The sequence below is a fragment of the Coffea arabica genome, chromosome 10e, assembly GCF_036785885.1.
Source record: "Coffea arabica cultivar ET-39 chromosome 10e, Coffea Arabica ET-39 HiFi, whole genome shotgun sequence".
NCBI lineage: Eukaryota > Viridiplantae > Streptophyta > Magnoliopsida > Gentianales > Rubiaceae > Coffea > Coffea arabica.
This window is the reverse complement of record NC_092328.1, coordinates 35221455-35293543: the sequence shown is the minus strand read 5'-3', so window position 1 is coordinate 35293543 and position 72089 is coordinate 35221455. Positions and strand designations below refer to the sequence as shown.

At 39.5% G+C, this 72089-nt stretch overlaps 3 protein-coding genes across 3 annotated transcripts; all 3 read right to left on the bottom strand.

Annotated features, from left to right (window-relative positions):
- Nucleotides 1-32927: 32927 nt before the first annotated feature.
- On the bottom strand, nucleotides 32928-33380 carry LOC140015209 (uncharacterized). Its single transcript, XM_072067121.1, has one exon. The coding sequence runs from the start codon at nucleotides 33378-33380 to the stop codon at nucleotides 32928-32930; it is 453 nt and encodes a 150-aa protein (XP_071923222.1).
- Nucleotides 33381-38623: 5243 nt separating this feature from the next.
- On the bottom strand, nucleotides 38624-39320 carry LOC113711426 (uncharacterized). Its single transcript, XM_027234593.2, has 2 exons — nucleotides 38932-39320; nucleotides 38624-38870 (listed from the first exon to the last, which is right to left on the bottom strand). The coding sequence occupies exons 1-2, from the start codon at nucleotides 39318-39320 to the stop codon at nucleotides 38624-38626; spliced, it is 636 nt and encodes a 211-aa protein (XP_027090394.2).
- Nucleotides 39321-42427: 3107 nt separating this feature from the next.
- Nucleotides 42428-64920, bottom strand: LOC113721943 (uncharacterized). Its single transcript, XM_072067120.1, has 7 exons — nucleotides 64771-64920; nucleotides 63957-64575; nucleotides 62299-63422; nucleotides 61568-62199; nucleotides 59850-60343; nucleotides 58062-58187; nucleotides 42428-42702 (listed from the first exon to the last, which is right to left on the bottom strand). The coding sequence occupies exons 1-7, from the start codon at nucleotides 64918-64920 to the stop codon at nucleotides 42428-42430; spliced, it is 3420 nt and encodes a 1139-aa protein (XP_071923221.1).
- Between the last annotated feature and the right edge of the window lie 7169 nt (nucleotides 64921-72089).

Sequence of the window (72089 nt, the reverse complement as noted above, 5' to 3'; positions counted from 1 at the left end):
TTTTCCAATGAAAATTTTTACACAACTAATAAAACATATAAACATCATATTCAAGCCATTAGATCATAAAAAATTGGCCTTAAAATAACCGAACAAGGCAGGGGCAAAATCAGAAATTTCTATCCCATGAGTTCCTTGAAGTTTCTACTAATTATACACCATTAATCCACCATTTCAAAAACTAAACCAACATTATAAATATCTTCAACCACAAAATCAGCAACAACCCAAGAGTGGGAGTTCATAGAGCCCACTTTCCAATTTTTCCAACAATATCAAGCCACCCACATGAATATTCAAGCTCATAAGTGTAAATTAACTTCCATAGGACAAGAATTTGAGAGTGGATCATTACCTACTTTGGTTGATGAACCTAGCAGAATTTTAGCCCTTTTCTCAGCTCAGAAAAACCGTGGAAAGCTCCTCTTTTTTGTAGCTAAATGGACTCTCCAAATGTTAAGCTAAGTAGAGTTAAAATTTGAGAGGATTTGGTAATGATTTGGTGCAAGAATTTGGAGTAGAATGTTGAACAACTTTGGATGGTTTTTGTTCCTCCTTGTAGCCGGCAGCCTTTGTGAGAATGAGAGGAGTGTTTGGTCTGATTTTTAGCTTGCTAAGGAAGCTTAAAGACTAAGAGTTTAGGTACACAAAAGTCAACCGTAAATAGTACGTGTACGCGCTTTTTGTGCTCGATTTCTCTCGAGTTTATTTCAATAGTGTATTAAACCTCTAATGCACTTGTATTCATACTATTATTATTCACTCTTAATGGTCTAAAAATAATGGTCTTAAGTCCCTCAATTAATCGCGCGCGTAAAACGCGTACTTCCGGTTTGTGCGCGATAAAATGGAATTTTCAAGAATTTCTTATAACGATAATACTAATAACTATCACTTGAGTACTTAAACATAAAATTACCTATTTTAGGACCATTGTGTAAGTCTCTAATTTTTCAAACTTATTGTACTCTCAATCGGTTAAAATTTTCAAACACTTTTTTCACTATTTTCACTAAACAAGCTTCCAAAAATTAAATTTTGAAACGAGTCACTTTAAAAATGTAATTGAGTTATAGACCCATGTAATTAGGTCTAAAGATCTTAGAAAATAATATTCGGAGTAAATGGCCAAGTAAATAATTAAATAAACTAGAAATAGGAAATTTAAATAAGTAAATTTTGCGAGTCCTCACATGAGTCGAGTGTTAATTCCTCAATTCTCAAATTAACTTTTCTTAATCTACTATTAATCATTCTTACTTCTCCAAAATTAATACACTCTCAATTCAAATGTAGCCTCGAAAAATGTGTATTTGTGTTCCGAACTAAACGAGTTTTCGAAAAATAATTTTTCTAACAAAACGCTTTAAAAACATAAGAGAGGCGTTTTTCCATATAAATGGATTTTAAGTAGTCGAATTAAATAATTCGAAGAAAATGAGTGAATAACTATTTAAATAAACCAGTAATATATGATGAAAATAAGAAAATTTTCGGATCCTCACAGTATCCCTATAAGTATTGTGTCTGATCGAGATCCAAGGTTTGTCTCGCGTTTCTGGCAGAAATTTCAAGAGTCATTGGGGACCAAGTTGAAATTTAGTACTGCGTACCATCCCCAAACCGACGGGCAGTCGGAAAGAACAATTCAGACTTTGGAGGATATGCTGAGGTCGTGTATATTGGATTTTGGAGGTAAATGGAGCCAGTATATGGCCTTAGTAGAATTTGCCTATAATAATAGCTATCATGCGTCAATTCAAATGGCACCTTATGAGGCATTGTATGGGAGAAGGTGTCGATATCCGATTCATTGGAATGAAGTAGGAGAGAAGAGAATTTTGGATCCAACAGTTATACCTTGGATGGAGGAAGCTCATGAGAAAGTGAAAGTAATTAGAGAAAGGCTTCAAACTGCCCAGAGTCGACAAGAGAGCTACGCCAACACAAGGAGGAAAGATCTGGAATTTGAAGTATGAGACAAAGTTTTCCTAAGAGTTAAACCCTTGAAGAGCGGAGTAGTATCCAAGAAGGGTAAGAAGCTAAAACCGAGGTATATCGGACCTTTTGAAAATTTGAAACGAATCGGAAAAGTGGCGTATCAATTGCAATTGCCTTCGAGCATGGCCAAGATTCACAATGTATTTCATGTTTCTATGCTCAAGAAATATCACCCCGATCCAAGCCTTGTGTTGCAATTAGAAGGTATTGAAGTGGATGAGTCATTAACTTATGAGGAAGGACCAGTTAAGATTTTGGAAAGAGAAGTGAAGGAATTGCGAAATAAGAAAATTCCTTTGGTGAAGATTCTATGGAAAAATCATGAAATAGAGGAAGCAACTTGGGAACTGGAAGAAGCTATGCAGAAGAAATACCCTGAGTTATTTCATTAGAAGGTGAGAATTTTGAGGACAAAATTCATTTAAGGGGGGAAGAATGTGAGAACCTCGAAAAATACCTATATATATATATATTCATTTATGCATATTTCATTTTGCATTTTTTGATCCTTAAATAAATTCTAACTTTAATTCTACTTGTTCTTAATTAAGTACGTAAAAATAGTTTTATGTTACAAATAATTTAATTGTGCAAAATATTGAGTTATTTGATTCTCGCCAAGTTAGAATAATATTTCTTGATGTAAACTATTTTATTGTTTTAAGGTTAATTCCTTGAATTTCCGATAGCTAGCTTTAAGCGTTAATAATGTTGAGTGTTAACGGAACCTTAGCATTAAGATGAAGTCGATAAATTTTAGGCAAAAATTGTTATAAGTACACTTAGTATACTTAGGACGTTAAAATCTCGATAATCGAATCTTTGCGAGATTAGCACATTATTAGGCATACAAATTACATTTGGGATAGATTTTGGAATTAGACGAGAATTGAGGACTTAAGTGGAAATTTGGAGGAAACGTGAAAAGACTAAAATATCCCTCCACCATCTCGGAAATAACCATGCAACCACCGAGCTGCATTGGCCAGCCTTCAAATCCAAACATTTCATTGCTGCCGGGTGCATTTTTCTCCACTCAAACACTCCACCTCCCTTACCGCGGCTCATCTCCATTTCACCTCCAACTCACAACAACACTTCACTTCCTTCTTTTGCCTTGAACCGAGAGAGAGAAAAGAGTCGAGCTCTTCATGCTATTCTGGTCGCAAGCTAGAGAGAAAAGAGAGAGCCGAGAGCTGCCATTTCTTTCTTCACCTCCAATTGCAACACCACAGCCTGCATCCACCAAGCTCAGACCTGCGTACCGAGTTGCTGAGCAAGCCGAGAGGAGAGGGAAAAAAGAAAAAAATTCAGCTTCCTATCGCGTGAGCTGAGCTGCCATTTGAGGTAATTTCTGGACTTAGATTAGTTGATCAGAGGTAAATGAAGTTATCTATGGACATGCATGTGGTGGTTGTACATTCGGATGATGAATTGAGACTTAGGAAAAATCTGATGTGAAGAAATAGGGGTTTGCCGAGAGCTTAATATGGAAATGCAGCTTTAAATTTGTTCATCTGAGGTAATCTGAGCTTAGAAATGTGATTAGCTAACTGAAAACAAGATGAATAAGCCGTGCATGAAGTTAATTAGTCCGGATTACGCTAGAAAATAAAAATGAAACAGGAATCTTGTGAGAACCCGTAATTTTTTTTCCATTTCCTAGGTTTTATTATATTCAATGGCTTGTTTTCTGCATTTTCGTGATTAGGAAAAATTCTAGATACTTTGAAGGACCAGATATAGTTTTTAAATGATTTTTCTAGTATCGAATAGTTTTTAAGAAATTAAGAGCGTATACCGGATGTGGGACCCACTAGGGCGAAAAGTTCGGAAAAATTCGGCCAGTTAGGTTAAGTTTTGGATACTGGATTTAATTTACCGGGTGTTAAGAGATAATTAGAGGTTGCTATTTGGATTGGTGTGAGAGGAAACAAAAAGATAGAGATGCATTAAATAAAGTGACAAGTGTCACTTGGCTATTGGGTTTACTTTTATGACTACTATTCACTTTTTTCCATTTGACCAAATAAATCAAAAAATTACCAAAATTTCACCATTTTCTTCTTCCTCTTGGCCGGCCACTTCAAGCTAAAAGAAAGGGAAAAGCTCTTCAAGTTTTTGCTTCAAGCTTGCTCAAATCTACCAAATCAACCACTTAATCTTGCTTTTGTTCCATAGAAAACCTTAAGTGAGTGATTGTGAGGTGTTTAGTGGAGTTGTTTGGAAAGCTAAGGGGATTAGTTGCTCCCTCTCTTGTATTGCTAAGGTGAGTAGTGAAGGACCCCTCTCCTCCCTCTAATGATGTTTAATTCATGATTGGTGGTAGTATAAGATGCAATTGTATGGATTATACTTTGATTTTTGGTTGAATTGGTGAAGTTTTATAATTATTGGTGATTTTTCTGTTTTCATATGAATGTGATTATGTGGTCATGTATGATGATTGGAAATGATATTTAAGGAAGCTAGAAGGTGGAAAAAGTGGTTAATTGCAGGAAATTTCTGTTTTGGAATAAATTTTGGAAAGTTAGGGTTTCACGTTCTTACATTCTGCCTGGCACTATAGCTCATAGTCAGAGGCCGAATTGGCCTTGGGTTAAAACATGAAAGTTGTAGGGAATGATATTTTAGAGATTCCTACAAAATTAGAGGTCAATCGGAGCAACGTAGCTTGAGAAAAGACGGAATTACCCTTGCTGCCCTGGTTTTACCCGAATTTGATAGTTGCGTCTGTAATTGGTTAAGTTGGTTGGGAATGCTTCAGAATTGGTTGTTTAGGTCTTTTGATGAAATGTAGCCTTGTATCTTAGCTTTCGGATGGCTTTGGAATCACTGGATTTGGACTTAGGTAGCCTGATTTATGATGTTTGAACCAGAATGCGGTTGGTGAACCTGTTTTTGCGGTTCTGGTTTAGTATATTGAATTTTTGACCTGATTGCACTAGAAACTTGTGACAGCCCCACCTTTCCCTAAGACGAACCAAAGGGGTTAGCGGACTGCCTGCCCAGCTCTCGCCAGGACTAACGGTGCAGTTAGAGCGATCTATTGCGTTCCGGAACTTACAAACGCGCGTAAACAAGTCAAAATGTCAAAATAAAAAAAAAATAAAAGAAATGAAATCCGGAGTCGGCCATGAATAGTAACCGACCCGTCAGAACCCAACCAAATACCAAGCAAACATTCACATCTTGAAACTTAGCATTTACAAGCCAAAGTGGCATACAAAAAATATTCAAAAGTGGATACATGTACGGTTTGCCAAATCCAAAAGAGAAACGGACCAAAAGTACATTTAGGGTTTCAATCAATGAGCTATACAAAAGATATGTCCAACTAGCTCAATTCGGCAACCAATTGTCAAATCCAGTCCAAAAGTATTTATTTTCCTGTAAGGAAAACAGAAGGGAACAGAAAGGGGTGAGCTTGCGCTCAATGAGGTACCAGACATATAGCAGTAAACTCATGGCATTTCACAGTTAACAAATCAGGTACACATGCCAGATGTAAAGTAAAGGAACCAATGAGTCAAATCGAAAGGATACAGGTGGCTCTCAGGAGCCAAATTCCCATTTGCGTCACCGAAGCTTGATCGAAATAATAGTTGACACTCCGCCAACGCTAAAAAGTAACCAATGCCGTAGACTCCACTTTCTTCGATTCCTTCCACCTCACATACCCCTACCGGGCCCGAAATCCAATCAGATCTGAAATGGTAATACTCGAGTATACCGGAATCAAGGGTCTCAATACCCAAAGATCCCAAAACAGACTACCGTGGTTCGTTATCTAATCGACCAGGCCCTTGCCGGCCCGACTCGAGTAACTGGCCACAGGTGTTGAGCTCAGAGGTCCCAGAAAGGTCGTTGGATACAAGCTTCCAAACGACGCCAGAACAGATGCAGATCCAGATACAGATAACAGATACAGATACAGATAGCAGATTCAGATACGCGTTCAAAATTGGCATATGAACAGACAAGAGAACGAGTGTGATAAAGTACACCCTCGCCTCCCTTTTATCAAAACAGTATTTGGCTCCAACAGTCATAAATCAAGTATTTCAGATATTCAGATATTTCACATAACGGGTAGCAGGTAGTGGAACACTCACCGGGGTCAGTACAGATACCTCCCAAAAGAGAGTTTTAATCACCAAGAAACCCTAAAATAATCCAAGGAAAACAATTGAAGGTTCCACTTTCAAAAATCGAGTATATGTGAAGCTCAACTACCAGTCGTATGCCTCGCCAAATAATTACTAAAGCAAGGGTGCAAAACATGATTTTTTTTGGAAACAAAAAGGTAACATGAAGACCTAGGCTCAAACAACCCAAAAGCCCTTCGCTCAAATCACAAGTAAATCCAACTAGCCTTCAAGTAAAATTTCGGCAGCATATCCCTTGTGTTTACCTATTTTCCGGCCATCATGGCTTCATTATTTCCTCAAATCAGTCCCAACATCTCGTACAAAAATAATCTCATTCCCAAAAGCCGTTCACTAGGCTTAATGGCATTCAAGTACAAAATTTAGCTAGGAAATGACCGGATATGAAAGTCAAGCCCTAAACTATTCAAATACACACAATAAGACTCGATTAAAAATCATAAACCAATGCCAAATACTACCCCAATAGGGTTCCATAAGCATATACAAGCATTAGGGAAAACCAGAAAATCCGGAAATGAAACTAGTTGTAACCCTGAAAAAAAACAGATTCACAGAACGCATTCTAGCGGAAACATCATAAATCAGGCTATCCAAGTCCAAATCCAGAAATTCCAAAACCAGCTGAAAGCTAAGAAACAGGTATAAATTTCATAAGAAGGCTTCAACAACCAATTTGGAAGCATTCCTAACCAAAATAACCAATTACAGAAGCAATTCTCCAATTCGGGTAAAACCAGAACAGCAAGGGTAATTTCGACTTTTCTCAAGCTATGCTACTCCGATTGACCTGAAATTTTGTAGGCACCTCTAAAATAGAATTACCTACAACATTTATGTTTTAAGCCACGGCCAATTCGGCCTATAACTAGGAGCTACAAAACCGGGCAGAATGTTCCCAATAAAACCCTAACTTTCTACAATTTCTTCCAAACCAGAAATTGGTTGCAATTATCCACTTTTTCCACCTCCTAGAGTCATTATATACCATTTCCAATCATCATATATAGCCACACAATCATGTTCATATTAAAACATAAAAATTCCCAAAAATAATAAAACTTCATCACTTCAATCACAAATCAAGAAATAATCCATAAACTTGCATCTCATGCTACCACTAATCATGATTTAAGCATCAATAAAGGGAGGAGGGTGGTTCTTCACAACTCACCTTAGAAACAAGAGAGAGAGAGCAAGTAGTCTGTGAGAACCCGTAAAACCCTAAATATTATCCTAGGGTTTATTTTCCCCTTAATTGCATGTTTTCTGCATTTTCTGGCTTAGAAATATTTTCTTAGTGGATTTTATGAGTAATTATAGTTTTTAGATGATTTTTCTAGCATTGGTGAATGTTTAGAAAATTAAGAATCTATATTGGACGTGGGACCCACTAGTGCGAAAAGTTCGGAAAAATTCGGCCAATAAGGTTAAGTTTCGGATACTGTGAAAAATTTATCGGGTGTTAAGAAATAAGTAGTGTGTGTGAAGTGATTGATGTGAGAGAGAAAAGAAAGATAGGAAGGCATTTAATGAGATGCCACATGTCACTTTCTCATTGGTTATGACTTAAGAAATACTATTCACCTTTTGACAAATTTTTGACTTTTGACCCAACTAGTAAATATCTTCAAAAATTCACTAAAATTCCCTCATTTTCTCTCCACCATAGCCGGCCCTCTCAAGCTCCAAGGAAGACAAAACTCTTCAACATTCAAGCTTCTAACAAGTCCAAATCCACCAAATCAAGTGCTTAAGTTAGTTCTACTCCATAAAAACTTTCCTTCTAGTGCTAGTTAGTTGTTTGGTGAACTTTGTTTGAAGGACTAAGGTGTTCAACATCCCTCTCTCTCTTGGTTCTTGGTAAGTGAAGCTTGAAACACCCTACTACACCTAATGATGCTTATGTTGTGCTTACTAGTGATAAGAGTGCTGAAATTTCTGGTTTTATCTTGGTTGGAATTGATTTGGTGAAGTTTTCCATTTTATGATGATTTTTCTGGTTTAATTGGATTATGATGGTGTGGTTGTTTGTGATGATTGGCAATGGACTATAATGGCTCTAGTGGATGTGAAATGTGGTTAAATGCAATCAATTTTGGATTTGGTGTGAAATTGAAAAGTTAGGGTTCTTAATTCCCCAATTCTGTCCGGTTTTTGATCATAGGGTTAGAGGCCGAATTTGACTTTGCTCAAAACATGAAAGTTGTAGGTATTGATGTGATGGAGATGCCTGTAAAATTTCAGGGCATTTGGATTAGTGTGGAGTGAGTTATGACGAAATTACTGTAGCTGTTCTGCTTTGGACAGAATGCGAAAACTGCGTTAGTAATTGGCCATTTTGACTGGTTTTGGTTTGGATTTTCGAGTTGGTGTCTTCTGATGAAATGTAGCTAGATGTCTTAGCTAACATATGCCTTTGGAATTTCGGCAATTGGACTTGTATGGACTGAGATATACTGATTACAGTTTTTGGTGATTTGCAAACCTGTTTTGGTAATTCTGGTTTAGTATTCTGCACTTTTGACCTAGTTAAGCTAGGAACTGGATTGAGTGCCCTTCTACATTGTTGTAGCCCTGTTTCACAGCTTCGAAATGGTGGGTCTTACACCCCCAACCGATAACCGTAGTGAATTTGACGCCATTACCGCATTATAAGATCAAACACGGTTTTTCTATCGAGGCTTAAGTTAAGGCCATATTTTAATTTCTGGTTTGCTATCATGCCTACTTATGCATGTGAAACCCTATTGGGGTTGTGTTTAGCATTGTTTGGTGACTCGTTCTCGAGTCTCATTGTATGTGTTCCATGTTCTAGGGCTTGAAGGTAGTGCTCGACGGCTTGGTGATCGTGGTACATGAAATACCACTTACTTGCTTGGTGAGTATACTACTCACTTGATGGATTACTATGTGGCTTGTTAAATGTTATGTGATGCCTTAATGGCTTACTTGGATATTGAAATTGATCAAGGTGAGGGTGTACTTGACCGCCCTCACCTCCTTTGATATTGTCACTGATTGGTTACCGTCTTATTGCATTACTGAACTTGATATATTGGTTAGTGAATTCCATTTCATGGAAACTGAATTGATGTCGTTTGGACGATGTCCAACGGCCATAATGCATTACTGAGCTCAACCCCGTTTGGTAGTCAATTGGATCGAGCCGGCGAGGGCTTGGTCGTGAAGATTGAATTGCCACGGGGACTGTACTGGGGAACCTTGTGGTAATGAGACCCTTGGTTCCGGTAAACTCGAGTATTACCAAAAGCTACTGAAATGGAGTGCGGGCCCGGTTGGGGTATGATGGGTGGAAGGAATGGATGTAAAGAGTTGTCTACGGTTTGGTATGTTAACATTGACGGAGAGTCAATGAGGTTGGTTCAAGATTGCAAGCGTGGAAATGGGCTCTTGAGAGCCGACCGTATCCTTTTACCGTTTTGCTTCATTGCTTATTTGCGCACTTTAAATGAAGGTTCATTCTTATATGACTTTGATTGCTTATTGGGTGGTATACCACTGGGCTTTAGCTCATTCCGTGTTATTTGTTTTCCTTACAGGGTTACAATTACTTTTGAGAATGGATTGGATAGTCAATTGCCGAATTGAGCATGTAAATGTCTTTTGTATTGCTCTTGAAGTGAAACCCTAATGTATAACGGGTTCATTTCCTTTTGATAGGCAAATCGAATGTGTACTTCCTTAGTGAATGGTTTTGGCTTGCCGTTGTGGCTTGTAAATGGCTAATGTTATGTTGTATATGTTTTTCGATGCTTGGTTGGGTTTCGGACGGGTCGGTTACTATTCATGGCCGACTCTGGAGTTCGTTTCTTTTATTTTGGGATATTTTGCCCTTTTGCCTTGTTGCGCGCGTTATAAGTTTCAAACGTGATAGATCACTTTATACTGCATCGTTAGTCCTGGCGAGAGCTGGGCAGGCAGTCCGCTAACCTCTTTGGTTCGCCTTAGGGGAAGGTGGGGCTGTCACATAGTCCTCTTAGCTTGCCAAATAACTCCACACAACACCTCACTATCACTTCCTTAAGTGTTTCTATGGAGCAAAAACAAAATCTAATGGTTGATTTAGAAGATTGGAGCAAAGATTGAAGCAACTTGGAGAGTTTTCTTTCTTTCTTTCTTGAGAGTAAGAGCCGGCCACTAGAGAAGAGAAAATGGTGAAATTTTGGTTAATTTTGTGATTTATTTGGTCAAATAGAAAAAGGTGAATAGTGGTCTTATGTAAGAACCAATCCTATGGTGACACTTGTCACCTCATTTAATGCTTGCCTAACTTTTGTCTCCCTCATACCAATCCACTTAGAATCCTCTACTTATCTCTTAACACCCGGTAAATTAATTACAGTATCCAAAACTTAACCTAGTTGGCCGAATTTTTCCAAACTTTTCGCGCTAGTGGGTCCCACGTCCGGTATACGCTCTTAATTTCTCAAAATATATTTGATACTAGAAAAATCATCTAAAAACTATATCTGCTCCTTAAAAGTATCTAGAATTTTTCCTAATCACAAAAATGCAGAAAACAAGCCATGAAAGATAATAAAACCTAGAAAATGGAAAAGTTACGGGTTCTCACAAAACTGGTCTGAGTAGCCTTCTTCAACATTGTAGCCCTATCTCTTAGCTTCGAAACGGTGTATCTTGCATCTCCATCTGATAATCGTAGTGCCAATGGTGCCAAAACCGCAAAATGATGTCAAAAACTATTTTTATGGTTAGAGCTTAACTTTCATTTCCGGACTTTTCCCTAGCTTGAATTGTACTTGTACTACTTGGAGCTTACTGAACGGCTATTGCATGAACTTTTTGTGTGTGACTTTGGAACTGATGAGAAAGATAATGAAGCCATAAATGGCTGGAAATAGGAAAATACAAAGGGCGTGCTGCCCAAATTTTCGCTCGAGGGCTAAGTTTCTATTTCAACTTGTCTATTTTTCGTTTGGCAAATACTATGACTGTTTTCCATCTTAAAACATGATACCTTTTCCATTTGAACCTTCAAATGTTTAGTTACTACTTCATACCAAAATATAGAGGTTTACTCGTAATTAGTCGAGTTCCTTGATTCCACTTATTTGTTTTGCTTGATGAATTGTAATATTCTTTCTCGTTGAATCATAGGTTTTCTCGGTGACCGAGGGTAGGATCCGATAGGACATTTTGGACGTTATTTAGCATAATTCGGTGAGTGTTCCTTGTTTGTTATGTTTCTTAATTATATGGCTTGTATATATGACTGATAACATGTTAAACGCTTTCAACGATTAGCCAAAACGAGTTTTCTAGGCGAGTGTGTACTTTATCGCACTCAGCCTAAATGATTGTGAACTTTTCAATAATTGAACGATTGAAATGCTACTTGTGCATGAATGTAAGCCTTTTGGCTGAACTGGCCACTGCCCCTTGTTACCGATCGACTCGAGCCAGAAACGGACTCGATCGGGCGATATGGTGACCTGGGTGAACGTTTGGTATACTCGAGTATTACCTTGTAGGTTGGTGGAGGTTGGTGGAGCCTGGCCAACGCCCAGGAAGGGTTGAATGAAATGAACGAACGAACGAACGAACGAGGGTTTTATGTATAAACGAAAAATGTATTTTCAAATGAATGAAGGAAAGGGGAATGACAGGAGAACGAACGAACGAACGAACGTATCCTTTTCGTGTATGGTTTATTGTACATGTTGTAAATGTTTCTTGACTTATTGTTTGATTTATGGCTTGATTCTATGTTCGGTACCTCACTGAGCTTTTAGCTCATCCCTTTAGTTTTGTTTTCCTTAACTGGGGAAGGCGAGCAAGGGCGAGAGCTCGGTATCGACTGGCTGGGTCTAGTTTTGGTTTTATTTTGGTTCTCGCCCGAGTGCTTGGCACGGGCTAGTTGTATGGTGACTTGAGAACTTTTGTATTCTCGACGGTTGTACTTCTTTCCGAGATAGCAATGTATATAAGCTTTGTTTTAAGTTTTGGATCCTCGTTTTGCTCTTTCTTGTGGTTCTATTTCTGATTTGTGTGAGTGAACGACTGAGTCCCGGCGAGAGCTGGGCAGGCGGCCCGCCGAACCCTTTGGTTCGCCTTAGGGGGAGGTGGGGCTGTCACAAATCTACTGCATGCAAGCTCATCCGAGAGTAGTGAACAAAATTCTGGAATTGTGGATGAATGTTGTTGATGTCCGAACCTGATTTGGACTAGAACTGGTAGTAAATTCATTAATTAGTCATGCATGTTAGTTTTGAGTACAAAATACAAAGATTTAGCCGAGGAAAAATCCAGATTAACGACTAACTAAGCTGCTGGAAAATTTTCTGGAATAGCCGAGAGATTTCATGTTTGTTTGCAGCCGTAATTGCTGTCAAAATTGTGTTATGAAATGCATGTAGTATGTTAGCTTTAGGTATTAAGTGAAGTTTAGTTGAAGAAAACCTGGGTAAAGGATGGAATCCTGGGTTGAGATCGCATGAAGAAACATGCTGGAATTTTTCCAGTTTTAGTCAAGGGAAAGAATTTTCCAGATTTCTTTACGAATTTTGGTTCCAAATTCTTACATTACGGCTTGACACATTGCATAACACTTTAGTTTTAACATGCATTCTAGATTTGAGTACGAAATGAAGATATTACTGGAGATATTCTTGTCTTTAAAGCCGATTGCTGCTAAGACCTTTCTAATTTGGCCGAGAGAGGGAAAAAGAAATTTTATCTAGCTTCTCCTTCGAAACCTTGGCTGTAAATTTCATATTGCTGCTTAAGGTACACCGTAGCATGATAACAATCCTTTGCATGTTAAGTTGAGAGTGAGTTAAATGAAGAAATAAGAGGAAGGTAGTTGTGCTTAAACTGCCGAGCTACTGAAAATTTTAATTAGCTGAGGACGGATTTATTGTGGTTTCTTGGAGGAATTATTTGCTGGAATTACTTCTTATTTGATTCATTTCATGTTGGACAGATTATAAGCTTTATGTTTAGTGTTTCTAGCAAGTAAAAGATGGAGATTTAATGGACATCTTGAATTGACATTTGCTGGAATTTTATTGACTATTGAAGCTCTTGGCCATTTGAGTAATTTTTGCAAGAGTTTAATTTTTGGTGAATTTGTTCAAGTGGTTGGCTGAAACGTATTTTGAAGGTCCATGGTTTGTGATTTGGAATTGTTTTGATACCTTGGACTTCCTTTGTTGAATGTTATTTGGAATTGAATCTGTTGAGACCTAGGGCTAATGATTGATGAAGCCCTAGTGAAATTGATGTCTGAATTGTGTTTTGGCTATTTTGGCAACCGGGAATACAATGTGCAAATGATTTGAATTCGTGAAATCCGTTTTGGTCTGTTGAATTTGAGTACTTTTAAATCAAGCTTTGTGGAATTATTTTATCTTACTATCAAGTTATAGAAATTAAGAATAGCACGTTAATATTAAAATTTAAATGACAGGGCTTTTAAAACCTTGCTAACTAGTTAATTCTTTTCTTTGCTTAAACTAGTTTTATTACTTTTAGGAAATAATCGTATTAACTTCTAAACTTTAAATTTTTCGTAAATTTATTCCTGGCTAGTTGTTTGAGGAAAAATTGTTAAAAACATGAGATTTTAATTATTATAAAAAGAAAGGCTTAGAAAACTTGTTCGGTAAGAAAACTTGTTTGAATTAAATTGATTTTAGTTACTCTCTAGAAAGAAAAGTATCTTTAAAGAAATCATACGAAATATTTTATCGCTTTATTAGCTTTAATTCTAAGAGATGTAATGATTTATTCAGAGAAAATAAACTAGTTATATACCAGATAATATTTTATATATAAGCCAAGAGTTTGTATAGTAAAACTTATAGTTTTTTTTGAAAACTTGGTTTTCTAGGGTTTAGCGGGGGCGTGGACTTCGATTCCCAGCTTGACTTTTGAGCTTCACTCTTGGTGAGTGTCCCTGCTTGTTCTATGCTTATTTGGTTAAAGTGCTTTCATGACTCGATATGCGATAATTGGAAAATGATTGCTGATCCATCGAAGTGAGCAGTGTGTACTTTATCACACTAGCCTTTCGAGTGGTGACTTGTTTGAAGTGTTTTTCGTGAATATTTTGCTTGCGCTTGCTATAAGTGTTGGACGTAAAGTCGTTGGGTGAATCCCTCGACCAGTCTATAAGTGTTGGACGTAAAGTCGTTGGGTGAATCCCTCGACCAGTCTAAGGTATACTCGAGTATTACCACTTTCATCCTTGGCGTGCGGGCCCGGTACAGGGATAAGATTGGTGGTTGGAGTTAAGAAAAAAAAAAAAAGATCTACACGAACCTTAGGTAGTGAAAGTTGACGGAGGGTCGACTACGGAAAGTTTTGATCAAGCTCGTGGGGAAATGGCTCCTGAGAGCCCTGTATCCTTTCTTGTGCTATTAAACGCTTTCCTAATTGTTTACTTTAATTGAAGTTAATACTCGCTATTTGTTTTATGTGATTGCATGTTTTGGGCCACCACTGAGCTTTAGCTCACCCCACGTTATTTTGTTTTCCTTGACAGGTCTTGGCATGTGAGAAAGATCTGAAATCTACTTTACTTGTTATGAATGTAATTCGAATTAAACAGTGTAGCTTTGTTTTGGGTTGCCACTTGAAGCTGGAAAAGTGCAAACCCTGGTTTTGTTACTTGGCTTGTAAGAATGTATCTGGCTTGTATGAATTTGTTAAATGGGATTTGTTTGACTTTATTCCGTGGTTTGTAACGCATAAAGTATTTAAGAATCGACGAGTCGCTATCTTAAAGTGCTGTTATCTCTGAAGTTAATGTGGTCTTGGTTATTGGTATATTTTGGTGGATCAATATTGTAATAGCTTAGGCTATACTTCGGAAGGATTTGGGCTAGATTTCTTGCGTGAGTCCTGGCGAGAGTTAGGCAGACGGCCCGCCAACCCTCTGGTTCGCCTTAGGGGGAAGTGGGGTCGCCACAGTTAATGAATGTAAATTATTTTTATTTCCAATGTTTCTTGATTGGCTCTTGTTTTGAGTATTCCTTGCTTAATCACTTTTATTTTTGCACTAGGCACCATTAGAATTATGGACGGGCGAAAGAGTGGTTGAGGTCATGGGAGAGGGACTAGACAAGCCCAACCTCAAGGGGATGACCAGGGATCGGCAACTGGATAGACCCAGGGATAAGAAAATATAGAGGGTAATCAAGTGGCTACTGCCATTAATAGGATAACTGATATCCTTGAACGGTTAGCTGAGAGACAAGGTCCCGGACCACTTAACCAACCTGGGGGACACGATAGAGGGAAAGATAGAGCCTTGGAGAGGTTCCTGAAATTTAACCCGCCTAAGTTCACTGGTGAACCTAATCCTGAGGTAGCGGAGAATTGGTTGGAGAAGGTGACCAACATATTCACCGCCTTAGACTATACCGAAGATAGGCGAGTGAATTTTGCTGCTTTTCAATTTGAGGGAGTGGCTCGTGCTTGGTGGGACGTGATAAGGGAAAAGTGGGAGAGAGCCCAAACCTCTTGGACTTGGGCGAATTTCACGAGGGAGTTTAATGAAAAGTTTCTTCCACCTTTAATTCAAGAAAAGAGGGAGGATAAGTTCATCAAGTTGAAACAAGGAACTCTTAGTGTAGCGGAGTATGAAGGGAAGTTTACTAAGCTTTCTAAGTACGCTCCCGAATTGGTGACCAACGAGCGGAAAAGGATAAGACGATTTGTACAGGGGCTTAATGTAGAAATCCAGGAGGGCTTGGCTGTGGCCCAATTCTCTACATTTACTGAGGCTCTAGAGAAAGCACAAAGGGTCGAGAGTGCAAGAATGCAAGTTAGGGACTTCCACAATAAGAAAAGGAACTTTTCTAGTCACACTTCTGGATGAGCTAGTAAGAGTAAACAACCTTCCAAAATGGGAAGAGGGATGGGAGGAGTAAGGACTGCTGGAGTTTCAAGGGGAGTTTTATCCAGAGGAGGTCGTAGTAGGCCGTTTCAAGATAGGGGAGTGCCTTCTAGTGGCTCGGCAGTAACCCCTCAAGTTACTTGTGATTATTGTGGCAAATCAAACCACTCGGAAAATGATTGTTGGAGGAAGTTGGAAAGTGTTTGTTCTGTGGTAGTGCTGAACGCCAACTTGCAGGTTGTCCAAAGGCGCCAAAATTAGGAGATAACCCTCAAAGGCCAGAAAAGTGAACCTCTAGTGTGAGGACCCTTACTTTTCTTAATTTCTAGGGTTTTATTTTTTATTTAATTCCACGTTTTTCTACATTTTCTTTATTAGAAAACTTTTCTAGATCAATTTTATGAGTAAATATAGTTTTTAAATGATTTTTCTAGTATCGAATAGGTTTTGAGAAATTAAGAGCGTATACCGGACGTGGGACCCGCTAGTGCGGAAAGTTCGGAAAAATTCGGCCAACTAGGTTAAGTTTTGGATACTGGGGTTAAATTATCGGGTGCTATGAGATAATTAGAGATTGTTATATGGATTGGTGTGAGAGGGAGCAAAAGGATATGTATGCATTAAATAGGGTGACAAGTGTCACCATTTGGTTGGTTGTACTTTACGACCACTATTCATTTTCTTACCAATTGACCAAATAAATCAAAAAAATACCAAAAATTCACCATTTTCTTCCTCCTCATAGCCGGCCTCTTCAAACAACAAAAGAAAGAAAACTCTTCAAGTTTTTGGCTTCAATCTTGCTCAAAGCTACCAAATCAACCACTTAAACTTGTTTTTGTTCCATAAAACCTCTTCAATTAGTGTTGGTGAGGTGATTGGTGAAGTTGTTTGGAAAGCTAAGGTGACTAGTTGCTCTCTCTCTTGTGTTGCTAAGGTGAGTAGTGAAGGACCCCTCTCCTCCCTCTAAGGATGTTTAATTCATGATTGGTGGTAGTATAAGATGCAATTTTATGGATTATATTTTGATTTTTTGTTGAATTGGTGAAGTTTTGTAATTATTGGTGATTTTTCTGTTTTCATATGAATATGATGATGTGGCCATGTATGATGATTGGAAATGGTATTTAAGGAAGCTAGAAGGTGGAAAAAGTGGTTAATTGCAAGCAATTTCTGTTTTGGAAAGAAAATTGGAAAGTTAGGGTTTCTTTGATTTACATTCTGCCCGGCACCGTAGCTCATAGTTAGAGGCCGAATTGACCTTGGATTAAAACATGAAAGTTGTAGGGAATGATATTTTAGAGATTCCACCAAAATTTGAGGTCAATCGGAGCAACGTAGCTTGAGAAAAGATGGAATTACCCTTGCTGCCCTGGTTTTACCCGAATTTGATAGTTGCGTCTGGAATTGGTTAATTTGGTTGGGAATGCTTCAGAATTGGTTGTTGAGGTTTTCTGATGAATTGTAACCCTGTTTCTTAGCTTTCGGATGGATTTGGAATTACTGGATTTGGACTTAGGTAGCCTGATTTATGATGTTTGCACCAGAATACGATTTGTGAATCTGTTTTTGCGGTTCTGGTGTAGTATATTGCATTTTTGACTTGGTTACACTCGAAACTGGGCTGAGTGACCTTCTGTAACATTGTATCCCTATCTCTTAGCTTCAAAACGGTGTATCTTGTACCTCCATCCGATAATCGTAGTGCCATTGGTACCAAAACCACAAAATGATGTCAAAAACTGTTTTTTTTGGGTTAACACTTAACTCCATTTCCGGATTTTTCTGGTTTCCTCTAATGCTTGTGTATGCTTATGGAACCCTATTTCGGTAGTATTTGGCATTGGTTTATGACTTGTAATCGAGTCTTATTGTGCTTATTGGAATATTTAAGGGCTTGACTTTCCTTTCCGGTCATTTTCCTAGCTCAATTTTGTACTTTAATGACTTTAAGCCTAGTGAACGGCTTTTGGAAATGAGATTATTTTTGTACGAGATGTTGGGACTGATTTGAGGAAATAATGAAGCCATGACGGCTGGAAAAGTAAGCAAATTTAGGGGAAATGCTGTCCAATTTTCTAGGCCGTTTGGTTCCTTTAAGTTTGAATTGCCTTTTGGTAGAAATGAAGGGCTTTTTGTGACGACCCCACTTCTCCCAAGGGCGAACCCAAGGGTATCGGCGGACCGCCTGCCTAGCTCGCGCCAGGACTCAAAACTTAAAGTAATAAAACTACATAAATTGAAAGATCACTATATACATTATAAACAATCCCCAAAAGTTCTAATTACATACTTCAAAAGTATCGAGTCAAACCATTCTAATATACTATAACCATAACCAACAGAAGATAGACCCTAAGAAGGGTCCTTATACAAATCACCAAAACTAAAACAAACATCCTACTTGTCCAACTATTACATGCCAATCTAACTATACTAGTGTGTGTGTCAAAAGTCCCCGCGTCGGCCCCTGCTAAGGAAAACAAAAGGAATGGGGTAAGCTATATGCTTAGTAAGTAAACAGGGGCAAAAGCGTAAATTTCACGTAACACAGTTACATGGTAAGAGTAAAGCAAAAGCAGAAAAGTAACATCACATAATAAGGATACAAGTGGCTCCAAAGCCAGATCGTTTGCCATGTGTGACCTCCTGCCGACACTCCGTCGACCTCAAATAATGGTCCGTAGAACTTCACTTGTACACCCACCGTACACCTTATCACCCTCTCTGGCCAGGCACCTCACAAACTTGCTCGAGCGAACGAAATTGAGCTTGGTTCACAAGCTCGGGTCACAAACTTGGTCCACATAATCGGTGAACCGGATTCACAAACTTGGTGACCTCAAACCAAGTTGGACTAACTTCGACCAAGCCCTAACCGGCTCGAATAGTCCATCTAGGTCATGAGATCGGGCCCCAAACTCACAAACTTCACAAAATTTATTCAAAAGTCACCCCGAGCCACACGCTCAAGGGGTTTAGTTCCAAAATGATTCATATACATATGTCATGTATAAATATGTACGCAAATTAGGGTTTAGGTCGAGTGCGATAAAGTCAATTGCAATCCAGTGAGGCTGTTTCATCTTCATCTTGTGAGGCTTTCAGAGCAATACTCTTTCTTCCTTTTGTGTCTTCTTCATCCTGCATCTTAGATTTAAGTTTCAGTTCGTAAGAAGTTAGAGAGTTAATCAGAGATTCAATGGATAAGGAATTTAGATCCTTGGCTTCCTCTATGGCAGTCACTTTGCTTTCCCAATCCTTTGATAGAGCATTCAGAATTTTTCTGTTCTTTTCACCTAGAGAGTACTCCTTCTCAAGCACCTCTAAATCCTTGATCAGATCATTAAATCTACAATACATTTTGTCGATGTTTTCATGAGGCTCCATCTTAAAAGATTCATACTTGGTGACCAGAATGGACTTTTTCTGTTCTCTTACGTTGTCACTACCCTCATGAATTTCTCTTAGCTTATCCCACATTTCTTTGGCAGATTTATACCCTTTTACTCTAATTGACTCATTTGAGTCTAAGGCACTATAAAGAACATTCATGGCTTTGGCGTTCAATGTGAGATTGGTTCTATCTTGAGTATTCATCTCAGCTCTCGTTTTTGGCCGCAACAAACCTGTTTCTGCATCAAGAAAGTTAGCATCATGCGGTCCTTCATTCACAATAAACCACAGCTCAATATCAATGGATTGCAAGAAGATAATCATTCTTTCTTTCCAACTAACATAATTGGAACCAGTAAACATGGGAGGCCTAGTAACAGATTGCCCCTCAACAAACATAGCATGACTGGTTGTCATCTTACTCCAAGCCGCTTGAGCTTAATCTCTAGGAGACCAAGCTCTGATACCAATTGTAAGGATCGAAGACAACCTAAGAGGGGGGTGAATTAGGCTTTCAAAAAACCTGCTAAGATATAGTTCACTTTTTCACAGACTACCTTTCTTTTCTCAAATATCTCCCAATGAACGAGATAACACAAGAGCACAAGTATTCGTGAGATGAAGAGAAGAACAGTTTATGTAGAAAAACAGTAAATGAAAGTAAGGAAACAAACCAGGCTTCAAACACAACTGAGGTTTGAACACCACTTTTATATACCAAGTTACTTCAAGTTGAACAAACTTGCAACCAATCTTTTGGGTACAAGGAAGGGATCACTTCCTTCTTGCCCCAAACCACACTTGGTCAAGCAAGGAAGTTTTACAAACACTCGCAAACCCTCACTATGCTACACTATTGAAGAAGCTGTGTCACACTTGAAAAACTACACGAAGATTACACAAGAAAAGAGTACAAATGTTCCTTTTGAGTATTCTAGCACTAGAATCACTCACAATCTGATGTAGGCTTGTTGTGCAAAAGTTGTTCTGATGTGGTTGACATTGTTCTTTTTATAGGAGACCAGAAAATTCTTCAATTAATGTTGTCAACGGACAGAAGGCAGTTGAAGAGTCAACTAGCCGTTGGTGCTGTCGGACGTCCGATGTTTAGCTTTTATGCGTCCGAACGAGATCAATGAATTCTGGAAGTTTTCTTGAATCTCTTAGGACGTCCGATCATGCGTCCGAGGGTAGAATGCACACTTGGAACTTCTTCTTCAATTTCTTCGGACGGCCGATGCGTCTAGAGTGTTGCGTCCGAAAAACAGCAACGGTTGTCGGACGTCCGAGTCTAAGTTCTTCACACGTCCGAAGATACTCAAAGGATGTCGGACGTCCGATAATCTCCTTTTGTGCGTCCGACATCATTCTCAGTGCACTTCATCCTCTTCTTTTCCTGTTTGGTGTTATTTCTGAAAAGGATCTTTCTACAAAAAAGTATTAGTAACATCCAAATGTTTTGTAATCATCAAAAGATATGAATTGAGATAAACAAAAGCTAAATCTTTTCCGGATTTTTCTGGTTTCCTCTAATGCTTATGTATGCTTATGGAACCCTCTTTCGGTAGTATTTGGCATTGGTTTATGACTTGTATTCGAGTCTTATTGTGCTTATGGGAATATTTTAGGGCTTGACTTTTATTTCCGGTCATTTTCCTAGCTAAATCCCGTACTTGAATGACTTTAAACCTAGTGAACGGCTTTTGGAAATGAGATTATTTTGTGTAAGATGTTGGGACTGATTTGAGGAAATAATGAAGCCATTAATGGCTGGAAAATAGGTAAAAACAAGGGATTTGCTGCCGAAATTTTTACTTGAAGGCTAGTTTTGGTCCAAGTGCTTTTTGCCGCAAAATTTTATAACCCTTTTAGTTTAGCTTTGCGTTTGGTTTATGAAACCCTAGATATTTCCATCCATCAGTCCAAATGCCCCGTTTCGCTTTAAAGTCATTTTTATGCGTTTTACTCATCATTTATTGGGTTTCTTCGATTTCACCTAATTGGCTGTGCTATATTCTTTCTCGTTGAATCTTAGGTTTTCTCGGTGATTAAGGATTCTATCCAGAAGGATATTTTGCACGTTATTTTGCATAGTTAGGTGAGTGTTCCTTGTTTGTTAAATGCTCCTTGACTTCGTAACTTGTATTCTTGAGTGATAACGTGTTAAGTGCTTTTAATGATTTCCAATTTCCAAAACGAGCTTTATAGGCGAGTGTGTACTTTATCGCACTCGACCTAAATAACTGTGCAATTTTCAAGGATTTAATGATTGAAATACTAGTTGCGCATGAATGTAAGCCTTTTTGGCTGAACTGGCCATTGCCCCTTGTTACCGATCTACTCGAGGCAGAAGCGGACTCGGTCGGGCGATTAGGTGACCTGGGTGAACGTTTTGGTATACTCGAGTATTACCTTGAAGTCTGGTGGAGCCCGGCCAATGGCTGGGAAGGGGGTGAATGAAATGAATGATTAAATGAAGCGCGGGTTTTATTTACAAAAAGAAAAAAAATGCATTTTTAAAAGATTGAAGGAAGGAGGAAATGTCAGTGGAACGAGCGAGCGCGGGAATATTTGGCTCCTTGTGAGCCCGTATCCTTTTAATGTATGTGTTTTTATTGTTTTCCATGCTAAATGTTTCTTGAATTATTGATTATTGATGGTTTATGTATTGGTGTTGTTGTTTAATTACCTGTTCGGAACCTCACTGAGCTTTTAGCTCATCCCTTTAGTTTTGTTTTCCTTAACAGGGGAAGGCGAGCAAGGACGAGAGCTCTGTATAGACTAGCTGGTCTAGCTTTTGATTTTTCTTGTAATGGTTCTCGCCTTAGTGCTTGGCACGGGCTGGTTTTATGGTGGATTTGGAACCTTTGTATATTCGACGGTTGTACTTCTTTTGAGATCGTAATGTATATAAGTTTCGTTTAAGTTTTTGGATCATTGCTATATTTTTCGTATGGGCTGGATCTGGTTTTTGCTCTAGGATGGAAGTGATCGACTGAGTCCCGGCGAGAGCTGGGCAGGCGGTCCGCCGAACCCTTTGGTTCGCCTTAGGGGGAGGTGGGGCTGTCACAGTATGAGGAATTGAGAACCTATGTATATTCAATGGTTGAACTCCCTTTTGAGATAGAAATGTATATAAGTTTCGCTTTAAGTTTTCGATTTTTGCTATATGAATTCTTGTGGTTTTATTTCGGATTTGTTTGAGTGAACGACTGAGTCCCGGCGAGAGCTGGGCAGGCGGTCGCCAAACCCTTTGGTTCGCCTTAGGGGGAGGTGGGGCTGTCACACAATACAACTTGGAATTGAGAATGGTTGGCGGAGTTCGAAACTATAATCATAAGGCTACATTTCATCAGAACAAATTATTTTCAAAATCAATTCATAAGTGAGAGAAAATAGAGCCACAAAATGCAGCTTCTACCTTTCTCTCGGATAGGCCATCACAACCGGACAACAAATTTGCCGACTCACTACGGCTCACTCATTTCAAACTAGAAAGTGAATTTTATACCATTGGAAAGCTACAAATGTCTAGTTTCAAATTCCACAAATGGCACTCGATTTCAATGTCTGTACAAAAAGATATGTTCAATCAAAGGGACACTGTTCAAGCTGCCAGAACACATTTTCCAGGTTTCTTCACATTTCAAAATTTCAAGTTTTGCTCAACCAATTCAAATGATTTGTGGTAGAAACTTTCTACACACCATATACAACATATATACATTAGTTTCACAGTCATTTGATCATCAAAAATTTGAAATAAAGGCACGGCAAAAACAGGATAGATTCGGCCAGCATTCCTGCACAATTTCCTTTGATCTTTCCTTCGATTCTCTATCCATAATCATCTTAAACAACAGTTAAACAACTCAAACCAAGAATTATATCATCATATCAGCCCGTACAACCAAGGTGAGAATTTATAGAGCCCACTTCAACCAATCCAATCCAAGTAATAACAACAATAATGATGCTACAAGCTTCAAAGCCAAGGATAAAACCCATTAAAGCCAAGAATGAAAGATTGGATGGTGTTAAATGGTTACCTCCTAGCTTTAAGAGAAATCAGAAATTTTTGGCACCAAAAGCTCCAAGAAAACCGCCAAGATGAAGTCTTTCTTCTAGCTTAAGTGAATTCCTAAGTGGTTTGTGAGTCGGATGCAAAGTTTGAGATGAAATGGAGGAAGATTTATGCAAGAATGGTGGAAAGTTTTCTTCCTTCTTTCCTGGTGGAGTTCGGCCAAGCTTGAGGAGAGGAGAGAGAGAGAGTATGGCTAATGAAAGAAGCTTCCCTTGGAAGCTTAAGTGTTTTGTGGTAATAATTTGCACAAAAGTCAACTATGAATAGTACTCGCGCGAGCGCGTTTCGTATCCGTTTTCTCTCGGGTTTGTTTCACTTGTACACTAAACCTCCAATGCAATTCCTTTAACACTATAATTATTTACTCTTAGTAGTCTAGTATTAGTTTCTTAAATCTCCACTTACCCGTTCCGGCTCGATATACGTGAACTTCCAATTCGCGCGCGATAAAGCGAAACTTAAAAGAAATTCTTGTAACGATAATATAATTAACTAACTCTAGGGTAAATAATTATAAAAATAAATATTTTAAGAATAAAACATGAGTCCTCAAATCTTCAAGATCATTGCACTCTCGGATCAAATATTGCCTCGAAAAACGTGTATTTGCTATTTCTCGCTAAACAAGATAAATTAAATTCGCAAACGGAATGTTTTAAAAATATAAAAGAGACATTTTTGCATACAATGGGTTTTAAAATGAATGAAATAAATTATTCAAAGTAAACGGGTGAATAAATAATTAATTAAGCCATTAAAATAATATAAAAGTAAGAAAATAAAATTCGGGTCCTCACAATATATCCAGACCTATTCTCAAATCAAGGTATAATTTCGAGGACGAAATTTTCTTAAGGGGGAGATGATGTGAGAACTTGTGTTTTTATTTCTAAAATAGTTATTTTTATGATTATTTACCCTAGTTATGATTATTCACTTGAGTTTGGAGGAAGACACCTTCTTGCCGTTTTTCTTGGGAGATTTTTGGTCCAAAATTTCTTGTTTTTCAAGAGCTCAAGAGGTATCCATTATATCCTCTAATCTTTCCATTTTTCTTCAAAATTGGAGCTTAAATTGCATGGGTTTGAACCCTACACATGGATTAGGCTAGCAGACTTGAGGAGTTTACTTTCTTGCTTTGAATGTTAGGCTAGCGGTCTTGTGGTGACCTCTAGGTAGCGGGCTTGAGGTGTAAATGCTTGATTGTGGTTGTTATGTGTGTAGATGAAAAGATTATGGTTAGAAATTATGGAAAAATCGAAGGAAGATTGCGCTTGGATGATGGCCGAATCTGTCCTATTTTTGCCGTTCCTTTATTTCAAATTTTTGATGCTCAAATGACTGTGAAACTGATGTATATATGTTGTCTATGGTGTGTAGAAAGTTTCTACCAAAAATCATTTGAATTGGTTGAGTAAAACTTGAAATTTTGAAATGTGAAGAAACCTGGAAAATGTGTTCTGGCAGCTTGAACAGTGTCCCTTTAATCGAACATATCTCTTTGTGCAGGCGTTGAAATCTAGTGATTTGAAACTAGACATTTGTAGCTTTCCAACGGTATAAAATTCACTTTCTAGTTTGAAATGAGTGAGCCGTAGTGAGTCGGTAAATTTGTTGTCCTGTTCTGATGGCCTATCCGAGAGAAAGGTAGAAGCTGCATTTTGTGGCTCTATTTTCTCTCAATTATGAATTGATTTTGAAAACAACTTGTTCTGATGAAATGTATCCTTATTATTCTAGTTTCCAACGCCACCAACTATTCATAATTCCAAGTTGTATTGAGTGAGATATGGCCCAATTTCCAAATTGCGACAAAACTGGAAAACCCTTCTTTTTGCTAGACAACTGGTTTAGTTGTTTGTGAAATGTTTTATTTTGAAAGTTTGATGTCAACCAACTATCAATTGCTTATGAAATGTTTCTTGGACCTTGGTTTCACAAATGAACCAAAATGGGGCTGATTTCATGGTGCAAAGTGTTTGAAAAGGGAAAGAAAACAAGAAGACAGATTTGTCTTGGAAATTCCTTGAAATTTGGTAGTTTTGTTAACTACCTTTCCGTATGAGTTTTTACATGAAATTTGATAGAGGAATAGCCCTCATATGTGAGTTTAATTGTATTAAATTTGGTGTCATTCTAAGACCATTTCGATATACAAATGATATGCCAAAGTTGTTCTTCAAATCTGGAAAATTGACCGAGCAGTCTCCAATTTTGGCCAACTTTGAGCTGCTATATCTTGAGGCTCAAAACTTGAATTTAGTTCTGTTTATTGTGTTTGAAACTTTTTTTGAAATTCTTATTGTGTTACAAATTTCAGAGGCTAGTTCACTTTCTGTGAATTTTGCCGAATTTCCAAAATTTGCCAAAAAACATGATCGAAACTGTCTTGTATGCTCAAGTCAGCCACTTTGAGCTGAAATTTGAATGTCTTCCATTTAGAATCTTGGAAAAGTGTCTTCTAGGAACTTTTAGTACTTTGAACCAAGATTCCAACGTATAAAGTTTTCCAATTTTGGACCTACTGAGTGCAAGTTCTGATTTTTTTAAGTTTGACATGCAAAACTGAAATTTTCCGACTCGATGGGAAATGAGTTTTTGGAAAATCTTCCCTATCCTTTGATATTGATTGACCATTTTAAACTCGATTTCATGGAGAAAATCAGTTTTTCTTGTGTTAATAAATTCTCACTTTTGAATCTTTATTTTGAGTGGTTAAGGTTCTTTGTTTGAAGTATTGACTAGTCTGAATGAGTGTACCTTCTTTATTGATAAATACATGGTTGTGAGTGAGAATACTTGTTAATTGTCAAGCACTCAAGGAGAACTGCAAGAGAATCTCGAAGCGGATGCCTAACGACTTAATTGCTCGTTCACTCGCTCTTATCTTGACTTGGTGAGTGTCAAGTGCGTGAAAAAAATTGTTACATGCTTAATTGTTATTATTGATTGAGTATGTTGAATATGCCGGGGTCGAGTGTGTACTTTATCGCACTCGTTCTCGTTTAAGTGAAGTGTAATTGAATTGTTTGAAGTGAATTGATTGAAGTGAATTGTTAAGTGTATTAAGTGAAGTGTTGAAATGGTTAAATATGCTATGGTTGCATATGTCGATTGGAGTGAATCTCCTCGACTTCTAGTGATAATAGTGGGGGACGCCCAAATCTCATTGGCCGACCTTGCGACTTGAGCTGGCATGGGCTTGGTCGAGAAACTTGGTGAGCCATGGAAAAAGTGTATAAGCTTGATCTATTGGAGAGATCTCGCTTGGCATACTCGAGTAGTATCGCCTTATATAAAAGAAGTGCGGGCCCGGAGCAGGGGGAGAAACGGTGAACGGGAAAAGTGTAAGTGAAGTTCTACGGATTATAACCTACCCGATTGACGGAGGAGTGTCAACCGTGGAGGTACTGGATCGAGCAAGTGGAACATAGCTCCTGAGAGCTCCTGTATCCTTCTCACATGTGTTTTATTGTTAATTGTGAATTATTTGAATGTTACAGCTTTCATTCTTGTTCAAGTGTTATTGTTATTTGAACTACGTGTTTTGCATGTTTTCTTGGCCTCACGAGCATCCGCTCACCCCGTTAGATTTGTTTTTCTTAACAGGAGCTGAACTGGAAGGAATTATGGAAAAGCCTACATGATGGCTCTTTTGGCTAGAATTTTGGAATGTTTTTGTCTAGACATCTTTTGGGAAGTTGTATATTTTGGAAAGTGGATGTATTTTGAACTTGTGGTGTAAGATTGGATATTTATATATGGAAGCGACTTCTCTTTCTTATTTTGTCTTCTCTTATTAGTTATTATGGTAATAAGCTTGAACGGGAATTGTACCGAGTCCTGGCGAGAGTTGGGCAGACGTCCCGCCGATACCCTTTGGTTCGCCTTAGGGAGAAGTGGGGGCATCACACTAGCAACTCAAGATAACCAGTGAAATAACTTCAAATCAAAGCGTACAAACCCTAATGGCGTATAATCATCAAGCCAACTTTCCAGACTTAGAATGTCAAACTAAATGTCAAACTTACCACTCCACACTACAATTACATAACATAAGTCGAACTTATGAATTCAAACTTACAAGAGTCAAAAGTAAAGTCAACTAAGCAAAAGGTTATAATTCAAAGTACAAGTTCAAGCAAAAGATAAAGCTTTGAAAGCTCTTGCCCCTATGTCCATTCCACATCTGTTAAGGAAAGCAAAGGGAGTGGGTGAGCTAAAACTCAGCGAGGTTCCAAATAAACAGATACGCACGTAGCCAAATAAAGATGTAAGGTAAACAAGTAAACATAGTATTGTACTACAACAATGTAATCACAGTTCAATTCAAGGATACGGGTGGCTTCCAAAAGCCAAATCCACTTGAGCTTGATCATACAAGAATCCGTTGACTCTCCATCAACGTTTGCATTTAAAGAATTCAATGTCCGTAGAACTCCATTTTCTCCAATTCCCGTCCACCAGTCAACCCCCTTACTAGGCCAGAACTCCTCAAACAGTAAGTAGGTAATACTCGAGTATACCGGTTTCTAGTTTTCAGTAAACAGTCCTTAAGATTTATCGACCTTCTCGACCAAGCTCTTGCTGGCTCGATACAACCGACTCACCTATGAGGTTGGGTACCCAAACAATAGCAGTAGATGATGGGGTATCACCCAAACAACTCAAACACAGTCACATATAGAGAAATCACATCTCATAATAACAGTATACAGAGCCTCAGTGGAAACAAGGGAGGTCGAGTGCGATAAAATACACGCTCGCCTCAATTTTTATCAAAACAATATTTGCCACAAACAGTCGCAATTCAAGTGTTCAGATATTTCACATGAATAGTTAACAGGTAGTGGAACACTCACCTGTCAAGCAATGCAGTGCTCAAACGTCAAGTCCCTCGGTTACGTTCACCACCGTTTCCCAATCCTAGGGCAACGAGTGAAATCGTTAACAAACTAGGTTCAATTCCAAGCCAAATGCGAGCTCATTAGGTGACCAAGTGAGTGGTTAAATCTACTCAATTTACCATACAAGTTAGGCCCAAAATGCAGTAAAAGTTCATGAGAAAATAAGTTTGACAAGTCCAGGAAAGTTGGGCAAAAGAAAAGTTTCATTCAACCTCAAAATGTTCTTCGCGGGTAAAACAGTCCCGCCCACGCAGTCTCGGGAAAAATGGTTATATCTCACTGTAGGAAGGTCAGAATCAGGTGCCGTCAGTGGCGTTCGAAACTAGACTCAAAGGGCTTTCCAACAGTGCCAAACATACACTCTTGTTCATCTCCTATCAGTACCAGTAGCTCGGACAATTTGGCTGATTTTCCAGTCCTGATCAGCCCTAAACCCTAGTAAAGTTGCACTTGCTCTTGGTGCAAACTTCACTTGTTTTGGCTCAAATTCATCCAATTTAACCTCCTATGGTTCATATATAGGGAAGCAAGTTATCTAGTGTCATTGGAGCTCAAAATGAAACACACAAAAATGATTAAAAGAACCATAACAGTCTAGCCATCAAAAGAAACCAAAACAGTCCACTAGTGGTCCAAACAACCACTTTACTTGCTTCATTTCTATATTAATTCACACCAAACCTTAACCAAATGTTTAGCCAAATTTCTTTGGCTTAAATAAGGTGCAAATGAACCACAAAATCATGGAGAAACCTCCTCTACCAAACCAGTCAGCCAAGGGGAAGAAAAACAGTCCACTAGTTCACTTATGTCACCAACCTTCATCCTTTCATTATTTTCACTTAAACAACAAGTCAAGTGTCATCTCTAATTTAAAAAGGGTTCAAAACATGTTAATACATAAAAGAAAGCTATGAACAAAGTTCAAACATTTTATCAAACACATGGTCGACAAACTAACTAACCCTACTACCACTTGTTTAGTTCAAGAAGATTCACCACAAATATCATCCAAACAACTTCTAGTTTGCCATTAACTCTTAAAACATTTCATATAACACAAGAAAACTAGGATTTAAGGTTCATGTACCTCTCTTCTATGAAGCTTGAACCACCAAAACAATCCACCAACACCAAAGCTCTAGGCTTGAAACACACTCTAGGGTTGAAAGCAAATCACTCACCAACTCAAGCTCTTTCTCTTATGATTTTTGTTCAAGTTCAAACCAAGGTTGTAATAGCAAGAAGATGGAGTTTTCTTCCTTCCCTTGGAAGCTTCAAGGTGCCCGAAATTTTGGAGAAAAAAAATGAAGCAAAATTGGTTTAAAATTCCTCTAATCCTTTGGTCAAACAAGGTGGATGGCTAGGGTTTGGCCACTTGGCCCAATCTTGGCCCTTTCTTCCCTTAATCTTTTGACTAATGAAGTTTCTACCCTCCAAATGCACCAATACCTATTTAACACCTCTAAACTATCATATAAAGTCCCAACTACTAATAAAATGACACTTGGTCAAAGTGTGTGTGGTGAAATAAAATTAAACCAACTCAAGGAAATGTTACAATCCAAATAAGAATAATAAAGTGCAATATAAGGAAATGTTATAATGCATGTAGAATGCAATGCAAGGACATGTTATAAGTGATTTAAATCTTAGGGCAAGGCATGTAGTTTAGGAAAAATTGTGTTTTAAAGTGAGGGTTCTCACACTCTCTCCCCTTTAAAGAATTTCGTCCTCGGAATTCTCACATTGATCACTGAATAGCTTAGGATATTTTGCACGAATGTCTTCTTCCACTTCCCAAGTAGCTTCCTTTACCTCATGATTTCTCCACAAAACTTTTACCAAAGGTATCTATTTAGTCCTTAATTCCTTTACTTTTCGATCTAAGATCTGCACCGGCCTTTCTTCATAAGTCAGAGATTCATCAATGTCAATATCTTCTGGCTTCAGTACATGAGTGGGGTCTGGATGATACTTCTTCAACATGGAAACGTGAAATACATCATGGATCCTAGATAGACTCGCTGGTAACTCCAACCTGTATGCTACATTCCCAACTCGTTGAAGAATTTTGAATGGTCCTACGTATCTTGGTTGAAGTTTCTTTCCTTTGCCCGCCGTGAGACTTCGAAGTGGTGTAACCTTTCGAAATACCTTGTCTCCAACTTCAAACTCCAAATCCTTTCGTCGATTATCAGCATAACTCTTCTGTCGACTTTGCGCTGTCTGAAGCCTCTGACGTATTACTTTCACCCTCTCATACGCATCCTCGATCCATGGTACTGCAACTGGGTCTAAAACTCTTCTTTCCCCTACTTCATCCCAGAATATTGGTGATCGGCATTTCCTTCCATAAAGAGCTTCATACGGCGCCATTTGTATGGAAGAATGGTAGCTATTATTGTATGCAAATTCAACTAATGCCATGTATTGTCCCCAACTTCCACCAAAATCCAAAATACAGGTCCTCAACATGTCTTCAAGTGTTTGAATGGTTCTCTCCGACTGTCCATCAGTTTGGGGATGGTAAGTAGTACTAAAGTTCAACTTGGTCCCCAGGGGTCCTTGTAATTATTGCCAGAAACGAGACACAAACCGCGGGTCTCTGTCTGAAACAATGCTCACTGGGATCCCATGCAATCTCACTATCTCGTCCATGTACAGTTGGGCCAATTTCTCTAAAGAGTGTCTCATATTTATAGGCAAAAAATGAGCAGACTTGGTCAACCTGTCTACTATTACTCAAACGGCGTCGTGACCCTTCTGGGTATGGGGTAACCCTGATACGAAATCCATGGTAGTATGTTCCCATTTTCACTCAGGGATTTCAAGAGGTTGTAGAAGACCTGAGGGTTTCTGATGTTCAGATTTCACTTGTTGGCACACTAAACATTTTTGGACAAATTGAGCAATTTTCCCATCAAATCCTGGTACATTTTACTACTTCTCGGATGTACTGTATACTTATACCAATGTGCCTCTCCCAAAATGTGCCCTTTTATCCCTTCATCTTGCGGTACCACTATCCGATCACGAAATTTTAAAATACCCTTGGAACTCACGTTAAAGTCTGAGATTTCCCCTTTTTGCACTTCTTCTACCCATTTTTGTACCATCTAGTCATTCTTCTGAACTTTTTTAATTCGGTCCAACAAATCAGATCTCACCGTGATATTACCCAAAATCACTTTCTTTCGCTCCAACCGTGGATTCCATTCACTCACTTTTTCCAATAAACTCCACTCCTTGACTATTAATCCAACTACTTGAACTTTCCGACTTAAAACATCCGCTACGACGTTGGCCTTCCCCGGGTGGTAGTTAATTGTACAGTCATAATGCTCAAGAAATTCCACCCACCGATGCTATCTCAAGTTTAGCTCTTTCTGAGAGAATGGATATTTCAAACTCTTATGGTCGGTATAAACCTCAAAAGTCACCCCATATAAGTGATGCCTCCACTTCTTTAGGGCAAAAAACTACAGCGGCCAACTCCAAGTCATGCGTTGGGTAATTTCGCTCATGTGGTTTTAATTTCCTAGAGGCATAGGCAATTACACTCTCATTTTGCATTAGAACATATCCCAATCCTTCTCTTGATGCACCAGTATATACAATGAAGCAATCTTTCCCATTTGGCAAGGCTAAGACGGGTGCCGACATTAACCGTTTCTTTAATTCCTGGAAACTAGCTTCACACTTAGAATCCCAGACAAATTGACCATGTTTTTTCGTCAGGTCGGTTGAAGGTCCCGCTAATTTGGAAAAATCTTTGATGAACCGACGGTAATACCCAGCTAAACCTATAAAACTACGGACCTCAGTTAGGTTTCCGGGCGTTTCCACTCAGTTACGACCTCTACTTTCACTGGATCCACAGAAATGCCATCTTTAGATATTATATGCCCTAGAAAAGAAATTTGCTCCAACCAAAATTCACACTTACTAAATTTGGCATATAACTGATGTTCCCTCAAGGTCTGTAAAACTACCCTCAAATACCGTTCATGATCCTCTCGAGTCTTAGAATACACCAATATATAATCTATGAACACCACGACAAATTGGTCCAAGTAGGGTTTAAAGACTCGATGCATCAAATCCATAAATGCGGCAGGAGCATTTGTTAAACCAAAAGGCATCACCGCACACTCAAAATGTCCATATCTAGAATTAAAAGCAGTATTCGGTATATCCTCCTGCCTAATTTGTAACTGATAGTAACCTTGTCTCAAGTCCAACTTAGAGAAAACTACCGCTCCTTGCAACTGGTCAAACAACTCGTCAATATACGGCAAAAGGTATTTATTTTTCACCGTGACATCATTTAAGCCGTGATAGTTTATACAGAGTCTCAAACTGCCATCCTTCTTTTTAACAAGTAGAACTTTTTAACAAATAGAACAGGCGCTTCCCAAGGTGATTCACTTTCTCGAATAAATCATCGCTCTAACAATTCATGTAATTGCAGCTTTAGTTCCTTAAGTTTGGTATGGCGTTTTTGCAATAGGAGCGGTTCCAGGCACCAAATCGATCTTAAATTCTATTTCGCTCTCTGATGGCATCGACTTCAACTCGTCAGGGAAGACATCAGGAAATTCATTTACTACTAACACATCCTTCAGTTTCACCTTATCTGCAGGAGTATTAATTAAGAAGGCTAGGTAACCCTGCGCCCCTTTACTCAATAATTTCCTGGCTCGAATTCCTGAAACAAGTGCAGATGAGGCTAATCTACCCCTCACATCCAACCTTAGGGTTGCCTCTCCGGGTATAGAAAACTCCACCACTTTAGTCTTGCAGTTCAACTGAGCATTATAACGGGCCAACCAATCCATGCTTATAATCACGTCATACCCCTTGAGGTCTAGACTTATCAGGTCTACCACCAACTTCCGTTCTCCTATCCAAATCTCACAATTTTTATAGACCATATTGGTAACGAGGCTTTGATCCCCAGTAGGTGTTCTAACTTCTAAATCATAGGGCAATTTAACAGATTCACATCAATACCACACATAACAGGATTCACAAAATAATGGGTTGCCCCAGAGTCAATTAAAAGCTTAGCGAAGTGGTGGAATACAAGGATCGTACCTTCCACTACTTCAGAGGACTCGGGGGCTCACTGATGGTTCAAAGCAAAAACCCTGGCAGAGACTTTCGACCTACTCCCACTAACAATTGGATGCTTAGGATTTGACTTCTCCGGCTGCACACATCATTTCCTTCACGATTTTTAACAGGGCAAGTAGCGATCTGATGCTCAGAACTTCCGCAACGAAGACATTTCCTCATTTTACGCCAACAAGCATCCTCGATGTGGTTTGTCTTACCACAATATCCACAGCTTGTTCGAGGAGCGAGTATAGGACCTCCTTGAGAGATAGGCTTCTGTTGTCCCCTTCCACTTTGAGCCCCTTTGGATGGAACTCCTCTCGATGTCCCTGAGGTTCAAACTCCACCCGTACCCCTCCCAAACTTAGGAGGTGGTACATTTTGATCACCTCGCCCGGTGGTACTACTAGATGCGTCATGCCACTTGGCTTGAAAGGTCCGGACTTGGAATCGGGCCTACTCCACTCGTTGAGCTTTCTCGAGGGGATCTTTAAATATATCGATTTGAGCTGCAGCTAAGTCCTTTTGAATCTCCACATTCAAATCTTGTACAAACCACCTTATGCACTTTTGCTCATTGACCACCAGTTTCGGAGCAAATTTGGAGAGTCGGGTGAACTGGGTCTCATACTCCGCTACGCTCGAAGTGCCCTGGTGCAGTTTGATAAATTCATCTTCTCTTTTCTCCTGGATTAAGGGCGGAAAGAACTTCTCGTTAAACTCCCCAGTAAAGTTCAGCCAAAGTACGGGGAGTTTGCTCCCTCTCCCACTTTGCCCTCACTATGTTCCACCAGGAACGGGCCGCACCTTCCAACTGAAAAATGGCGAAGTCACTTGTCTATCCTCGGTATAGTGTAACGCAGAAAAAGTATCCTCCATTCGTTAAAACCAGTTCTCGGCAACTTCGAGATCCAGTCCACCAAGAAATTTAGGAGAAGAGAACTTTTGGAACCGTTCCAGGGCCCTATCTTCACCTACTTCAGGATTCCTTGGCTGGTTACTAGGTATTTGACCTTGCTGGTCAAATAACCGGGCTAATAAATTAGTCATACGGTTGATAGCTGTAGCAACCTAGTCCCCTCCTTCGTTTTTGGGTCCTTGGTTCTGATTGGCTACAGACCCTTGTTCTTCCTCTTGGTCCTGGGTCTGCCGATGTCCACGCCCACTGCCCCGAGCACGTAGTCGTCTACCTTCCATTATCACTCACTGGGCTAAGGTTCAAATATTACAACTAATAGGTAAGCAAGTTTTGGGTATGCAATAGATACTTATTCAAAATCGAACGTCAAAGAAAAATGAAGATCGAAATCACGATAAGCAAGGGAAAGCACAAAGCAGTTAAATGCCAATTCGAAATAAAATCAAGTCAAAGTCAAAGTCACAAGTCAAAAGTCAAAGTCAAAGTATTATACATTTAAAGCCTCATAGCAATCATTTACAAGCTAACAAGACCAAAAGTATCAAGTACGAGCCTCAAAAGTACAAGCACAGTTCATCAAGTCATATCATGCAAAAGCCAGTGTACACAGTCAAAAGAAAACTGTACAACCACCAAGTCAACACATCCCCTATCCTTTCTATGTATAACGGTCAAAATCATCCACAATCCTAACCTAGAAGTGAAGACCTAATCCACTGCGAGACTAGCTGACCCCCCGTCCTGGGCAGGTTCATCTCCTCCCTCGCCTCCAATGTGGGAAGCCTCATCGCTCACATCTCCAAGTAGGTCATCACAAAATGTTCAGGATCGACTCGGCTCTAGTCCTTACTTTCATAGCTCTCATAACCATGCACTCCTGAGCCTCCCCCAGCTGCACGCAAAGATCATCAATCCTTTCCTGGCCTTCGACCATATCATACTCGAGCTCCTTAATCCGATCGGCTTGCATTTTATTAATTTCCTTCAACTGATTCACTTCAACTTCAAGCCCGGAATTTTCTTTCGCCAGCTCCTTCCTTTCCTCCACCACTGCCAAGACTACTGTATTGGGATAGGCATAAGTATGGTGGCACTCGCAACGCCGAAAAGGATTGGCTGGACTCCAGCATATGGTAGCTCCTTCGGACCTAATCTGGTACTTAATCATAGGGAGTACTCCACGGGTGGCTCGCCAACTGGACTGTCACTAGGGCCACTATGTCCGGCCATCCTACACAAAGTGCAGAGAAAACTTAAGTACTCTTAAGGGAAAAATGGTCAAATACAATCCTCAAGTAGGAAATTTTTAACACGCCCAGGCCAATTCAAACCTAGGCTCTGATACCACCTGTGATAGCCCCACCTCTCCCTAGGGCGAACCGTAGGGTATCAGCGGACTGCCTGCCCAGCTCTTACCGGGGCTCAGTCGATTAAAGAACTAGCAACTCAAGATAACCAGTGAAATAACTTCAAATCAAAGCCTCATGGCATATAATCGTCAAGCCAACTTTCCAAACTTAGAATGTCAAGCTAAATGTCAAACTTACCACTCCACACTACAATTACATAACATAAGTCGAACTCATGAATTCAAACTTACAAGAGTCAAAAGTAAAGTCAACTAAGCAAAAGGTTATAATTCAAAGTACAAGTTCAAGCAAAAGATAAAGCTTTGAAAGCTCTTGCCCCTATGTCCATTCCACATCTGTTAAGGAAAGCAAAGGGAGTGGGTGAGCTAAAACTCAGCGAGGTTCCAAATAAACAGATACGCACGTAGCCAAATAAAGATGTAAGGTAAACAAGTAAACATAGTATTGTACTACAACAATGTAATCACAGTTCAATTCAAGGATACGGGTGGCTTCCAAAAGCCAAATCCACTTGAGCTTGATCATACAAGAATCCGTTGACTCTCCATCAACGTTTGCATTTAAAGAATTCAATGTCCGTAGAACTCCATTTTCTCCAATTCCCGTCCACCAGTCAACCCCCTTACTAGGCCAGAACTCCTCAAACAGTAAGTAGGTAATACTCGAGTATACCGGTTTCTAGTTTTCAGTAAACAGTCCTTAAGGTTTATCGACCTTCTCGACCAAGCTCTTGCTGGCTCGATACAACCGACTCACCTATGAGGTTGGGTACCCAAACAATAGCAGTAGTTGATGAGGTATCACCCAAACAACTCAAACACAGTCACATATAGAGAAATCACATCTCATAATAACAGTATACAGAGCCTCAGTGGAAACAAGGGAGGTCGAGTGCGATAAAATACACGCTCGCCTCAATTTTTATCAAAACAATATTTGCCACAAACAGTCGCAATTCAAGTGTTCAGATATTTCACATGAATAGTTAACAGGTAGTGGAACACTCACCTGTCAAGCAATGCAGTGCTCAAACGTCAAGTCCCTCGGTTACGTTCACCACCGTTTCCCAATCCTAGGGCAACGAGTGAAATCGTTAACAAACTAGGTTCAATTCCAAGCCAAATGCGAGCTCATTAGGTGACCAAGTGAGTGGTTAAATCTACTCAATTCACCATGCAAGTTAGGCTCAAAATGTAGTAAAAGTTCATGAGAAAACAAGTTTGACAAGTGAAAGAAGTTGGGCAAAAGAAAAGTTTCATTCAAGCTCAAAATGTTCTTCACGGGTAAAACAGTCGCGCCCGCGCAGTCTCGGGAAAACGGCCATATCTCACTGTAGTAAGGTCAGAATCAAGTATTGTCAGTGGCGTTGGAAACTAGGCCCAAAGGGATTTCCAACGGTACCAAATGCAGACTCTTGTACATATTCTATCTGTAACAGTAGCTCAGACAAGTTGGCTGATTTTCCAGTCCTAATCAGCCCTAAACCCTAGTAAAGTTGCACTAGCTCTTGGTGTAAACTTCACTTGTTTTGGGTCAAATTCATCCAATTTAATCTCCTATGGTTCATATACAGGGGAGAAAGTTATTTAGTATCATTAGAGCTCAAAATGCAACACACAAAAATGATTAAAAGAACCATAACAGTCTAGCCATCAGAAGGAACCAAAACAGTCCACTAGTGGTCCAAACAACCACATTACTTGCTTCATTTCTATATTAATTCACACCAAACCTTAACCAAATGTTTAGCCAAGTTTCTTAGGCTTAAATAAGGTGCAAATGAATCACAAAATCAAGGAGAAACCTCATCTACTTAACCGGTCAGCCAAGGGGAAGAAAAACAGTCCACTAGTTCACTTATGTCACCAACTTTCATCCTTTCATTGTTTTCACTTAAACAACATGTCAAGTGTTATCTCTAATTCAAAAAGGGTTCAAAACATGTTAATACATAAAAGAAATCTATGAACAAAGCTCAAACATTTCATCAAACACATGGTCGGCAAACTAACTAACCCTACTACCACCTGTTTAGTTCAAGAAGATTCACCACAAATATCATCCAAACAACTTCTAGTTTGCCATCAACTCTTAAAACATTTCATATAACACAAGAAAACTAGGATTTAAGGTTCATGTACCTCTCTTCAATGAAGCTTGAACCACCAAAATAATCCACCAACACCAAAGCTCTAGGCTTGAAACACACTCTAGGGTTGAAGGCAAATCACTTAGCAACTCAAGCTCTTTCTCTTATGATTTTTGTTCAAGTTCAAACTAAGGTTGTAATAGCAAGAAGATGGAGTTTTCTTCCTTCCCTTGGAAGCTTCAAGGTGCCCGAAATTTTGGAGGAAAAAAATGAAGCAAAGTTGGTTTAAAATTCCTCTAATCCTTTGGTCAAACAAGGTGGATGGCTAGGGTTTGGCCACTTGGCCCAATCTTGGCCCTTTCTTCCCTTAATCTTTTGACTAATGAAGTTTCTATCCTCCAAATGTACCAATACCTATTTAACACCTCTAAACTATCATATAAATTTCCAACTACTAATAGAAGGACACTTGGTCAATGTGTGTGTGGTGAAATAAAATAAAACCAACTCAAGGAAATGTTGCAATCTAAATAAGAATAATAAAGTGCAATATAAGGAAATGTTATAATGCATGTAGAATACAATGCAAGGACATGTTATAAGTGATTTAAATCTTAGGGCAAGGCATGTAGTTTAGGAAAAATTGTGTTTTAAAGTGAGGGTTCTCACACTCTCTCCCCCTTAAAGAATTTCGTCCTCGAAATTCTGACATTGATCACTGAATAGCTTAGGATATTTTGCACGAATGTCCTCTTCCACTTCCCAAGTAGATTCCTCTACCTCGTGATTTCTCCACAAAACTTTTACCAAAGGTATCTGTTTAGTCCTTAATTCCTTTACTTTTCGATCTAAGATCTGCACCGGCCTTTCTTCATAAGTCAGAGATTCGTCAATGTCAATGTACATGAGTGGGGTCTGGATGATACTTCTTCAACATGAAAACGTGAAATACATCATGTATCCTGGATAGACTCGCTGGTAACTCAAACCTGTATGCTACATTCCCAACTCGTGGAAGAATTTTGAATGGTCCTACGTATCTTGGTTGAAGCTTCTTTCCTTTGCCCGCCGTGAGACTTCGAAGTGGTGTAACCTTTAGAAATACCTTGTTTGCAACTTCAAACTTCAAATCCTTTCGTCGATTATCCGCATAACTCTTCTGTCGACGTTGCGCTATCTGAAGCCTCTGACGTATCACTTTCACCCTCTCATACGCATCCTCGATCCATGGTACTGCAACTGGGTCTAAAACTCTTCTTTCCCCTACTTCATCCCAGAATATTGGTGATCGGCATTTCCTTCCATAAAGAGCTTCATATGGCGCCATTTGTATGGAAGAATAGTAGCTATTATTGTATGCAAATTCAACTAACGCCATGTATTGTCCCCAACTTCCACCAAAATCCAAAATACAGGTCCTCAACATGTCTTCAAGTGTTTGAATGGTTCTCTCCGACTGTCCATCAGTTTAGGGATGGTAAATATTACTAAAAGTTCAACTTGGTCCCAAGGAGTCCTTGTAATTGTTGCCAGAAACGAGACACAAACTGCGGGTCTCTGTCAGAAACAATGCTCACCGGGATCCCATGCAATCTCACTATCTCGTCCATGTACAGTTGGGCCAATTTCTCCAAAGAGTGTCCCATATTTATAGGCAAAAAATGAGAAGATTTGGTCAACCTGTCTACTATTACTCAAACGACGTCGTGACCCTTCTAGGTATGGGGTAACCCTAATACGAAATCCATGGTAATATCTTCCCATTTTCACTCAGGGATTTCAAGAGGTTGTAGAAGACCTGAGGGTTTCTGATGTTCAGATTTCACTTGTTGGCACACTAAACATTTTTGGACAAACTGAGCAATTTTTTTCTTCATTTTATCCCACCAATATAGTCCCCTCAAATCCTGGTACATTTTACTGCTCCTGGGATGTACTGTATACTTAGGCGGATGTGCCTCTCCCAAAACGTCCCCTTTTATCACTTCATCTTACGGTACCACTTTCCGATCACGAAATTTCAAAATACCCTTGGAACTCACATTAAAGTCTGAGATTTCCCCTTTTTGTACTTCTTCTACCCATTTTTGTACCATCTGGTCATTCTTTCGAACTTTTTTAATTCGATCCAACAAATTAGATCTCACCGTGATATTACCCAAAATCACTTTCTGTCGCTCCAATCGTGGATTCCATTCACTCACTTTTTCCTATAAACTCCACTCCTTGACCATTAATCCAGCTAATTGAATTTTTTGACTTAAAGCATCCACTACGACATTGGCCTTCCCCGGGTGGTAGTTAATTGTATAGTCATAATGCTCAAGAAATTCCACCCACCGATGCTATCTCAAGTTTAGCTCCTTCTGAGAGAATAGTTATTTCAAACTCTTATGGTCGGTATAAACTTCAAAAGTCATCCCATATAAGTAATGCCTCCACTTCTTTAGGGCACAAAATTACAGCGGCCAACTCCAAGTCATAGGTTGGGTAATTTTGCTCATGTGGTTTTAATTTCCTAGAGACATAGGCAATTACACTCCCATTTTGCATTAGAACATATCCCAATCCTTCTCTTGATGCGTTAGTATATACAATGAAGCAATCTTTCCCATTTGGCAAGGCTAAGACGGGTGCCGACGTTAACCGTTTCTTTAATTCCTGGAAACTAGCTTCACACTTAGAATCCCAGACAAATTAACCATGCTTTTTATTCAGGTCGGTTAAAGGTCTTGCTAATTTGGAGAAATTTTTGATGAACCAACAGTAATACCCTGGTAAACCTAGAAAACTACGGACCTCAGTTGGGGTTTCCGGGCGTTTCCACTCAGCTACGGCCTCTACTTTCACTGGATCCACAGAAATGCCATCTTTAAATATTATATGCCCTAGAAAAGAAATTTGCTCCTACCCAAATTCACACTTGCTAAATTTGGCATATAACTGATGTTCCCTCAAGGTCTGCAAAACTGCCCTCAAATGCCGTTAATGATCCTCTCGAGTCTTAGAATACACCAATATATCATCTATGAACACCACGACAAATTGGTCCAAGTAAGGTTTAAAGACTCTGTAAGGATCGAAGACAACCTAAGAGGGGGTGAATTAGGTTTTCTAAAACCAGCTAAGATATAGGTCACTCTTTTCCAAGCCTACCCTTCTTTTCTCAACGACCACTCAATGGATCAGTTTACAAGAAGGCACAAGTGTTCGTGAGATGAAAAGGTGAACAGTTTATATAGTAAAGCTATAAACGAAAGTAGAGAAACAAACCCGGCTTCGAACTCCACTTGAGTTTGAACAACACTTTATATAATCAAGATACTTCAAGTTGAACAATCTTGCAACCAATTACTTGTGTACAAGGGAAGGATCACTTCCTTCTTGCCCCAAACCTCACTTGGTCAAGCAAGGAAGTTTTACAAACACTCGGATAACCCTCACAATGCTACACTATTGAAGAAGCTGTGTCACACTTGAAAAGCTACAAGAAAATTGCACAAGCTAAGAATACAAATGTTCCTTTGGAGTATTCTAACACTTGAATCACTCACTATCTGATGTAGACTTGATGTGCAAAGTTGTTCTGAGGTGGTTGACTTTGTTCCTTTTATAGGAGACCAAAAAATTCTTCAATTAATGCTGTCAACGGATAGAAGGCATCTGAAGAGTCAACTAGCCGTTGGTGCTGTCGGACGTCCGATAGTCAGTTTTTATGCGTCTGAGCGAGGTCAGTGAGTTCGAGAAATTTTCTTGAACCACTTAGGACGTCCGATCCCCTCACACTATGCGTCCGAGGGTAAGATGCAGACATGGAGGTTCCTCTTCAATTTCTTCGGACGGCCGATGCGTCCAATGTGTTGCGTCCGAAGTGCAGCAATGCTTGTCGGACGTCCGATGCTCAGGTGTTGAGCGTCCGATCGTGATCAGTAATCGTAGATACCCTAACTTGTCTTCTTCGGACGTCCGAGTCTGAGTTCTTCATACGTCCGAAGTTACTCAATGGATGTCGGACGTCTGATACTCTCCTTTTGTGCGTCCGACATCTTCCTCAGCACTTTTTACCTTTTTGATCTTCCTTTTTGCTCTAAGTCCTCAGACCTGTTTAATGTTATTTCTGAAAAGAGTCTCTACAAAAAGTATTAGTAACATCCTTTTGTTTTTTAATCATCAAAAGATATGAATTGAGATAAATAGACTCGATGCATCAAATCCATAAATGCGGCAGGAGCATTTGTTAAACCAAAAGGCATCACCGCATACTCAAAATGTCCATATCTGGAATTAAAAGCAGTATTCGGTATATCTTCCTGCCTAATTCGTAACTGATAGTAACCTTGTCTCGAGTCCAATTTAGAGAAAACCACCGCTCATTGCAACTGGTCAAACAACTCGTCAATATACGGTAAAGGGTATTTATTTTTCACCGTGACATCATTTAAGCCGCGATAGTTTATACAGAGTCTCAAACTGCCATCATTCTTTTTAACAAGTAGAACTTTTTAACAAATAGAACAGGCGCTCCCCAAGGTGATTCACTTTCTCGAATAAATCATCGTCTAACAAGTCCTGTAATTGCAGCTTTAGTTCCTTAAGTTCGGCAGGGGCCATTCGGTATGGCGCTTTTGCAATAGGAGCGGTTCCAAGCACCAAATCGATCTTAAATTCTATTTCCTTCTCTGATGGCATCGACTTCAACTCGTCGGGGAAGACATCAGGAAATTCATTTACTACTAACACATCCTCCAGTTTCACCTTATCTACAGGAGTATTAATTAAGAAGGCTAAGTAACCCTGCGCCCCTTTACTCAATAATGTCCTGGCTCAAATTCCCAAAACAAGTGCAGATGAGGCTAATCTAGCCCTCACATCCAACCTTAGGGTTGCCTCTCCGGGTATAGAGAACTCCACCACTTTAGTCTTGCAGTTCAACTGAGCATTATAACGGGCCAACCAATCCATGCCTATAATCACGTCATACCCCTTTGTTCATCCCAGTCCGTATCTTTTGATGATTACAAAACAAATGGATGTTACTAATATTCCCTAAATAGATGTTTTCAGATTTGGAGCAAAATAGGCTAACATATGTTGAAGCATGTGTCGGACGAATAAAAAGTCTGCATCGGCCGTCCGACAACCTTCGAGTAACTTCGGATGCATAAGGAACTCACTCTCGGACGTCCGAAGATAATAAGCCAAGATTCTCTAAACTCACTAACTTCGTTCGGACGAACAACACCTGAGTACCGGACGTCCGACAAACGGTGCGACACTTCGGACGCAAAGCATTGAAGCACCGGACGTCCTAAACATTTCAAGAAAATTTCTTGAACTCACTGCCTGCGATCGGAGGTGAAAAACCAACCTATCGGACGTCCGACACCACCAACGGCTAGTTGACTCTTCAGCTGCCTGCTATCCATTGACAGCATTAATTGGAGTACTTTTTGTTCTCTTATAAATAGGAAAAAGTCAACCACTTCAGAAGTACTTTGCACATTGAGACTATATCAGATTTTGAGTGATTCAAGTGTGAGAATACTCCAAAAGAAAATTTGTATTCTTAGTTGTGCAATTTTCGATAAGCTTTTCAAGTGTGTTTTAATTTCTTCAATAGTGTAGCTTTGTGAGGGTTATCCGAGAGATTGTAAAACTTCCTTGCTTGATCAAGTGAGGCTTGGGGCAAGGAGGAAGTGATCCTTCCTTTGTACACAAGAAACTGGTTGTAAGTTGATCAACTTGAAGAAGCTTGCTATATAAAGTGATATTCAAACTCAAGTGGAGTTCGAAACTTGGTTTGCTATTCTATCTTTTTACTTACTATTTTGTAATATAAATTGTCTATCTCTTCTGTAAGGCCCCAGTCCGTTCTTAAGTTTGATATTAGGTTATATTCATTATTTGTGCGGTAACATTAGGTTTTGGGACTAATTCGAAAACCCTAAGTTGGGGTTAGGATTGAAACCCTAGTTTTTGTATTACTTATAAGTTCGAGTGGTGATTAAACCTAGTTATGCTAGTGTGTGTGTTTTAGTACAGGTACGTATAAGATTTGATCCATTTTAGATAGGTTAAGTGAGTTTAAAAGTTAGAAAAATCCTAAACTAGAAAAGTTTCTAAGTTTAAAACCCTAATTTTGCCCTTGACAAAAAGGTTGTTATTTAATTGCTTTTATGTGAGATAAACTATGCTTAAGTATAGGTGATTAAGGTAGGAAAGTGGTTAGTGAAGTAATTAAGTGTGATTACATGTTTTGGACTAGACTAAGTTATGACCTATAGAGTTAATTGAAAGAGTTCCAAATGTTTGAGGGCAAGAGTTGATCAAATGCAAAGTTGAAGGTGTAAGGGCTTGAGAGCAAAAGGTAAGCTTTTATGTGATTGGTGGAGAGAGAAAATATCTTCTTACACTTTGACCATCTTATATATATCATAGAATTGCAAGGTTGTCATAAGAAAACAAAACAAAATAAGAAAGAAAAGAGAGAGAGAGAGAGAGGGGGCCGAGAGAGAGAGCAAGCAAGGAGAGGAAATTTCCTTCAAAAATTCTTCAATTTCTAGCTTCCATCTTGTTGTTGGAGCTTAAGGGAAACAACTTGGGGCCTTGTTGTGGTAGCTTTCTTCATTTACAAAGCTCTCTTGAAGGTAAAACATCTTTCTTTGAAGTTAAAGTTTTGTGATTAAGTTTGGAAGTCAAGTAAGTGAAGTTTTGTTGTGATTATGCACTTGTATGGTTCATATAATGATTATTGTGTTGTTTGATGGTTTATTTTAGTGAGTTATTGCTGCTGGAATTTCGGTTAAGATAAGAAAGAATTACGGTTTCTTGCTAAACATTCTAGTTAGCTCTAATCTTGTGTTAGTAAACTTGTAGTGGTTGTGTTTGATGATTGGCTTCATTGGTATGGTGAGTGAGTGGTAAAAACTGATTTTGGGTTAAGAAACCCTAGGCTTCCTTAGGTTGGTTTAGCTTGGCTAAGGTTTGGTTAGTTAGGGTTTGGTTAGTAGGTGGTTGGATTAAGTTTGGTGATGCAAATGGAGTTAGTCTAAGGATTATGGTTAGTTTTGGCAATTTTGTAGTGGCTTAGAGGGAAAACTTCGGACCAATTGTAGGTCATTTAGAAGTTAGTATATGTGTGCTTAGTTGGTATGAATTTGGTTGGAAACCTTCCATAAGAACCATAGAAATGAACCATGCGTTTGCGACATTGGAAACCGGCAAAACGGGTAACCAGGGCAGTTCAGCATCTGAACTTTGGTTCTATGTTTCTTGATGTTACGTATGGATTCAGGGTTTTCTCATAACATGAAAGTTGTAGCCCATTACGTCCTTGTTGTGCCTACAAAATTTCAGCCCAATCTGATTAGTAGATCCTGAGTTATGGCCAAAATCTTCACTTCTGTTCTAAATCCAGGATTTTGCTACGTTTCAGGGTTTTGCCTCTGACCATGTTTTTTATGTCTTGATAACGTGCGAACTGGGTATTTATCGCTTCATAATAAATGTAGATCTTGGTCTTAGCTTCGAAACGGTATAAAGTGCATCCAAATCCGAGTTCTGAAGCTCCAGTTATGACCAAAACAAGATCGGTTGTCAGAACTGCCTTCGAATTTGGACAGTTCTGACAGGGACGTTTGGACCCGTTTTTCCCCATGCTCCGTATTGATTCAGCTTTTGGTCCAAACATGAAAGTTATAGCCGTATGAATGATCTTTCTAACGCCTTTGGAATTTCTTGATTCTGATTTCTGAGCCGTGAGTTACGGTCTTTCAAATAGGGCCTGTTTGGTAAACCGAAATGAAATGGCTGGAACTATTTTGTGCATTTTTGACCAATACCTATTGAGATCTGGATTGAGATGTTTAAATAAAAGTTGTAGCCCTTCCTCGTAGCTTCGAAACGGTGTCTCACCCACCTTGATCCGATATTCCTAACCTAACTTTTGATCAAAACGGTTTGAGATGGCAGATTTGGCCGTTTCCGTTTGCCGTTTCCGCACTTGCGTGTGTCCATTTTGCCGTTTCCGCACTTGCATGTGCCGATTTTGCCGTTTTGCTTGTTTTGGGCATGTTAGTGGCCGTTTGTGATGTAATGTAATGCAATCTTCTATTTTAGACCGTGGTGAGCTAGGCAGAGCTGGTGGGGCCTACTCCTAGCTAACACGCACGAAGTGATTTCTGCTCTTATACTACTTTTGTGTTTTGGGTAAGTATTCAGGCCATTCTTACGTGTTACTTGCTGATGTGTTTTGGTATGTATAAAAAGGGTACCTAGGCGAGGGTGTACTTTATCGCACTCGACCTAAACCCTAATTTGCACGCATATTTGTATATGAACTATTTTGGAACTAACCCCTTGAGCTTGTAGCTCGGGGTGACTTTTGGGTAATTTTGTGAAGTTCGTGAGTTTGGGGCCCTATCTTAAGACCTAGATGGACTATTCGAGCCGGTCAGGGCTTGGTCGAAGTCAGTCCAACCTAGTCTGAGGTCACCAAGTTTGTGAATCCGGTTCACCGAATATGTGAACCAAGTTTGTGACCCGAGCTTTTGAACCAAGCTCAATTTCGTTCGCTCGAGCAAGTTTGTGAGGTGACTGGCCAGTGAGGGTGGTAAGGTGTACGGTGGGAGTACAAGTGAAGTTCTACGGACCATTATTTGTGGTCGACGGAGTGTCGACAGGAGATCACACGTGGCATACGATTTGGCTTTGGAGCCAACCTGTATCATTCATTTGTGTTGTTATTTTGTTTTGACATTTTGTGGCATAATTGTTCGTATTTATGTGCAATTTACGTTTTTACTCCTGTTTACTTACTAAGCATATAGCTTACCCTGTTTCCTTTGTTTTCCTTAGCAGGGGACGACGCGGGGATACTCTTGGGCACCTTCACTAGTATAGTTAGGTGTGCTTGTCTTAGTTAGACGTTTAAGATATTTGTTTTTCTTTTGGTGGTTTGTATAAGGACCCTCCTTAGGGTCCACTTTCTACTGGTGGTTATCATAATGTAATATAGTAGTTTGACTAGCTGCTTTTGGGGATATAAATAGGACTCTTTTGGGATTGTATATATTGTGAATAGTGCTCTTTTGGGTTCACCTAGCTTTTATTGCTTTAAGTTTTGAGTCCTGGCGCGAGCCAGGCAGGCGGCCCGCCGATACCCTTGGGTTCGCCCTTGGGAGAAGTGGGGTGGTCACATCTTCTACTCCCAAGCACTTGTGCTTATTCATCAATTGCTCCATTGTGTGGTCCTTTAGAAAAAGAGGGCAAGTTCTAGAAAAATTGACTCACATCTTGGCTAGTTTTTAAACCACCTAATTCACCCCCCTCTTAGGTTGTCTTCGATCCTTACAATTGGTATCAGAGTTTGGTCTCCTTGAGATTAAGCTCAATCGGCTTAGGAGTAATAATGACAACCAATAATGCCATATTTTTTGAAGGACATTCTGTCATTAGACCACCTATGTTTAATGGGTCAAATTATGTGAGTTGGAAAGAAAGAATGATTATCTTTTTGCAATCAATTGATATTGAATTATGATTTATTATTAGTGAAGGTCCATATGATGCCTTTCTTATAGATGAAATACTCATAGATCTAGACAAAAAATAAGAAGTGAACTGACTGCTGTGGATAGAGCTCATCTCACCTTAAATGCAAAAGCTATAAATGTGTTATATTGTGCTTTAGACTCAAATGAATCTATTAGAGTCAAGGGTTGCAAGTCAACTAAAGAAATTTGGGACAAACTGAAAGAAATTCATGAAGGTAGTGACAATGTTAGAGAACAAAAGAAATCTATCTTAGTTACTAAATATGAGTCGTTTAAGATGGAGCCTCATGAAAATATTGATCAAATTATTGTAGATTCAATGATCTCATTAAGGATTTAGAAATGTTGGAAAAAGAATATTCTCCAGGTGAGAAAAATAGAAAAATCCTGAATGCCTTATCTAAAGATTGGAAAAGTAAAGTAACTGCTATTGAAGAGGCTAAAAATTTGAATACTATGCCTATTGAATCACTTATTAATTCTCTAACCTCTTATGAGCTGAAACTTAAGACTAAGGTACAAGAGCAAGAAGATGCAAAGGTAAGAAGGAGCATTGCTCTAAAAGCATCTCAAGATGAAGATGATTCGGCCTCCTTTGATGGAGAAGATGCGGAAGTTGATGACAGTGATCTTGCTCTCATCACAAGAAGTTTCAAGAGAATCCTCAACAAAAGGAAATTTAGAAGAGGAGGACCTAGCAATTCAGATTCTAATCAATTCAACAATGCAAGAAACAAAGAAAAGTATGAGGCCAACAAAAACCAAGGTGACAAATGCTATGAATGCGGCCAACTTGGACACTACATGAGTGAGTGTCCAATGAAGAAGAGGAAAGTTGAAAGAAAACCAAGATTCAACAACTTCCAATTCACATGGAATGAGTGCAACTCCGATGGTGAAATTGAAGAGGAAGAAGAATCTGCTCAATTGACTTTCATGGCCATTGGAGATGATGAGGTAATAACTTGTAACTCTCAATCTGATAGTGATGATAAAACTGATGATGATCTTGAATCTTTCATTAAAAAATTGCATGATAGTTTGAAAGAATCTTATTTTAGAAACAAAAAATTGAAACACAAAATTAGTTTTCTTTTTCAGGACAATACACGCCTTTTTCAAGAAAATAAGAATTTAAAAATTGAAAATGATTTCTTGAAAAAGAATGAGATTGATTTACAAAATAAGCTTGATAGAAAAATAAAGTTTTGTGAACTGTTCAAAGAGGAACAAGGTGATCTGAAAAGAAGAATGGATAATTTAAATGAGTTATTCCAATATAAGAAACAAAACTGCTTTCAAGAAAATGGAACAAAACCTCATTTTGGCACTTATGAGAAGAAGATAAATTCTGCTGCAAATGATTTTACTGTTTATAAGAGAAAACAAGTAAGATTTATTAAATCTGTTCATGTAAATAATCCTTTGGTTATGTGTAATTTTTGTTGTCAAAAAGGTCACATGAAAAGTGATTGTTATGTGAGAAAGAACATGAGAAGAGGCATGAAATGCATGTGGATAGTTAGACATGATGCTAACTCTAACAAGTAGGAGATATTGGTAAGATTGGTGAGATTCTTGTTCATAATGCTTTTTTAATTCTCTTTTGATGTTTCTGATGTTTTGAACTGAGTTTTTCTTGATATTTTTGAATATTACTGAATTTTTATGATGACACAAAGGGGGAGAAATGAATGATACTGATCTAATGATGATTTGTTTGATAATTATTTTGATTGTTATTTCTCTGTTTGATACTTCTTTTGATATCAATTCTCTGTGATATGTTGGTAAATGTTGGTATGTTGGTGATTGTTGAATTCTGATATCATTTCTCTGGAATACTGGAGTCTCTATTATTATTGCTGGATTATTATTTCTGATTATTACTCTCATCTTATGATGACAAAAAGGGGGAGAAATGGATGCTATGTGAAAGGGGGAGTTTTCTGAGATTATAAGTTTGGCACTTAAAAAATTTTTTTGATGCATTGAGTGAGGGGGAACTTTTGGTTCAATTATTTCTTCCTCCATCCATTGTTTTGTTATCATCAAAAAGGGGGAGATTCTTAATCTTAGTCCCTAACTTTTGATGTTTACAAAGCAAATGGATAATATTAATATCTCTTCATGAAATACTTTCAGTTATGCAGCTGTCGCGCCCCACTTTTCGATTCGAGTTGAATTGTGTGGTGTGTGGTGTGCAATGTGTGAACGTGTGCAAAATGAAAAGTAAAAGGCCATGGGACTTAGAATGCGACGATTTGGCCAAGTGAAGTTCAAAAGGGTTTTTTGTATCAAAAATGGAGTCGCCACTTGGTATAGAGTTAGGGTGTACCAAGTCACCCAAAAATGATTTTTTGTTTTTGAATAAAAAAGTAAATAAACCCTTTTTAAGAACTTTTGGGTCTACGTAACCAAAAGAGGGATCGGGGGTCACATTTGACGAAAGGGAAGGCAAGGATAAAAATCCAAGGCACCCCTTCGACCTAGCCAAGGCTAGTTGCGTGACTTGAACCAATTTTTCCTAAATTTTCTACCCAAGGTATGTATCACGTATTGGATATGTCTATATGAATGCAAAAACCTAGACCTAGGGGGATTGGGGGAAATTTCTCTTCAAAGGTTGAGTGGTGCCAATCACATTAATTGTGAAGCCCAATAATGATCCTTTTGGAGAGGTCACACCTAAACCTAAATGACGTGAAAAATGAGTGGAATGCATGCCATGTGAAAGTGTGAGTTTGTGTGAAATGAGAAAAATGATAAAAGTAATAAGATAAGAGTGAAGGTGTGCAAATGTAGATGAAAGTACTCGTGTGCGAGTGAAGATAAAAATGTTCGTGTGCAAGTAAAAAAATGTTCGTGTGCAAGTGAAGGTGATAAAAAAGGTGCATGTGTGCAAATGAGACAAAAGTGAAAGTGTAATGATAGAGTGGATTGAGAATGCATGAGCCTAGGGAATTCATGCATATTGGGTACGGGGAGACCTAAATCGTGACTTGATTTTCCCTTTGATTAGAAGGCGAAACTAGCGTGCTAAGGCTATCGAGTAGCCACACTCGCTCGTTTCCCTTATCGGAAAGGGACACTCAAGCAAAATGAACCCTATAGCTAGTATGGGATGCAAAACCTAAAGTGAGGGGAAAAGGGGGTCGAGGATCATGCCAAATGATAAAACTAAGGAAAATGCGTGATATGTAGTGAACAGGCAAACAATGCATTAATAAAAAAACAAAGGAAAAATCCTATCGGGTCTAGCGTTGGACTAGCCCTTTCTATGAATTCCTAATAAAAATGAGCCACAACTAGCATTAGGCTAGTGTGGTGACGTACATTCATCCATTCCATTCATTCATGGTTATGAAAGCAAGTAGACATGCCAAAACGCTCGTAAACACGTAGCACGTAGCACTTAGCATGCTCGACTAGATGCAAGAGCCTACTAAAGCAATTTAACATGTAACAACAAAAGCAAGCAACCAAGGGGAAGGGGAAATGGACCAGATGCTCTCCGAGCCCTATCTATTACAAGCCAAGAGGTGTACACATACCCCATAAAAGCATAAAGGGGAAGGGAAAATGGACCAAATGCTCTTCGAGCCCTATCTATTACAAGCCAAGAGGTGTACACATACCCCATAAAAGCATAAAGGGGAAGGGAAAATGGACCAAATGCTCTTCGAGCCCTATCTATTACAAGCCAAGAGGTGTACACATACCCCATAAAACTTAAATAAAAGTAAAAGCAAGTAAATGCATGCAAGGAGGCAAGGAAAGCGAAGTGGACAGGCATATTCACATAACACATAAGGGCACATAGGAGAAACAAAAAAAGATAAATAAAGAAATTGTACCTCCCCCGTGTGTAATGCTAGTAAGGTGAACGAGACTCAACTTGGGCTATGGTCACTAAAGAAGAAGCTAATTTGGGCTAAAACCATTCAAAGGAAAGGATTAATGCACCAATATAATGATAAAAGATAAATATGACACTCGGAATCCATCAAACATCGAATCCGTCCTCACTTTGCAACTTAGAAATGATCAAATAAAATAAAATAAAAAAAAAAAAAACAAATTAGACCAAACGATCACCTAAACCATCTCAACATGAATCTTCCATCAATTGCAACTCAATGAATATCAAACAAACTAATTAAAGCCCAAAATAAAGGCATGATCGTCCAATCTCCAAACATAACATCTACTAAAGACCCAAAAGCAAACACTACTCAAAAGCAAGCAAGCACTACTCAAACACTACTCAAAGATTCCAAAAATAAAGAGAGAGTCAAACAATGATTGAAGTTGCAATGATTTTAGGACTTAATTACAAGATACTAAGACATGCTTGGGCTATTGTGGCACAAAGAGAAACTTAGAGGGATCAGATTGATTAAATGTTCCAATTACTTGGGTCATAGTGGCATAAGGGGAAACTTGAGGGGGCAAAGTGTTACATTTAGAAATATTGGCATGCATGCATACGTAAAGAACAAAATTTTCTGCAACAAACAAGAAACTTTTCGGCAAACAACAAGGAAATTTCGGCAGCAACAAGAAAATCTTGGTAGGCTAAGCTAGCTCATCCGCAAATTCATCTATGAATCTTTAGCTAGCAAAGCATTAAACTAACTCCAATTAAAGCATGCTTAAACAATACTTAATCAAAGCAATTTCTTGCAAGTTTACAAAATCAAAAAAAACTGCTGCACTTTTGTTACAAAACCAACTCAAAGATTGCTGCATTTGCATTTTTTTTCAAACCGATTTTGACAAAAACTAAAGCCAAGTTTGGACAAGTTTTATCTAGCAACATCCCCACCTTGAGTCAAACAACATAACACCCAACTTGGTTCCCCCAAACAAACCAAAACATAGCAGGAACAAACATGCAAGTGCTAGGAAATTTTATGCCAAGAAGATTCAATGTTCCTAACCTCATCAAAATTCCAGCAATGTTTAAACGTTGTTCAAACTATTTAGAGCCAAACGTACATCTTCAAAACCAATCAAACACTACCCTTTTCTACAATGGATTTAGCTAGCAAAAGGAAATGGGCAAAACCAACTTATGTGTTGTTGCAAGAAGCTAAGAAAACAGCAAGTTATGGAGATGAACTGCAGCAAAAGAAAGAAAACCATCTACGGCAAAATTTCTGTTGTTATGTCGCAACTCCATTCACATGAACTTCACACATATAAAGCTCACCAAGCTCATGGGTTTATGAGAAATGCAGCAAAGAATCCAAGATGAAAGTTCATGGCTAAACTGGAGAATTGTAGCCAGGGAACAACATGTGTCAACTCACAGTTAGATGAAAAGTGCAGCAAAGGAACAACTAATGCAAGCTCATGGCTAAGCTGAGAAATGCAGCATGGGAACTACAAATGCAAACTCATGGCTAGATGAAAAATGCAGCAAAGGAACAAATAAGGGAAACTTCATGTGTCACGGCTAGAAAATTCTAGGACAGAAAGTTCGGCAGTTTTGACTTACTTATTCTCAGCAAACATTCGACCATAGCTCAAGCGTTTTAAGGATGCAAATGTACAAACTCAACACCTAAACTCCCCTTCCTTCCCTTCTACATAAGATTAAACATGCAGCTTAAGCGCGAAAATTCATTGGACAGCCATGAAAAAAAAACAGCCATAAGAATGCCACAGAAATTTCGGCCACTTGCTCATATGTTTTCCAATAAAGAATCAAACGTTTTTTCAAACCTTATTGAACCCAAATACACACAGCTTTGATTAAATACTTTCAAATCCAGGTTTGCAACTTTACACTAAGCAAATGACTACACAAACAAGCCAATCAAGAACAACAAAAATTAAACGGAAAGCCATGCCAAAAATCTAAAGCATATGTGCGCAAGACTGGTTCAATGGTTAATTTCAGCAAACATTTGGTTCTAACTTAAGGTTTTCAAGCCTTCCCAAAACACGCACGTATATTGCATCTTCAACTCCAACCAAACACATAACTTACGTGCATTAAACCAAAGAGGAAAGTCAGCCATTTCAGAAAGCTTAGCTACCCAGAAATTATCAACCAAAATGAAAATCTGTTTGCCGTTCAACTGTGAGTCAAACTTCAGATTCAAAGCACTTCAGAAATAACTCACATTCATGCTAAAAATTGACTCAAACAAACCAGAAAACAAAGCCAATGAACCAGAGTTTTAATGAAAACCGGCAGGTTTGCAATGAGCCTGTTTGGCAAAGAAATTGCCTTGGATTGCCGCAAGACTCTTCATCATTTTTTTTTGTTGTTTTTTTTTTGTAATCTTCGAACCCAAATCACAAACCTTTATTATTATCGAACCACATCCCAACAATCAATCATCATGTTTTCACATTCCAACACTTCCATATGCAAAAATTTTCCCAGAAATTCTAACTTTTTGGCACCTTTACCATTAGAACAATCATGAAGAAATAGCCCAAGACAAAAAGGCATGATCAATGACTATCAAACAAAGCTGATTTCTCGACAAACAAACTGCTGAGTTACGGACCATGTCCAAACTATGTTCCAACCATGTTCAACCATCAAAACTCAGAACATCGAAACAAAATAAAACATCATATCAAACCATGTCCAAACCTGCAATTTTTTAACGTGAACTCGCAGACCAAAAGTTAAAAAATGCATAAAGTCTTAATGGAAAAGGAAGAACATACAAAATGCTGAGTTTATTTGGAGATACGAAACCAGAAAAGGACTACCTTTGTAGCCTATGAAGTTGAGATGTAAGAACCAAATTTCTGGGAGCTCAAATCTTCCGGCCGTTCACTGGAAAAAGTCGCAGCCTTGGAGACAGATTCTCTACCGTTCCCCTCTTCCTCGACTCTATCCTGCTCTCCTTCCCCCTTTTTGTTCTTCTTTACCCTCTTTTGGTTTCAACTCTCTCAACTCTCAGTTTCGATTCCTCCCTGATTTCTATTTCTTCCCTTTTCTTTTGCCGTGAATTCTCCCTATTTTCTCCCCAGATTTTTCAGCCGTTCCCCTCTCTCCAAAACCTCTCCTCCTCCAGTTTCGCCTAGCTGTTTGATTTTCATGTGCCGTTGCCCTCTAACTCTCCCCTTGCGGCTATCTTTCTCTCTTGTTTTTATATCCCCATTCAACCCTAAGAACCTCTGTCCTTTTTCCTGTATTTTGCAGCTTCAGGAGCCGTCCCCAGATTTCTTTGCAAACGGCGCAAGTCCGCAGCCTTCATGCTGCGGCAACAAATTTTTTTTTTTAACTAATTTATTAATTACAGAAATGATAAGATAAAATATAAATAATAATAATAACAAAATTACACAAACCAAGTAATAATAATAATAACAAAACAAAAATAATTTTAAACAAAAAACTAAACAAAAATGGCCATTTTTAATTTTCCAATTTTTCATTATTTTCTTTTTCTCAAAATAACTTAATAAAAAAAACTAAAGTGCCAAAAGATTGAATTTAAAGAAATAAACATATTTTTGTGAACAAATTTTCCCTTTTTTTTTCTTTTTCTTCTTTTTTTTTTTCTTCTTTTTCCTCTTTTTCTCTAATTTTCTCTTTTCTCTTTTTTTATGATTTTTCATTTTCATTTTTCCTTTCAAGAAAGCATTGAATAAAAACAAAATGACTAAAACATATTTTTGATGTTTTCCTTTTCTTTTTCCTAAAAACTCTGTGCTAATTTTAAACTTAAAAGCTGAAACTAAAAACTAAAACTAAAAGTAAACAAGAATAAATGGCAAATGAAATAGGTCAACTAAAAGGGCGAAAATGAATAAAACTAAAATATCATAACAACTAATAGTGCAAAACACGAACTAAAATGCAAGCAATCTAAAATGAAAATCATGAAACAGATGCTACATAAAATTATTCAAAATTTGGTGTCTACAGTTTGCCCCTCTTTGTCTGAGTTTTGAAAAAACTTGAGACAAAGAAATAGACACCAAATACTTACCTGTGTTATTGGGCTGCAAAAGATTCCAACGAACAGAAATTCTAATACGGGACTGACCCGAACACGAAAAATAAAACGGGACTGACCCGAACAGAAATTTAAACGGGACTGACCCGAGCAGAATTTAAACGGGACTGACCCGAACAGGAATTAAACGGGACTGACCCGAACAGGAATTTCAACGGGACTGACCCGAACAAGAATTTAAAGAACAAGAATTTAAACAGGACTGACCCGAACAGGAATTTAAACGGGACTGACCCGAACAAGAATTTGAACGGGACTGACCCGAACAAAAATTTAAACGGGACTGACCCGAACCAGAATTTAAACGGGACTGACCCGAACAGAATTTAAACGGGACTGACCCGAACAGGAATTTAAACGGGATTGACCCGAACATGAAAAATAAAACGGGACTGACCCGAACAGGAATTTTAAACGGGACTGACCCGAACAGGAATTTAAACGGGACTGACCCGAACAGGAATTTAAACGGGACTGACCCGAACATGAAAAATAAAACGGGACTGACCCGAACAGGAATTTTAAACGGGACTGACCCGAACAGGAATTTAAACGGGACTGACCCGAACAGGAATTGAAACGGGACTGACCCGAACAGAATTTAAACGGGACTGACCCGAACATAAATTTAAACGGGACTGACCCGAACAGGAATTTAAACGGGACTGACCCGAACAGGAATTGAAACGGGACTGACCCGAACATAAATTCAAACGGGACTGACCCGAACATAAATTAAATGGACTTCACTGGGGAAGTTTGAGACAAAAAATTGAATTTTTACCTGAGAGTAGTTCAAATTTTTGGTACCTAGAGGGAGGTTGGATCTCTGTAGTTGAAGCGATGGCTGGTGTTGGTCCTTATAATCCAACTTTGCAAATAACATTGCTTTAGATTTGAAAAAGAGAATGATCGCTTTCATTTTGTGACCGCAGTGTTCCTGCAAGAAAAGAATACATAATAATGGATTTGCCACCATTATTTGATCCGGTTTGCCTTGAGAATCGTGTAAACATGAGTCTCGTACTATTTTTGCCTCTGTTCTGCGGCATCCGTCTTGGTCGAACTTGTGACTTTGCAAATTCTGAGACTGATAAAATACGGATTGACCACGTTACCCAATCCAGGTGGTAGCTTTGTTGCATGTTACTCCCTGTAACTGATGATTGAATCCCCTATTTTTGCGCAAACCTTTGGGTTTATCATTCATTTGAATTCAATGGTGAAAGAATGATGGCGTGAAAATTTATCCTATAACAATCAATGTATATGCAAGATTATTTCCTATGTCAGGCAAAGATGAGCATGCAAAAGAATGTAGACAATCATAAGCAGTTATACACAAATAATTGAGAACAACCAAAAGGTTCATAAAGATACATTTTGCAAAAGAATATTTGTAAAGAACAATAAAATTTTAGCCAACGAAAATCATATTCAAGACTTTGGATATTTTGCTTCGGAATCCGATACTGGCAAAAGTATCACAAACATGAGGAAAAACCCCAAACGAACCAGGTCATCAGCTGTTCCTTCTCGCGCTCGTCTGTTGTGAAAAACCCGCCTTGGCGCCCTTTCGGGTTTTCACCAAGGTTGCCCCTACCCTTTTTGTTTTTGCTTTTTCTTTTCCTTTTTTTTTTCTTTTTCTTTTTTCTTTTACAAGGCGCCCTTTCGGGTTTTCACCTAAAGAATAAAAACACATCTCGACCATGATCGACTCAGAAATATGAGTTAAAAGGTTTCAGGCATCAGTAAAATGCACTTCCCTCGTAGATTTGGCGAAGGCATTACGGACATCACTTGCCAGTTGATTATCAAATTTTGCTAATAGAAATGCAACAAATGACGGAAGCCAGGACTTTGGGTTTTGTAATGAGGTCAGGTAGGGTGTTTTTCCAGAAAGGTTAAGGCTTGAAAGCAAATTCGATGCCAGGGGTAAAATAAACTGGGATTGCCCTATTTCGAAATCATTTCCGATTTTGAACGAAACCGGGAAAAATTTGCCCCAGTTTGGTCGGACTTTCACTCTTTGCATTTTCTTCATTGCATTTTCCTTACTTTTGCACTTTTCTTTGAAAACTAAATTTGCCCCAGTGTGGGGTTCTTTTTTCTTTCTTTTGCTCATCTCTCTTTCAAAATTAAAATTTTGCCCCAGTGTGGGGTTTGCAATTCTCAGGGGTTATCAAACGAAAATTTTGTCAATTCTGATGGCTCAAAGGGGACAAGTAGGGATAAAATATCTTTTAAGTGTAAAAGAAGATGGCCTGACTTGCATTTCGCCATTTGCATGAATTTCAAAAGAAAATTTGCATGATCAAATGAAAAACTTTTTGCACATATCTGAGTTGATGGGTTGAGGGAATGCTCGTCCATCCATTTCTGCCAAGATAAGAGCTCCGCCAGGTAATACCTTTTGGACAATGAACGGCCCTTGCCAATTTGGAGCAAATTTGCCTTTAGCTTCATCTTGCATCGACAAAATCCGCTTCAGTACCTTATCACCTTCTTCAAATGCCCGCCGATGGACCTTTTTGTTGTAAGCCCGGGCCACACGCTTCTGATAGCACTGACCATGACAGATAGCGTTGAATCGCCTTTCATCGATCGACGTCAATTGTTCATGGCGCTGCTTTATCCAATCAGCCTCTTCCAATTTAGCTTCCATGAGGATTCGCAACGAAGGAATTTCAACTTCGGCTGGTAATACAGCTTCCATTCCATACATCAGTGAATATGGCGTTGCCCCAGTCGATGTCCGGATAGAAGTCCGATACGCCATTAGTGCATAAGGCAACTTGTCATGCCAATCGCGATGCCTTTCAGTCATTTTGCGAATAATCTTTTTCAAATTCTTGTTCGCGGCTTCTACGGCTCCATTCATCTGAGGCCTATAAATGGCGGAGTTGTGGTGTCTGATCTTGAATTGCTCGCATAGTCCATCCACCATGTCATTGTTCAGATTTTTGGCATTGTCAGTGATAAGCGTTTCGGGTACCCCAAAGCGACAGATGATGTGATCTCTCAAGAAATTGGCAACTATCTTCTTCGTCACATGTTTGAATGATTCCGCTTCAACCCACTTGGTAAAATACTCAATCGCCACCAATATAAATCGATGTCCATTTGAAGCAGGAGGATCGATTGTACCAATCACGTCCATACCCCACATTGAACAGGGCCACGGGGCGGTCATGCTATGCAACTCAGTGGGTGGAGCGCGTATAATGTCACCGTGCATTTGGCATTTTATACATCTCCGGACAAAGTCTATACAATCACGCTCCATAGTAAGCCAGAAGTATCCGGTTCTCATGATTTTCTTTGCTAGCAAATGGCCATTCATGTGAGGTCCACACACACCACTGTGCACTTCTTTCATCATATATTGAGCTTCATCTTCATCAATGCACCTTAAGAGGTTCAAATCTGAGGTTCTTTTATACAAGACTTCTCCACTCAAGAAAAATTTTGAAACCATTCTGCGCAAAAAACTCTTATCCTTTGAACTAGCATGCTGAGGGTAAGACCCCGTTTTGAGAAATTCCTTAATATCCTTATACCAAGGCATATTATCAGAGGACTCGTCTGCAACCCAACAGTGGGCAAGCTTGTCTTGAAGTTGAATCTGGATTGGTTCGATTTTCAATTCATCTGGATACTGGATCATAGAGGCTAAAGTGGCCAAAGCATCGGCAAATGCGTTTCGGGCTCGCGGGAGATGTCTGAACTCCAAATTTTGAAATTGCTTGGCCAGAGTGAGCAAACTACAATGGTAGGGCAGAATTTTTGAATCTTTGGTTATCCACTGCTTCAAAGTCTGATGCACGAGCAAATCTGAGTCACTGAAGGCTATCAACTCCTTGATTTCCATCTCTAAAGCCATTTTGAGACCAAAAATGCAGGCTTCATACTCAGCCATGTTGTTTGTGCAAGCAAATTGCAATTTGGCTGCGGCAGGGTAGTGTTTTCCTTCGGGCGAAACCAGAACAGCTCCAATTCCAGCTCCTAGAGAATTTGAAGCTCCGTCGAAGAAAAGCCTCCATTCAGGGCTCTGCTCACTTATATCATCTGCAGTGCCTACAAATAGGACCCTCTCGTCAGGGAAATAAGTACGGAGTGGTTGATAATCATCATCCCTTGGATTTTCCGCCAAATGATCAGCTATAGCTTGCCCCTTGACAGCTTTCTGTGAGGTGAAAACAATATCGAACTCCGAGAGGATTATCTGCCATTTCGCCAAACGCCCAGTCAACATCGGCTTCTCCAAAAGATACTTCAAAGGATCAGACCGGGAAATAAGATAAGTGGTATGGCTCAACAGGTAATGTCTCAGCTTTTGAGCCGCCCAGGCCAATGCACAGCAGCTCTTCTCGATGAATGAATAATTAGCCTCGTACTGTGTGAACTTTTTGCTTAGATAGTAAATGGCTTGCTCCTTCCTTCCAGAGTCATCGTGTTGCCCCAGAACACACCCTACTGCTCCGTCGAGCACCGATAGGTACATGATCAGCGGTCGGCCCGGTTTGGGTGGCACCAGGACCGGAGGCTGCAACAAATAATCTTTAATCTTATCGAAAGCTTGTTGACACTCCTCATTCCAGTACAACGGCACATTCTTTCTTAATAATTTGAACAACGGCTCACATGTGGCCGTTAATTGGGCAATGAACCTCCCAATAAAGTTGATCTTTCCTAAGAAGCTTTTCACGTCTTTCTGAGTCTTTGGCACTGGCATTTCTCGAATCGCTTTGATTTTTGCCGGATCTATCTCTATGCCTCTCTTGCTCACGATGAAACCCAACAATTTACCAGCTGGTGCCCCAAAGGCGCATTTCGCAGGATTTAACTTCAAACTGTATTTCCGCAGCCTTTCAAACAGCTTCCTCAAATCATCCAAGTGGTCCTTCGTCCTTTTAGACTTGATTATGATGTCATCCACGTAGACCTCCATCTCCCGGTGGATCATATCATGAAATAGGGTTGTCATGGTCCTCTGATACGTTGCTCCAGCATTCTTTAAACCGAAAGGCATGACTCGGTAGCAAAAGGTACCCCAAGGGGTAATGAAAGCAGTCTTCTCCCTATCCTCTTCTGCCATCAAAATTTGGTGGTAGCCAGCAAAACAATCGCAAAAGGATTCAATCTCATGTCCGGCAGTATTGTCTAAGAGAATGTGAATATTTGGTAGAGGGAAATCATCTTTAGGACTGGCTTTGTTAAGGTCTCTATAGTCAACACAAACTCTCACCTCTCCACTCTTTTTTGGAACAGGGACTGGGTTGGAAAGCCAAATTGGGTAATAGGAAACAATGATAATGTTGGTTTTGAGTTGTTTTTCAATTTGCTCTTTTATTTTGAGGCTCATATCTGGTTTGAATTTTCGGGGTTTTTATTTTACGGGTGGAAAAGAAGGGTCTGTGGGCAACCGGTGCACTACCACGTCAGTTGAAATACCAGTCATATCATCATAGGACCACGCAAATACATCCTGGAACATAGTCAAGAACTCAAGCATTTCCTTTTTCTGGCTCTTATTCAAATGAATACTAATCTGCACCTCCTTAACTTCATCTTTAGTGCCAATGTTTACTGTTTCTGTCTCTTCCAGGTTCGGTTTCGGTTTTTCCTCATATTGTTCAAAGTCCTTTGCAAAAGAATCGAACACCTCCTCATTATCACTCTCGCTTTGAAGCTCGGATTCACAGACCTCCAAGTCGTGAGTGATATAGAGATTGCCATTATCGAATTCCAAAATAGTAATATCCAACGGGTCAAACAGTTTTATTTTTGGCCATCTGAAAGAATTAACGAATGTGGGGCAATAAGCAAATAAACATACAACAAACAAATGAAACAAGCAATATGAATATAAACAAACGAATAAACAACAACATGTCAAGAACAACTTGTGCATTTTCATAAAACCATTGATTGAAAGCAAAACAAAAGAAAGCAAACGGAAACAATATTTACATATGCAAATTTTAGCCAAAAGTAAAGATGCTTTCATTAACTATTTACAGATGCAAAAGTATTTTTCCATGAATCCATATGAATGACAAACCCCCTAGATTTACCGAAACTCCTTCTGAACAGGCAGGAACTCGGCAGTCCAATTAGAAATAGACCCCTCAGGGATGTCAGGAAATTCGGCCTCGCTCGGGAAATTGTCTTCAAATATTGCCCCAACGAACAATTGGGACAAACTATTCTCGATTTCTTCAGTTGAATTACCCTCTGATGTGATTATTTCAGTTGGCCGGGGAAAAGTATACCACAGTGGTGGAATATCGAAAACCCTTTGCCGGCCCTCCTTTTCTGCTCTTTTACGCTCTTTCATCTCCTTGAAATCCTTGGCGGTTGGTCTGAAACCCAAACCGAAGGTATCTCTCTTTTCTACTATCTTCACTGGCTTCAGGATCCCTTGCAGTTCACGCCCCAAACCCTTGTCGAATTTGTATCCTCCACGAATCATTTCTCTGGCCATCATTACACTGGCTTTTGAGGGAGTTTGTTCCTCCGTGGTTATCCAACTTACGGAGACTATATCGGATGTGCTGTGAGGGGACATGGTAACACTTTGACTACCCTCCTCTTTAACTCCAGAATCGGTGATCACCAGGCAGTCCTCTTCAGCAAAGATAGTGATTAGCTTGTCATTTACCACGAACTTGAGTAATTGATGCAACGAAGACGGCACGGCCCCAGACTTGTGAATCCATGGCCTTCCAAGTAAAATATTATAAATGCTTGGGAAGTTCATGACTTGGCAAGTTATTTGAAACTGGGCGGGCCCCATCTCGATTACTAAATCTGCCTCTCCTATCGGCTCCCTTTGAGCTCCATCAAACCCTCGAACGATAGTCCCTGAAGGCCTCAGCTTGATGTCTTGCAACCCTAGTTTCTCTAAGGTACTCCACGGACAGATATTCAGTGCGGATCCATTATCGATTAACACCTTAGGCAGCATTTTTCCGTTGCACCTCACTGTTATGTACAACGCCTTATTATGTCCAATGCCCTCCGTCGGCAATTCATCATCAGAAAAAGCAATTTGCTTCTTGAATAATACACTCCCCACCACGTTTGAAAAATTATCAACAGAAATGTCTCTCGGAATTTGAGCTCTTGTTAATACATCGATCAATGCATCCCTATGCACGTCCGAGGAGAAAAGTAGGTCCAACATGGTTATCTGGGCAGGTGATTTGCTTAGCTTTTCCACTATGTTGTATTCACTTCTCTGGAATCGTTTAAGGAAATCCACGGCTTCTTTCTCGGTAATTGTTGGTTTGAGGGGTGGCTCAGAACTATTGGCTTGAATTGGAGTAGTAGTCTCAAATGGATTTACAGTCTTCCCCGATCTAGTAACTACTGACACTTCCTTCTTTGCAGTTGAATTTTCCCCGATCTGTATGCTAGGCTCATCGTAATTCCACGGCACTTGTTGCAGACTTAATACGGGCTCCTGCTTCGGGAATTCGATGACTACTGGTTCCAAAGCTTCATTCTCCGCTGGCGTGAGATCTAAGACAAAAGGCTTGTTATCTTCTTCGAATGGCAACTCTATGACAAACGGTCGGTCCGTGACCCCAAACACTTCAGCTTCTATTGCCAATTTCTTAATTTGTTCCTCGTACTCCGCATCGTCCATAATAACCCCAACGTGCTCTGGCAAGGGGTTTTGATTTACGTTTGGCCCTTGCGGCTCCCTCTTTCTGATCACGATTTCTCCAGACTCAACCATATCCTGAACTTTATGCTTTAGCGCCTTACAATCCAAAGTTGCATGCCCAGGTGCCCCTGAATGATATGCGCAAACAGCTTGCGGGTTATACCAAGCGGGCATGCCATACGGATAGGTAGGAGGTGGTACTGTACCAATTTTTCCGGAGGCCTTTAACTGGTCGTACAGTTGGTCTAAAGGCCTACCTAAATTGGTAAAAGTACGGCTTGGGGGTCGGTTGTAAGGTTCATGAGGTTGAGGATGATTGTAAACAGGTCTATTTGGAGGAGGAAATCTTGGGTTATATGGTGGACGAAGTCGGTTTTGGGGTGGATTTGGTTGGGAAATTTGGAAAGGGGCTGAAGGTGGGTTAGTATAGTTTGGGCGAGGTCGAGGGTGGTGGATATTGGTAGTATATACATGGTTTGGGCTTGAATAGTAGTAAGGGTAAGGTTGTTGGTAGGTTGGGTTGTGTTGGCATCGGGGTCGGGGTGAAAGGTTGTGGTTCCAAACAAAGGTTGTATCTCCTTCTTTCTTTTTGAATGGTGGTTTCTTTTCACTGCTTCCTCGCCCTTGCAAAGCTTCTACTTGCGATTTCAGGGCAGATACATTAACAATTTTCCCAGCTCTTACAAAGTCGTCAAATTCTTCAAGTTTATTTACAATTGCAGCAAACGAACATCCGGTCATACGGAAAATCTCTTCGAAGTACGGCGGATCATGGGCCTTTATGAAAGTACGTATGATTTCATCCTCGGTCATTGGTGGCTCGACCTTAGCAGCTACCTTTCTCCACCTCTTAGCATAGGTCTTGTGGTCCTCAGAAGGCTTCCTTTTCGTTCCTTCCAGAGTAGTCCGGGTTGGCGCTAGCTCACAGTTATACTCATATTGTCGAATGAAGGCATTGGACAGATCGAGCCAGGTCTTCACTTCCTCTGGCTTTAGGTTGGAGTACCAATCGAGAGCATCCCCTTCTAAGCTTTCTGGAAATAATCTCAACGGCAAATTCTCGTCATCCACTGGCTTGCCCAACTTGTTAGCAAACAAGCGCAGGTGCGTTTTAGGGTTGCTGGTACCATCATATTTGTTGAACTTCGGGGTCTTGAACCCCACCGGCAGTTGTACGTTTGGAAATAGGCACAAATCATCGTAGTCCAGCACCCCTTGCTTGCTTAAACCTTGGCTCTTGCGGATGAATTCATCGAAACGATCCAATCGCTTAAGCAACTTTAGATCAACCGGGGCAGATGACTCTCCCATTTCTGGCTTGTTTTGAAAAACGTGCTCCGGCACAACGGGCTCTGCGGTAGTTTGGAAAAAAGTCGGTGGATTTACATGCATGTTTGGATCACCCTGAGGCTGGAATCCTTGCCCATAAGGGGGATAGAAAGGAGGATTTTGAGTATAAGCATATTGCGGGTTGAAAGTTCCCTCAAACGTGGTTTGAATTGGAGGAATAACAAATGGTAACGTGGTTTGAATTGGCGGAATAACAAATGGTTCGGATTGTGTTTGTTTGATGGGCGGAGACTCGGGTTGCACTCCGCTACTAACGAGCTCATCGATCAGTTTCTTTTGGGCGGCCATTTCAGATGCCATCTCCCCAAATTTAGTGAGCAATTCGGTCAACTGAACCCCGGGACTTGCAATCTCCGGCTGGGTCGTTGCAACGGTCTTTTCCGATGACTCTTGCTGGGTACTCATGTCTACACGATTCCTTTGGGCCTTACTTCGGGATCGCGTTATAATGGGGCTTCGTCGAGAAGCTATGTTTAAAATTCTACCTGAGAATTTGGAAAGGAAGTGCCTTTAGATTTTAGCCCTCGTTTAGCTTTTTACCAAAGTAAAATAAAGAAAAAGAAAAGAAAAAAAAAACAAGAGTTAGTAAATATCCAAACAATTCGGATGCATGTCCTATTGGGGAGACCCTTTTTGTGCCAAGGGTAGGCCTAGTATGATGCAACACCTTCGAAATGGGACCCGTAACACAAACCTGTTTTTGACAACAATTCTGAATAAGTGCAAAAGAGAAATCGCTTTCATTGAAAGAAAATTGCCAATATTTACATCATATCACGAAGACGATTCCGTACAAGATCACCAAAGTTTTTGAGTCTATCTAATACAGAGTCTTTAGTTTCTCTAGCATATGGCCTCTTGACACGCTCGGCTTGATCATATAATTCCCCACATTTCCGCTTCATCTCTTGTCGCCTTTCTCGCTCCTCTTCATATAGCCTCTTGTTTTCCTCTGCTTTTCCCTTGTGTACTTCAACGGATTGCTTTAACTGCAAAACCTCCCTGTCTTTCAACTCAATTATGGCCTTCAGCCTTTCGATCTCCTCAACTGGTCCGTCTAATTGCCCTGATGTAGCAAATTTTGTTACCCAGTCTTCGTATTGGGGAGTCTTCAACCCCTTTTGCTGGAGTTCCGGGATGTATCTAAAACTTACGTCATCAGACAACGTCACCCAGGCGTCAATAATCCGATCTTTCATAGGGATTTGATTTGGGCACATTCCCCAGTTAAAAATAATGGTGACTTCGCTCATGTCAAACACGGGTGGTATTTCTTGAGTACGCCCTAATTGTCTGAGAAACCTTTTTGGGACGTACGCGGTAATCCCTTGAGTACCTAGTAGGAGAATGAATTCGGATGCCTGAGTGCGAAGAACAGGTTTGGTACAATCGGTCCAATCCAACACCCATCTAATATTTTGATCGGTCAGGTTCTTCAAGAAATCCACAAACTCAGCTGCATTACGCGGCAAACTGTCTCTGTTAATCCTCTTGTGATGTGTGGTTATCCAGTTGTATGCGAACATTGGTAGACTCGATGAAATAGCCGGTCGCCTCATGAAATGCTCCATTCCCCATATATGTAAGATCAAATTTGAACCACAAAAGAACTTTTTCCCTTTCTGACAGGTAGTGCAAGCTATGAAGATGTCGGCCAAAATGGTAGGAATAATGGAACACGGCCTACCATTAATTCCGAGAAACAAGTCATACAGGATTCTAGTGAGCTTGAAGGCTATCTTTTTGTCTTTCCTAGGAAAAAAGTAGGTTCCCGTCATGACTAAACCGTATACCCAGACTCTCTTTCGATCCCACGCTTCCTTGGAAGTAAACGAGAAGTCCCCTCGATGCCTCTCAAAACCATCTCTTAGCGCAAATCGATCAAATAAGAACTTCGCCTCTATATTTTGGTCTGCCCCTTGTAGTACTGATTCCTTTAACCCAGTGAAACGGCAAAATTCAACTTTGTTAGATACTAGCGGCAATACCACGGCAGTTCCTTGAATCGGCAAATTGAGAAATCCGGCGACTTCCTCAATCGTTATGGTCATCTCCCTTTTTCCAACTCTAAAAGAAGAACAAGTGGGGTCCCATAGATGCACCAAAGCTTCTACCAAATATCCATCGGACTTAATGTCCTTGAAATCCCCGATGTGTCCTAAGCGATCGGCTATTTGGTTAACCTCGTTGGGTGAGAGTAATGTGGGCCATCTTTGTACCTCCGGCGGCACTACTAACATCTGTTGCACTCGGCGAGGACTTTCCATCTATAAACCAAAACCGGAGTCAAATACCTTACCTACAGGTCCCACTTGTCAGGTTTTGGCAAAAATTTAAACGTGAACTCCCTTAAAGGGTTATGTACCCACGGGAGGATCAAGGTGGGCTAATCCTAAAAATGGGATCCCCTAAATGGCATTCCCTTTCTAGGGCTTATGCATGATGCCATTTATTAAAGCGGTAAAATATGCAATAAGACGTGACCTAAAGAACCCTTTATCTGCCAGGGTAGGCCTAAAATGGTATGGCATTATTAGTTTATGAACAAAATATACCATAATTGTTAAACATGTAACAGCTATCTATAAGGGTAGGCTCTAAAAGAAGGTCATGCCAGACCCCTTATTTCCTAATGTTTGTGAATGCAAAGGCAAAAAACAAAGAAAGTTAGTTTAACACATAACACGTTGGACAGTTAAATGATATAAAAAGCAGGAAAAATAAATAAGGAGAAGGGTGGGATCCCTCCCCTCGTGAGTGGTGTCTCTAATAGGGTAAGGCCGACTCTACCCTAGGTGAACTATATGGATGCATACGGTTGGGGTTCACTAATGCATCTAACTCGATAAGCTCAGGTCCCCAAGCCTTCAGACTCGTGGCCAAGGGTCATCACTCCCAAGGCCCTTTGTCGGTGGCTCGAGCGATTCCCCAAACACCGCTACGCACACGTCGTGTTACGGCTGCATGTTTGAGTGAATCTATAAAAATCCTCAACCTTCGACTAAAAACTAAAGGTTATTAACCCAAAGTTTAAAGCGGAAGATTGAGTGACCCATTGGATCGTGCTACGCGCACGTCGTGACACGATCACACGTCCAAGTGGGTCTCCTAATCCTAAAAGGGTGGAGTGGCGTGACAAGCCACTAAAAGAAAAATAAAGGGGGATGAATAGTAAAGCGTATGCGCGTATGATAGTGCACGTTTTGGAGGGGAGGGATCAAGAACCCACGCGAAGCTCTAAGGGTGACACACACCCCCCCAAATGCAATGCAAGCGCGAGATAATAAGTAAACATTCATTCAAACATACATTCATGAGTCGAGGGATTGGTTTGATTACGTACATAAGACAAAACGGTCCTAAAAATGAAAAATGCAATCCTAATATCCAAACGCTATGCATAAAAAGGGTAGAAAAGGGAAAAGAATGGCCAAATCAAATGCTCGGACCCACTTAGGAAGTCCCCAGTGGAGTCGCCAACTGTCGCGCCCCACTTTTCGATTCGAGTTGAATTGTGTGGTGTGTGGTGTGCAATGTGTGAACGTGTGCAAAATGAAAAGTAAAAGGCCATGGGACTTAGAATGCGACGATTTGGCCAAGTGAAGTTCAAAAGGGTTTTTTGTATCAAAAATGGAGTCGCCACTTGGTATAGAGTTAGGGTGTACCAAGTCACCCAAAAATGATTTTTTGTTTTTGAATAAAAAAGTAAATAAACCCTTTTTAAGAACTTTTGGGTCTACGTAACCAAAAGAGGGATCGGGGGTCACATTTGACGAAAGGGAAGGCAAGGATAAAAATCCAAGGCACCCCTTCGACCTAGCCAAGGCTAGTTGCGTGACTTGAACCAATTTTTCCTAAATTTTCTACCCAAGGTATGTATCACGTATTGGATATGTCTATATGAATGCAAAAACCTAGACCTAGGGGGATTGGGGGAAATTTCTCTTCAAAGGTTGAGTGGTGCCAATCACATTAATTGTGAAGCCCAATAATGATCCTTTTGGAGAGGTCACACCTAAACCTAAATGACGTGAAAAATGAGTGGAATGCATGCCATGTGAAAGTGTGAGTTTGTGTGAAATGAGAAAAATGATAAAAGTAATAAGATAAGAGTGAAGGTGTGCAAATGTAGATGAAAGTACTCGTGTGCGAGTGAAGATAAAAATGTTCGTGTGCAAGTAAAAAAATGTTCGTGTGCAAGTGAAGGTGATAAAAAAGGTGCATGTGTGCAAATGAGACAAAAGTGAAAGTGTAATGATAGAGTGGATTGAGAATGCATGAGCCTAGGGAATTCATGCATATTGGGTACGGGGAGACCTAAATCGTGACTTGATTTTCCCTTTGATTAGAAGGCGAAACTAGCGTGCTAAGGCTATCGAGTAGCCACACTCGCTCGTTTCCCTTATCGGAAAGGGACACTCAAGCAAAATGAACCCTATAGCTAGTATGGGATGCAAAACCTAAAGTGAGGGGAAAAGGGGGTCGAGGATCATGCCAAATGATAAAACTAAGGAAAATGCGTGATATGTAGTGAACAGGCAAACAATGCATTAATAAAAAAACAAAGGAAAAATCCTATCGGGTCTAGCGTTGGACTAGCCCTTTCTATGAATTCCTAATAAAAATGAGCCACAACTAGCATTAGGCTAGTGTGGTGACGTACATTCATCCATTCCATTCATTCATGGTTATGAAAGCAAGTAGACATGCCAAAACGCTCGTAAACACGTAGCACGTAGCACTTAGCATGCTCGACTAGATGCAAGAGCCTACTAAAGCAATTTAACATGTAACAACAAAAGCAAGCAACCAAGGGGAAGGGGAAATGGACCAGATGCTCTCCGAGCCCTATCTATTACAAGCCAAGAGGTGTACACATACCCCATAAAAGCATAAAGGGGAAGGGAAAATGGACCAAATGCTCTTCGAGCCCTATCTATTACAAGCCAAGAGGTGTACACATACCCCATAAAAGCATAAAGGGGAAGGGAAAATGGACCAAATGCTCTTCGAGCCCTATCTATTACAAGCCAAGAGGTGTACACATACCCCATAAAACTTAAATAAAAGTAAAAGCAAGTAAATGCATGCAAGGAGGCAAGGAAAGCGAAGTGGACAGGCATATTCACATAACACATAAGGGCACATAGGAGAAACAAAAAAAGATAAATAAAGAAATTGTACCTCCCCCGTGTGTAATGCTAGTAAGGTGAACGAGACTCAACTTGGGCTATGGTCACTAAAGAAGAAGCTAATTTGGGCTAAAACCATTCAAAGGAAAGGATTAATGCACCAATATAATGATAAAAGATAAATATGACACTCGGAATCCATCAAACATCGAATCCGTCCTCACTTTGCAACTTAGAAATGATCAAATAAAATAAAAAAAAAAAAAAAAAACAAATTAGACCAAACGATCACCTAAACCATCTCAACATGAATCTTCCATCAATTGCAACTCAATGAATATCAAACAAACTAATTAAAGCCCAAAATAAAGGCATGATCGTCCAATCTCCAAACATAACATCTACTAAAGACCCAAAAGCAAACACTACTCAAAAGCAAGCAAGCACTACTCAAACACTACTCAAAGATTCCAAAAATAAAGAGAGAGTCAAACAATGATTGAAGTTGCAATGATTTTAGGACTTAATTACAAGATACTAAGACATGCTTGGGCTATTGTGGCACAAAGAGAAACTTAGAGGGATCAGATTGATTAAATGTTCCAATTACTTGGGTCATAGTGGCATAAGGGGAAACTTGAGGGGGCAAAGTGTTACATTTAGAAATATTGGCATGCATGCATACGTAAAGAACAAAATTTTCTGCAACAAACAAGAAACTTTTCGGCAAACAACAAGGAAATTTCGGCAGCAACAAGAAAATCTTGGTAGGCTAAGCTAGCTCATCCGCAAATTCATCTATGAATCTTTAGCTAGCAAAGCATTAAACTAACTCCAATTAAAGCATGCTTAAACAATACTTAATCAAAGCAATTTCTTGCAAGTTTACAAAATCAAAAAAACTGCTGCACTTTTGTTACAAAACCAACTCAAAGATTGCTGCATTTGCATTTTTTTTCAAACCGATTTTGACAAAAACTAAAGCCAAGTTTGGACAAGTTTTATCTAGCAACATCCCCACCTTGAGTCAAACAACATAACACCCAACTTGGTTCCCCCAAACAAACCAAAACATAGCAGGAACAAACATGCAAGTGCTAGGAAATTTTATGCCAAGAAGATTCAATGTTCCTAACCTCATCAAAATTCCAGCAATGTTTAAACGTTGTTCAAACTATTTAGAGCCAAACGTACATCTTCAAAACCAATCAAACACTACCCTTTTCTACAATGGATTTAGCTAGCAAAAGGAAATGGGCAAAACCAACTTATGTGTTGTTGCAAGAAGCTAAGAAAACAGCAAGTTATGGAGATGAACTGCAGCAAAAGAAAGAAAACCATCTACGGCAAAATTTCTGTTGTTATGTCGCAACTCCATTCACATGAACTTCACACATATAAAGCTCACCAAGCTCATGGGTTTATGAGAAATGCAGCAAAGAATCCAAGATGAAAGTTCATGGCTAAACTGGAGAATTGTAGCCAGGGAACAACATGTGTCAACTCACAGTTAGATGAAAAGTGCAGCAAAGGAACAACTAATGCAAGCTCATGGCTAAGCTGAGAAATGCAGCAAGGGAACTACAAATGCAAACTCATGGCTAGATGAAAAATGCAGCAAAGGAACAAATAAGGGAAACTTCATGTGTCACGGCTAGAAAATTCTAGGACAGAAAGTTCGGCAGTTTTGACTTACTTATTCTCAGCAAACATTCGACCATAGCTCAAGCGTTTTAAGGATGCAAATGTACAAACTCAACACCTAAACTCCCCTTCCTTCCCTTCTACATAAGATTAAACATGCAGCTTAAGCGCGAAAATTCATTGGACAGCCATGAAAAAAAAACAGCCATAAGAATGCCACAGAAATTTCGGCCACTTGCTCATATGTTTTCCAATAAAGAATCAAACGTTTTTTCAAACCTTATTGAACCCAAATACACACAGCTTTGATTAAATACTTTCAAATCCAGGTTTGCAACTTTACACTAAGCAAATGACTACACAAACAAGCCAATCAAGAACAACAAAAATTAAACGGAAAGCCATGCCAAAAATCTAAAGCATATGTGCGCAAGACTGGTTCAATGGTTAATTTCAGCAAACATTTGGTTCTAACTTAAGGTTTTCAAGCCTTCCCAAAACACGCACGTATATTGCATCTTCAACTCCAACCAAACACATAACTTACGTGCATTAAACCAAAGAGGAAAGTCAGCCATTTCAGAAAGCTTAGCTACCCAGAAATTATCAACCAAAATGAAAATCTGTTTGCCGTTCAACTGTGAGTCAAACTTCAGATTCAAAGCACTTCAGAAATAACTCACATTCATGCTAAAAATTGACTCAAACAAACCAGAAAACAAAGCCAATGAACCAGAGTTTTAATGAAAACCGGCAGGTTTGCAATGAGCCTGTTTGGCAAAGAAATTGCCTTGGATT

Coding starts and splice junctions, on each gene's coding strand:
- LOC140015209 (XM_072067121.1), bottom strand. CDS start 33,380: ATGGTCTATAAAAATTGTGAGATTTGGATAGGAGAACGGAAGTTGGTG.
- LOC113711426 (XM_027234593.2), bottom strand. CDS start 39,320: ATGGCGTTAGTTGAATTTGCATACAATAATAGCTACTATTCTTCCATA. Junction 38,871..38,931: donor GTTGGGAATGTAGCATACAG/GTTTGAGTTACC, acceptor TTCATGTTGAAG/AAGTATCATCCAGACCCCAC.
- LOC113721943 (XM_072067120.1), bottom strand. CDS start 64,920: ATGAGTACCCAGCAAGAGTCATCGGAAAAGACCGTTGCAACGACCCAG. Junction 62,200..62,298: donor CGATAGGAGAGGCAGATTTA/GTAATCGAGATG, acceptor TGGATTCACAAG/TCTGGGGCCGTGCCGTCTTC. Junction 42,703..58,061: donor ATTCAACGCTATCTGTCATG/GTCAGTGCTATC, acceptor ATACTCCTGTAG/ATAAGGTGAAACTGGAGGAT.